This window comes from Taudactylus pleione, unplaced genomic scaffold, assembly GCF_031769625.1.
Source record: "Taudactylus pleione unplaced genomic scaffold, aTauple2 ptg000191l, whole genome shotgun sequence".
Classification (NCBI taxonomy): domain Eukaryota; kingdom Metazoa; phylum Chordata; class Amphibia; order Anura; family Myobatrachidae; genus Taudactylus; species Taudactylus pleione.
Window position 1 is genome coordinate 4,761,941 of NW_028284593.1, and position 72,089 is coordinate 4,834,029.

The 72,089-nt window shown below is 42.9% G+C and overlaps 1 protein-coding gene and 2 pseudogenes across 9 annotated transcripts in view; 1 reads left to right on the forward strand and 2 right to left on the reverse strand.

Moving 5' to 3' along the window:
• Positions 1–34,002: 34,002 nt before the first annotated feature.
• Positions 34,003–34,121, reverse strand: LOC148519324 (5S ribosomal RNA; annotated as a pseudogene).
• An 898-nt stretch (positions 34,122–35,019) lies between these two features.
• Positions 35,020–35,138, forward strand: LOC148519325 (5S ribosomal RNA; annotated as a pseudogene).
• Positions 35,139–55,534: 20,396 nt separating this feature from the next.
• The window catches only part of FBRSL1 (fibrosin like 1), a 581,862-nt gene continuing 565,307 nt past the window's right edge, over positions 55,535–72,089 (reverse strand). For 6 of the 9 annotated variants that reach the window (XM_088476700.1, XM_088476701.1, XM_088476697.1 and 3 more), the window contains 8 exons: positions 70,894–70,965; positions 70,476–70,505; positions 69,467–69,538; positions 66,911–67,043; positions 63,514–63,597; positions 62,502–62,585; positions 61,563–61,788; positions 55,535–60,397 (listed from right to left, as the gene is read on the reverse strand). In XM_088476700.1, coding sequence (XP_088332826.1) covers positions 59,143–60,397; positions 61,563–61,788; positions 62,502–62,585; positions 63,514–63,597; positions 66,911–67,043; positions 69,467–69,538; positions 70,476–70,505; positions 70,894–70,965 — 1,956 coding nt within the window. In that variant the 3' untranslated portion in view covers positions 55,535–59,142. The remainder of the gene's footprint in view (positions 60,398–61,562; positions 61,789–62,501; positions 62,586–63,513; positions 63,598–66,910; positions 67,044–69,466; positions 69,539–70,475; positions 70,506–70,893; positions 70,966–72,089) is intronic. The other 3 variants (XM_088476699.1, XM_088476704.1, XM_088476703.1) reach the window with 3 other exon arrangements.

The window sequence follows — 72,089 nt, forward strand, 5'->3', positions numbered from 1 at the left end:
AGGTTTACCACATCACAGATTATGTAATGTTGCCTCTGTTTACATTTAACGTATACTTGTAAACCGCATCCTGGGCTCCTCAACAGAGTATTTCAAAGGCTTTGCTGCCCTCCTGTGGCCACTTCTGCTCATTACTGCCTCTATTTTTCAGAGACCAATATACTGTACAAATCTATGGGGTCTATTTACTAAGCAGTGTTAGGAGACAGAGTGAAAAGTGATAAGGTGCCAGCCAATCAGCTTCCAACTGTCATTTTTCAAACACAGCCTGTGAGATGGCAGTTAGGAGCTGATTGGCTGGCACTTTATCACATACCTCCCAACTTTTCAAAACGGGAAGGAGGGACAGGGCGCGGCTTTCGAAAAGGGGGGTGAGCCAACTGAAAATGGGGCGGAGCCTCGCGGCTTTCCCCCGTTTTTGTCACTATAGGGGGCGTGCCCAGCACTCTCCGAGATGCTGGGCAGCCCCCCAGGCTCTCCCTACGCTAGTGAACAGATGCCATGCGATGCGCACGGCATCTGTTCACCTTCTGCACACCCGTTGCTCTGCTAGGCAGGACAAGCGGGACAAGCGGGACAGTCCGAGAAAAAAGGGACTGTCCCACGAAGCGGGACAGTTGGGAGGTATGTTATCACTTTTCACTCTGTATCCTAACACTGCTTAGTAAATAGATTCCTAATTCAGTGTCTCTTTTAACACATTCAACCAGGACTCTCAGCGACTGACTGCTTCATGAATAGTGCCCACAGAGCACGCAGAGCTCAGCCGTCTGCTGGCCATGAGTAGCTCTTCTAAATTTCAAAATCTGAATCTACTTGCACTGGAGTGGCCAAAACTTGCTTGATGTGCTGATCGTGCTGACATTCCACCATGGATTCTAGTACAAAGAGCATCTCACTTTCTGCCTAGGGAGACTCTTCTTGCCCTTACTTGTTGTTCAATTTGACCACGTTAACCCTCTAATCAGGGAGTCGAGTATTAGGGATGGGCAGAGCGATTCACAGTACCGAGTTGAGCCACATGGCTCAACTCAGTGGAGTGTCTCCAGCAGTGGCGTATATATAATGGGTGCAGTGGGTGCGGGGCACACGCGCCCCCGGGTCCAGGGGCACCCCGCACCGCACACCCTTCACCCATTTTAGTTTAAACTTACCTGTCCGTGCTCCCGCGTTGGGTGTCAGCGCTGCTCAGAACACCGTAAAATGGCCGCAGCGGCCATTTTTCCAGCGTTCTGCACATGCACAGTAGACTCCAGGCACACTCTAGTGCCCGGAGTCTACTGATGCTCCGGTGGCTGGCCAGCCGCGTCAGTCTGATCACACACATCCCAGCCCTGGTGGTAGCGGCTCCCGCACCCGCCTGCCAATTACAGAGAGACTAGATAGAGAGGTGGGTGTCTCAACACACCAAACATTGGGTGACTAGAATCATTCGAACATCTGAATAATTTGAGTCATTGTCTTGAGACACTCACTCAGTAGACATCTCTATCGATTATTTAGATATTGTCTCTTTAAGGCTTACAATGCTATTGCTCAACACCTGTTTCCTTTGGGACATATTTATCTTATAGCTTGACATGGTAATCAGTCCCTTGTTAATATCATTTATATTTGGCACTTGTTAATCATTTGAATGTGTTTCTGTTTCATGGAAAGGGTGCATGGTTAGGATTAACTGTCTCCTCTTCTGTGAGCATATTGTTAGTCTAGTGACAGACTCTTTGGGCCCTAATCAACATCGGGGGCTGTACTTAAGTGTCCAGCTCGCAGTGGGGGATACTTAACACTGGAGCAATTCATCATTGCTCTGGTGCGGGGGACAGCTGCGCCAAAAACCAGCTGTCTCCGCGATTAATAGCACAGCTACTTACCTCGCCCCCGTCGCAGCTTCTACGCATGCATTACCTGAGGTCACGCATGCGCAAAGCCGCCAGGGAGTGAATGAGGAGGCAGCAGCGGAGGGAACCTCTTTACATCCCCAGAACTCGTTCCCATAGGAAGCAGTGGGGATACGAGAACAAGTGCCATCTAAAGATGGCACTTGTTCTCGCAGGCAAACTCTGAAAACGTTCAGTTTTCTGAGTTTGCTGAATATCAGGTGGTCCTATTCAGACCCCTGATGATGAATGACCCGGTAACCTAATTATGCGGACACTAGCTTTTCCACATGGTTACCGGGCCATTTATCATCTGATGAATAAGCCCCTTTATGCTGTGCTTGTCAGTCCCCTTTTTTGATCTCTGATTTGATTAAAATGTGTTGCTTCTATTAAGGATGGAGAGGCTCTGGCTCTTCACGACACCAACAAGATTGCAGCAGCATTCTATTCCTTTTACTCTTCTCTTTACAATCTCCCTACTTCAACATCCTACCCCGATACATTGGTGAGACAGAGGGCCATTAGTGACTATCTTGTTAGAGTAGGGTTCCCACGGCTTGCTAAACTTGAGTGTGAGGAGTTGGAGAGGCCTTTCACCATGCCTGTACTAGAGGAGGCTATCAAATCTACCCTACTGGGAAGAGCCCAGGCCCGATGGTTTTACTACAACCTATTACAAGGCCTTTAAGGATGGACTGCTCCCATTGCTTCTGGAGGCCTTTAATACGGTCTCTGAACAGTCCCCTTTCTCTAGGCAGTCCCTAGAGGCCCACATTACAGTGGTCCCTTTGTCCCAACTACCAGCCGATTTCCCTCCTCAATGTTGATATCAAACTCTTTGCAAAACTTCTTGCAAATAGACTAAAAGTTGTCCTCCTGTCTATTATTCACAGCGATCAGGATGGAGTTGTTCCGGGTCAAGAGGCTCGGGACAACACCTCTAAGATCCTGTCCCTTATTCATCATTTCTACACATTGAAGGTTCCAGCGATATTATTGTCCACTGATGCCGAGAAGGCATTTGATCGCATTGACTGGGGTTTCATGGCCGGTGTGCTGAGACATATGGGACTGGGTCCTGTCTTCTTTCAACGTATCCTTTCCCTTTACTACTCCCCGTCAGCCAGGATTAAAGTCAATGGTTCCCTCTCTGAATCCTTTGTTATTAACAACGGCACCAGACAGGTCTGTCCGCTGTCACCCCTGATTTTTATCCTCTGTATGGAGGCCTTGGCACGGTCTATTAGGCTAAACCCCAATATTTCTGGTTTTCTTCAACAGGATCAGGAATATAAATTGTCCCTTTTCGCCTATGATTTACTGGCCACTATCACTTCCCCGATTACTTCCCTACCCAATCTCCTTGAAGAGTTTAGGCTATTTGGTGACCTTTCTAATTTTAAGGTTAACTGTACCAAATCAGTTGCCCTAAATATTTCTGCTCCGCCTCAAATGATAGCAGGACTTAAATCTGTTTTTCCCTTTGTCTGGCATACCTCTCAAAATATCTCGGAGTCGTCATTACTAGAGACCCTGGTCATTTGTTCGAAGCTAATTTCACTCCCCTTTTAGCCAGAATACGCTCAGATTTGCGATCTTGGAGAGCTAGACCCTTTTCATGGTTTGGGAAATTAGGCATTTTAAAAATGAATAATTCTGTATCTTCTGCAAACTCTACCTATTAAGATACCCCAGCAATGGTTTATGGATATTCAGGCTCTTATTAGGGACTTTGTGTGGGGGGAGACCTAGTCTTAAACTAGATCTGCTATACAGGACAACAAATAGAGGTGGTCTCCAGCTTCCCAATATTCAGGGGTATTACCACGCATGCTTTCTGACTAGAATACTTGAATGGTCTAGAACTGATACTCTGAAGCAATGGGTTCAGATAGAAAAACAGGCTTTAAATATCCCTATTGTCATAGCTCCATGGCTCCCTTCCCCCCCAGCTCTTCCCATCCTACCATTGGCCCTACACTATCCTGTTGGAGGTCTCTTCATAGGAGTCCCTCTATCTCGTCTACGACTTCCCAATACTTGTCTTTTCTTTTGAATGCTCATTTTCTCCCTGGGCTCCATCTTAAAGCTTTTCATTGCTGGTTCGATGTGGGCCTCTTTCGAATTGGACAGCTGGTGAATGGAGTCAAGATTGCATCATTTGCTGATATACAGAGCAAATGTATCCTTCCTTAGGGAGAATATTGGCGATATCTTCAGGTGCACCATTTTGGCTCCTCCAACACCCCGCATGCCACTGTAACACCTTTCGAACTACTATGTGCTGGTCCCTCTGTTCCCTCTCATACTATTTTGCTGATATACAATTTTCTCTCAGAAGATGCGAGTCTCCTTCTTCCACATTTCACTAGAACTCGGGATCTGGAGTTGGACAGGGACATGGGAGAGGCCAACTGGGCTAAAATATTTACTTTGGCACATGTTTGCTCACCTAGTGTAGGTGTTCGAGAGACCCGGTACAAGTTAATATCCCGTTGGTATAGGTGTCCGGATACTCTTTCCAAGATGGGGATTGGAGTGGCCAACATTTGCAGGTGGTGTTCCAATGCCCCTGGCAACCTGTTTCACATTTGGTGGCAATGCACCCTTCTCCACCTATTTTGGTCAGAGGTTCTCAGACTTTCCGCTATTATTATAGGAGAACCGGTTCCTTCTGACCCATTGTTTTGGCTATTCCATCTGTCCTCTGTCCCTACCTCGAGATATAAAAAATCCCTGTTGTGTCACCTAAACAACGCTGCTAAGTCAATCATACGGGTAAGGTGGCGCTCCTCCTCTCCTCCAACAGTTAGAGACTGGTTTGCTAAAATCGATCTCTATATGGACATGGAAGATATTTTATTGTCTGTGGATGGGAACTATCCAGTTTTCAGGGATACTTGGTTCCGCTGGTTGGATTTCAAGGATTCGGGGACCTATGGGGATATTATTGCATCTCTCCCCTCCTAACACCTCCTTATGGTATGTAGATCCTTCTGGTCCTAGGCCAATTGGTTTGGACAATGATTTGGTTCTCTTGAACTAGGCGGACTGCATTTCCTTTCTCTTTTGTTCGCTGTGGGATTTGGAGCTATTTTCCCCCCTTTTTTAATTTATTTATTTATTTTTTATTATCTTTTTCTTTCCCCCCTTTTTTTCTTTTTCTTTCTGCCCTGGTTTTGTTTTGATTTATTTAGAAACTATTTTGTGTGACTTTGTGATTTTTTTCTGTTTTTTTTGTTTAGATGTTTCTATTGTCTATGTGTCTGTAGAATGATATATACAGCCAAAATTGTTTTTGTAAATTTGCTTATTAGAAACTAATAAAAATCTATTTGCACTAAAATATGTTGCTTCTATGGTTCAAAGAGGCATCTTTGATAGCTACCTCTTCACCGCATGTAGTCCATTTACCTATTTCTAGTTTGCCTATCTGAGCCCTCGAGTGACCTTTTTTGCTTATTGGCCTCTCCACACCCCCAACTTAGCTGATACTTAAGTTGGCTACACACTTACCAGACTTAGCAGCTGACCAGCTATCGCGCCAACTGAGCGGCCGATTTGTTAAGCTATACATACTTACTAATCGGCTATTTCAAGGCATTTAAATTTGCCCATCTTTTTGTGATGACCGTGTTGGCGGGTCGCCCATACACACATGTATCAGCTGTGCTCCAGGGCCGAACTGATAAGTCTAGGAATGACGTTCAGAGACAAATCGAGTGTACACACCTGTCGATTCGCTACCAATATAACATTCGTCATTCACTTGAATAATATATCTACAAATGTGTCATGCATAACCCAGTTCCATTTTCATTAACCAGGGCATTCCCAGACCCAGGCAGTTGCTATCTAATTGGTACTGACCACTCTGGAGTTGTCAACTTGATTTCCATTATTGGTCGTAATCAATTTGAGAAATCCTTCCTCGGTAAACTATATGGATGAATCGAGTGAGTCTTGCAATGCCTATGATCATAGGAGGTAATTTAGTCATTGGTCTGTCCCTAGTCAAAACTTCAACTAACAAGGACTGTACAAATTTTCTTATGAATCTGATTTCTAGTTATCAAATCAATGCTCAGGAAACGTTCTGGATTTTTAATTGCATAGGGAGTTAAGGGTCTCCCTGGGGAAGACCTTCCTTTAGATAGTGCCAACAAGCTTTAAAATATATTGTTATTTTCATTATCAAACAGTACCATCGGCTCTTCCAAATGAATTTCCCTCATCTTTGCTCTCAAATCAAAACAGATTTTACCACCTAGTCCCTATACTTTATCTTGTGGATTGACCGGATCACTGTGGTTAAAATTTATGTTTCCCAGGATATTATGGGGTATCAAGCAGTGAAAAGAGTGGAGCGGTGGACTATTGGAGGAGTTGCCCATATCAACCAATCAGCTTCTATCTATCATTTTATAGAATGTACTTGATAGATGCAACCTCAAATCTGATTGGTTGCTATGGGCAACTTCTCCACTTTCCACTGCTTAAAACTGTACATCAACCCCCTAAATCTCCTTCAATCCCTTCCTGTCTATATGCATTTTCCTGCAACCATCTTCAGTTATTGGGCCGAATTCAATTCAGTGCGAAGATTAATAGCCGTGGCAGGGAGCTCCCACAGCTATTCAATACACTGCGCTGTTTGGGCGGCTAAAGGATTTCTCCTCGCACCTCTCTTTGGATGCGAGGAGAAATCTGACAAAAGTGCCGGTGCCTGTTCTCGAGCTTAAACACTAGGGATGTGCGCCGGACCATTTTTGCCGGATTTGGATTTGGTTCTAATTCGTCGTTCGGCTTTGGATTTGCCAAACTGCGGTGACTGGCTTTGGATTCGGATTTGGATTTTTTTGCCAAAATTGGCAAAAAAAATCTAAAATGACATAAATTGTTTTTTTTTTTTCTTCCTAGAGTGTTATTTACCTCAATAACATTAATTTCCAGTCATTTACAGTCAATTTAGACCACCTCACAGCTTAAATTGTTTTCACCATTATTGGCCAAGGGTTGCAGTGAGATGACTGGTTACCAAGCGTCAGAGCAGCGGCACATACACCACAGTGTCACGGTACTTGTATACACAGAGGGTTTATGCCCAGTCACGGAGCTTGTATAATACACTCAGTGGGCTTATGCCCTTTCACAGAGCTTGTATAATACACTCAGTGGGCTTATGCCCTTTCACAGAGCTTGTATAATACACTCAGTGGGCTTATGCCCTTTCACGGAGCTTGTACAATAGACACAGTGGGCTCTGCCCTTTCACGGAGCTTGTATAATAGACACAGTGGGCTATGCCCTTTCACGGAGCTTGTATGCACTCACTGGGCTTATGCCCTGTCACGGAGCTTGTATAATACACTCAGTGGGCTTATGCCCTTTCATGGAGCTTGTATAATAGACACCGTGGGCTATGCCCTTTCACGGAGCTTGTATGCACTCACTGGGCTTATGCCCTGTCACGGAGCTTGTATAATACATTCAGTGGGCTTATGCCCTTTCACATAGCTTGTATAATACACTCAGTGGGCTTATGCCCTTTCACGGAGCTTGTATAATACACTCAGTGGGTTATGCCCTTTCACGGAGCTTGTATAATAGACACAGTGGGCTAAGTCCAGTCATGGATCTTGTATAATATAAATACACACAGTGGGCTAAGCCCAGTCACGGAGCTTGTATAATACACACAGTGGGCTAAGTCCAGTCACGGAGCTTGTATAATATAAATACACACAGTGGGCTAAGTCCAGTCACAGAGCTTGTATAATGCACACAGTGGGCTAAGTCCAGTCATGGAGCTTGTATAATACACACAGTTGGCTAAGCCCAGTCACGGAGCACACAGTGGCAAGAACTACTCTCTCTAACTGTAATCTAACTCTACTGTCACTTTTCTCCTCTCTATCACTAACTAACTAAGCGTGACTGTTCCGTCTGACACAGTCACGTGAAATGGCGCCGACAGCCAGGCACCGCGCCTTTTATAGAGGCCAAACGTGATGTTCGACCTCGAGGTGGAATCAGAGTCAGGCGGGAACACCCAAACTTGCGTTCGGGTGGACTCGGATTCCACCTGTTCGGAGCGGTTCGGATTCCTCAGAATCCGAACCGCTCATCACTATTAAACACCCAGGTTAAGTCACGAGAACCAGCATTCTCTGATGTAACCAATTCCCGACAAGGCACACAGCACGGTGTATTGAATAGCTGTGGGAGCTCCCTCTCACGGCTATTCATCATCGCACTGAATCGAATTCGGCCCATTGTATTTATCAGTAATCCAGAATTTCCACCAGCCTCAATTCCAGATTCCTTCGGTCCCTGACTGGTGGGAAGCATTCAGTACATGAGTGATTTAACTTATTTATTTATTATTATTGTATTCCCCCAAATCTGGACTTCTTTCAGCATCTACGAATAAGACACTTTCATGGGAACATTTTTGCAAGATGTATAAAGCTGGGTACACACCTGAAAGATATATCTGCAGATGCTAGTTGTTTATACACACTGAGCACCCATCACTGCAATCTGGTCGAGGGTCCCGCTTGCCAGGGGTCACGTCGGATGTGTGCAGGTGGTCATCTGACCGCCCTCACACACAGCACAATGTAGAGATGTATCTGCCATCAGCTGTGCTGCACAGCTGACGCAATATGTTATTGAACGACGTATCGCTTGCACACACTGGCCGATGCACACACAATATATCGGTCGTTCAATTCAGTGTCGGCCAGTGTGTAGTGTACCCAGCATATGACAAACTTCCACTAAGAGTATATGTTCCTCTCTCTATTTTGAATTGACATCTTCAAGTCCATATAAAAATCACCCTGAGCGGTCATGGGTATCAGGGAGCAGCTGGAGAATGATGATTGGGCAGAAATCCTCCAGCTCAATATGTGTCAGGATTAAAGAAAATATTTACAAAATAGTACACAGATAGGAATATTGACTTGTAGGTACATAATAAAATGACCCCAAATATTATTAATTACCAGTTATTTATATAGCGCACACATATTCCGCAGTGCTTCACAGAGAATTTTTGGCCATTCACATCAGTCCCTGCCCCAGTGGAGCTTACAATCTGTATTCCCTACAACATGTACACACACACAGTGGCGGATCCAGGGGGGGGGCAATCAGGGCGTAACACACAACTGGCAGCCTCCTCTACAGGTATGGATTGAGTGACAGGACAACTCACCTAAATTCACGTAGATCGGAGCCCGCTGCCCGGGGACATGCTGCATCATGCTGAAAGGTTGTTTTTTTTCCTAAGGGGGCATGGCCACACCTCCCATGATTAGGCCACGCCCCTTCTGCTTGTCCCGAGCCTGCTTTCCACAGCCCTGGTATCAGGAACAAGTACGTTGCTGGGGTGTGTGTGGGAGGAGGGGCTGAGAGAGATGTAGATGGCGCAAATGTGCATATATGAGACAAATATGTATGTGTATGTATGTGTGTAGAATATATATATATATATATATATATATACACACACACACACACACACCGTCCCCCCTAAAGCTAGAGTGTAGATCTGTCCCTGCACACACATACACATTAGGGTTAAGGGGCCCATACACGGTGCAATTTTTTACACGATATGGCCGATTTCGATCAATCGTAACGACCAATCATGTAAAAAATTGCGTTTTCTATATGAATACGATGCCGATGCGCATCCCCAGTGCCGTGAATCGGCATCGTAGGTCAGATAAACCTGCAGTGAGATTTCGAGCAATATACGATGTAACACACATTGTATGCTGTTTTGCTTGTCGAAAGATCCGATGTACTATGTCTTGAATAATTCCTGGCACTCCCCTACCCCATTTTGTGACAGACGACGTTGGAGAAGAGGCAAGGAGGAATCATTGTGCTGATCGTCTGTAGTGAGCTGTGGACTTTTCAAAGTGAATATAATATATACATGTACATTACCTGTACCATACAGTACAACCTCATTGTACACCCTGACAACCCCTGGCACAGCTATGTTTTAACCCCTGCCACAGCGATGTTTACTTTTAACCCCTGCCACAGCAATGTTTACTTTTAACCCCTGCCACAGCAATGTTTAAACCCATGGCACAGCAATGTTTAAACCCCTGGCACAGCTATGTTTAAACCCCTGGCACAGCTATGTTTTAACCTCTGGCACAGCTATGTTTTAACCCCTGATACAGCTATGTTCAAATATAACGGCCACTCAATGGTGCATATTAATGTACTATGAAAATGTTCAGACACTCTTGTTTGGAGCTTGTTTTTCTTAAGAAATTGTGTAAGACATAGCAGGCAAGAACGACATCATTAGAGAAAAAAAAAGCAGGCAAGAACGACATAATCAATTTTATCCACACGAAGGTTTATAGGCATATAGAATATCCTGAACCGGCTACCAGTACCAGTACTGGGCAATTAAAGTGGACGACTAAACGATAACGATATCATTATCGTTCAGTCGTCCACTTTATCATCCATTTTTAACACCAAAATGATGAACGATAATGACGATGAGCGTTCCCGCGGGTCGTTCGTCATTATCGTTCATCGGGTAAACATGCAGGCCAACCTGACGATATTGTCAGGTTGCTGCATGTTGGGGAATGGGGGAGAAAGCCCGGCACTGAACGATATCATTAATGACATTGAGCACACCCTGCCGGGGACACACTAGACGATATAGCTCAGGGAGCATATCTTCTAGTGTGTATGCTCTTTTAGAATCCCAAACGCATTTTCAACTATTCGCCGTGCCCTGGATAGGCGGTAGTTGAAAAAGCATTTTTCTTTGTCAGGCCCCTTTGTCCATACAGCTTTAGTAAATGCTCATGTAGAGTAAATGCCTCGTCTGCCACAAAAACATTGTTCAGGTCATGCTTGGTAACGGCTGTTGATGGCAAATTCAGACGGTTGGTGGTAAGTCTGTCATAAAATAAAGTTTGCTTGAATGACCCATCATCTGAAGAACGGCCATTTTTACCCACATCAACAAAAATAAATTCATAATTTGCATTTACCATTGCCATCAGCACTATACTAAAAAAAAAAAACCTTATAATTATAATAAAAGCAGCCGCTGTGGACAGGCGGGGTAATGCGGATATGCTTGCCATCAATAGCTCCTCCGCAGTTGGGGAAATTCCACCGATGTTCAAATTCCTCAGCAATGTGTCTGCCACTCCTCCACTGTTGATGGGAACTGGAATAAAAAAAGAGAAAACAAAACTAGACTTTACAGTATATAAACATTAATCTTTTCTCTCTCTCCTCCTACAGTCTGCTACTCCTGATTTGGACCAGAGTTTTAGCCCGCAAATACACTAGCCAAGCAAAAGCAAGGCTGAAGTGAGTCAGCCTGCTGCAAAGCGCAGAACATACGAGCGCAAAACACAACCGCAGCAAGATCCCCTGTTGCAACAAGTACTGCATGCCCTCGCCAAACCCCCTAACATGTTTGACAACCTCGGCATACACATTTCCAGTGGTTTAAGGGCTATGGAGGAACAACAGCAGCTCCATGCAGAAAGGCTGATTTATGATATTGTTGTCCGGGGGAAATTCAAACAGCTGGGCAGCACAACGAGGCTGACATATGAGCCTCTGCCCCTGACAACACTCCAGCCACCCTATGGGTCTTCCTCATCCCATTCCTACCCACCACCAACCTACCAGGCCACACAACTGGGGCCAACCCCATCCCATCCTACACCCCATCCCACATACCTGACTCCTGAACCCACCAACCCCTCCACATCCTCCTCTGAGGTTCTTTACAGAGCCATGTTGACAGAGGATGAGGAGTCACCCCAATTTGTTAATTTGTAAAATTATTGTAATTTTAAAATATCAAAAAGTTTTGTCTCTCCCAATAGCTACTGCATGGTATAGGGTGCAGATGATGCGAATTGGACAGGGTCACTAACAGCATGGCATAAGGACAGATTGTTGTTTGCCGGGGCCTCAATCTGCACTTGGCCTGTTCAATCCGTCATCTGACACACCGTATACCATGCAGCTGCCTAGCTATTGGGAGATATAAAACTTGTTGATATACCAGTTCTTATACATTTCAAACCATGTTGGTTTTTGGAAACATTAAAAAGCAGCCATGTTGGTTGTGCATTTATACGTTTACTGATATTGACAGCCATGTTGGTTGTTTTTTTACCTCAGCGAGAAAAAAATTAAATAAAACAAAACATTTTCTTTCACCAGAAAACAAAATGTGTAGTGCCTTTATTCACCTTAAAGTAGTGGAACTTCAGGACATTGACAGTGGCTTGACAGATGTCCGGTATGATGTGCCCCAAAGCCTGGGTGGAAATGAGCGTTCCAAACTTTAGGTCTTCGAAAGACCTTCCTATAGCCAGGTACCTCAGGGTAGCCACCAACCTCTCCTCCGCCGGAATGGCCATCCTCATGTTGGTGTCCTACCTGTGGATATAGGGGGTCACCAGACGCAGCACCTCCTGGATTGTGGCATCATCTATACGCAGGTAGTTTTGGTAATCGTCTGGGTTGTTCTCCCTAATCTCCTTCAGTAGGGGCATATGGGAGCGAGTCTCCCTCCTCCTCAACCACTCCTTTGTCCAGCAGGACTTCATCCTCCTCCTCTCCTCAGCTTTCAGCTGCATGATAGCCATAGGCTAGCAGAAGCTTATATCATTTGGAATCCATCTCAAAACCAGTTTATAGAGCCAGGCAATACAAAGTAGAGCACACTAGCAAAGTACAGAGTTCAGCAGGGTATAAAACCAAGCCTCACTAGTCACTGAGCAAAGTGTGCCCGATGTAAAATGGATGCTGCCTTTTATACCCCCTAGATAAGCTCTCCCCTATTGACATTCCAGCAGATGCATCGTGAGGTTTGCTACTAACGATACTGGATCAGAAACTCTATACACTCCTTCATATACCTTCTAATATCCTGCCTATACCTTCCAATATCCTCAAAGAAGAAATACAGGTGCACAACTCCAAATTAACTGATTATATATAAATAAATACATTTTGCAGTAAATACAGTAGAGGTTTTTGGCATAGTCTTGGCCAAGGTTATGGGCCTGCCCACCATATCCGGGTAACCTCTTGTCGGGCAGGTCCCTAACATACTAAGGCTCAAATCCAGAGCGCAGGACACCCCCAAACTAGCCCAGCTAAACCACCCCAAGGCACCGCTCTAATAAGAAAAGTGAAGTGTTAAGAGCAGCCGTTGGCCGCATATAAAGAATAAAAATAAAAAAGTGAAATACATATATATAAAATAAACAGACAGTGAGGTATTAAAATGTGTTAAAGGAAAATGTGTTATACTGCGGTGCCCTGAAGCAGACCAGCAAAGCAATCTAGGGGGACCCACACCCCAAAAATGAACCAAAGCTGCACTACACAGTCTAAATATTAGCAGGACTTACCCATATTGTGCCTTGACTGGTGTGCATATTACATTGCCAAACTCCATGCTCTAACTAATGTAGTAGAGGTGCTAGTCTGAGTGGGAAGTGGCTCAGGCTTCCCAGGTGTGCAAATCAATGCACTAATTAGTTTACAAAGAAAATGGATCTCAGACTGCACACTCTGGACATATATATATGGAGACCATTGATATATACACAAGGAAGAAATACAGGTGCACAACTCCAAATACGGGTAAGTCCTGCTAATATTTAGACTGTGTAGTGCAGCTTTGGTTCATGTTTGGGGTGTGGGTCCCCCTAGATTGCTTTGCTGGTCTGCTTCAGGGCACCGCAGTATAACACATTTTCCTTTAACACATTTTAATACCTCACTGTCTGTTTATTTTATATATATGTATTTCACTTTTTTATTTTTTTTCTTTATATGCGGCCAACGGCTGCTCTTAACACTTCACTTTTCTTATTAGAGCGGTGCCTTGGGGTGGTTTAGCTAGGCTAGATTGGGGGTGTCCTGCGCTCTGGATTTGAGCTTAGTATGTTAGGGACTTGCCCGACAAGAGGGTACCCGGATATGGTGGGCAGGCCCATAACCTTGGCCAAGATTATGCCAAAAACCTCTACTGTATTTACTGCAAAATGTATTTATTTATATATAATCAGTTAATTTGGAGTTGTGCACCTGTATTTCTTCTTTGTGTATATATCAATGGTCTCCACAGGTAGCACCTCCAATTATATATATATATATATATATATATATATATATATATATATATGTCCAGAGTGTGCAGTCTGAGATCCATTTTCTTTGTACCTTCCAATATCCTGCCTATACCTCCTAAAGATGACGCTAATTTGCCTACGCAGTCACACTGTAAATAAAGACTTAAGACCTGGAATCTGTGGTTCCAAAGCACAATTATTATTCAAGTAAAAGTACAGTCAGTTACATGCTATTGATCCAGACACAATTCGGCGCAAAGGAATTACACAGACCCAAGTACAGTATACATACGCAGTGCTTCCGGACCAGATGTTAGGCATCAGCAAGAAACCCCTCGTCTATCAGCATTCAGCACTAAGACTAAAGACCCAGTGTTGGAGCACACATATTTATACCCCCCAGGAATAGACAACACAATAGAGAAGTTTGTTGCTGATGCTATTGGTTCCCAAGGGGGATACATCTGTTACAGAACATTTAACAGGCTGATTCAAATAGACACAACCCAGCCTCCAACAACTGAGAGTCCCTAGATTCCTGCCACATGCAACATCCTAACAGTTATGCATATCGTATACATTTTGTTGCTTGAAGTCTCTGCGGTCCATAAGTTGAGAATGCATGATGCGATCTCCCCACCGATAATACCGGAATACTGTGGAAAGAGTACGCATCAGGACAAAACCAAACACGGCTTACGTATCATGTATAAAACCTTAGTTCCAAACAATCTTTATTTCATAGCATTTATACTTAATGAACAAGTTTAAATCTTATACCTTAGAGCTTATGAAACCTTGCATGTGAATATGTAATGTGTGAGCATGCAGGGTCTGATATAAAGACGCTAGTTAACTGGGGACAGATGCATGCGCATTTAGCTACTAAACGGTGTTTTCATATAGGATCTTATGCATTCGCTAATATACGACTAGTTAACAGCGCAATTGTGCGTATTACTGTGTATATGAGAAATGATGAAAGATGCAATCGCATGGTGCTAATAGTAATCTCGCCATATGTACTGTGACACAGTTAGGTTAGGGGGTCCCTCTCCTGGGTAGAGGACTCCTTCCTTACAAACACACACAGCAGCAGGGAAGCAGCACACCAGTCTGGATGCAAGTACAAGCTGGTCGGCGCCAGTCTTTATTGTACAATGTCAGAAATAACATAAAGAAAACATAAACAATAATCCTAGCCCTGTCGGGGCACTAACTTCACAGGTAGTTCCCTCACTACCAGAACCTGGCAGGGCCTAATGCACTCACCAGCAACAAAAGCACAGCACAACACTTACAGTTAGGTTTTCAAGTGTCTCTGAGCAAACTCCCTGTCTGCTCTCCCAGGTGAGACAATCAGCCCTTAACAAACTAGGCTTATATTGGCCACTCTCAGGTGGAAAACTCTAACATGCCTGTTACCAGGCTAAGAGAACCAACACCTGGAGTGGCCGTGGGTGGAGCCCTCCCTCTCCTCTCACCCACAACCCCCAGGTCCCAAACCGGCTTTTCAAAAAGCCGAAACTCAAGCCTGCTACACTGCAGACTTTCTCCTGGGGATTTTAAACACATAGGACAGGAATCTTGGATAAATGTCCCTGCCACAGACCACTTTACCAGTGATCCTATCACATATCCCCCCCTTTGTTTCGACCTATGGGGCGGAACAACTGAAGCCCCCAAACAATGAACGCGTGACAACGCATCTGCTTTAAACAACAGGCCCCCTGGCCTGTATTCCACCGAAAATTTAAAAGTTTGTAACGCCCACTTTATGGCCAACGCCTCCTTCTCCACTGTGGCACCGGGTAGGCATCGAATTTTGAAACACTGTTCAACTTTCGGAAGTCATTGCAGAAACGCACACTCCCGTCGGGCTTTGGAATCAACACAATGGGATTTGACCATTCACTATGTGATACTTCAATAACCCCTAACTCTAGCATATTTTTAATTTCTTTCGACACCGATGCTCTTGGTGCTTCTGGTAACCTATAGGGCTTTAGATTAACTTTAACCCCTGGGTCAGTGATGATGTCATGTTTAACGACCGAGGTTTTCCCAGGTACATCAGAGAACAGCACCCTATTTCTAACCAGAAACTCCTTGACCTCTCGTTGTTGAATTGCCAACAGGGTTTTTGCCACTGTCACTTCGGGAACTAAGGGCCCTGGACTTACTGGAGGGGCTCGGACGGCCGACAGTACCGTTCTATCTTTCCAGGGCTTTAACAGATTTATATGGTATATCTGTTCCGGCTTTCTTTTCCCCGGCTGGTAAACTTTGTAATTGACCTGTCCCACTCTGTCTAAGATTTCAAAGGGCCCTTGCCATTTAGCCAAAAGTTTATTTTCCACAGTGGGAACCAACACTAACACTCTGTCCCCAGGAGCAAAGCTGCGTAACCGAGCATTGCGGTTGTATACCCTCTGCTGTGCCTGTTGAGCCTGTTTCAGGTGCTCTCTCACTATTGGCACCTCTACAATAGGCAATGGAACTAGTGGACCCTTAAAACGTGGTCTGGGAGCATGATACTGACACTCAGGGCAGGATAAATCCTGACACATTGCCATGTGGGGATAGGACAAAGGACTATCAGGGTCTACGGGTTTACCATCAACTACCTTTACATTCTTCCTGGCTTTTACCAAAGTAGGGTCTTTCAACTGCTCCACGGCAAAGACCTCTCTTCTGACCTCTAAATCAGGCAGACGATCAATTGGCCCAACAACACTTCCCACCTGCCACAGACCACTTTATCAGTGATCCTATCACAGTACTTAATTGTGAGTTTATCTAAAATGGCACTGGGGCGGCCATTCGCAAAATGGCATCTTGCGATTTCATTTCCAAGATGGTGTCTTGCGGCCAGTCGCAAGATGGCATCGCCGCGATTCAATTTTAAACTGATCTTGTCTCAGCCAATTATCCAGCTTCGACAGTCCACCCTTTGATAGCAAACAACATGCTATCACAAACTACTCTTTGAATTTAATTTAGGCTTACATTTACATATTATTTAGTGTTATTGTGGGATGGCACAAGGTGGTTCTTAATCCATCAATAATGTGTCTCTGGGTGGGGACATAAAACTACTATTATACGCACACCGCGGATCTTGAAAGATCATGTGAAAAGTGTGGGAATGCACCAGTCTTATAAAAGCAGTCTTGAAGAGGAATTGAGACTTTACATTATCTGAGGTATTCTAAAAATAACATTTCAATAATACATTCTATGCACCTCTAAATATAATACATCAAATTATGGTATTTCCTAGTTCAGGGTTGTAATGCAGTTCTATTTTTACCTCGGTATTCATATTGTCATTACTGACCACCTTCATAGTTTCGTTCTTGCGTTTTACTGTATTTTTAAATTTTCCACACTTCAACACAATAGGAACACACCGGACACATATGCCAATTATTATGATGCAATTAGTATAAGGATCAAGAATTTGCCTATGCTAGCGATCACTTCCTGGACCCATTCCCCTAGACCTGTGAACCATTTTACTGGGTTCAGCCATGAAACCCATCCTTCTATCTTTTCCGCTACTTCAGCCACTGAAGCGTTATGGTTCTTACGAAACTCCCATTTTAGCTGCAGAATTTCATCCATCTTTCGGTCTATCACCTCCTTGGGGTCACTGGTATCATTGGTGACATAGGTGCAACATTTTACTCTGAACTGGGTGGCTAATGTTACGCAATACCCTCCAGTAATAGCAGTTAAATAATTCAACACTAGCCTGTGTTGCACCAGTTCTTTCTTGTACGCTTGCAATTCTTTCCCTGTATACCTGAATGTGTCATCGTACATCTCGGTGATATTATCTATCAATTTAGCAAGTTCCTGAATATACCTAACATTTAATGTACCCCAAGCAATCCTGGTGGGATCCAGTGCGACTAAAACTTGAAAGCCAGTTGTCTCACTGATTAACTGAGTGGCTTTATTCAAGTCACCAGGTATCATATTTCTTTTGCCTCTGTGTTCATATTGTGAGTGAAGATATGGTGACGGTGTGTTTTTATGTATACCAAGCATTTCAACATGTGTGAGGGTCATAACTTCTGGGACTACTCTTCCCAGGTAACACAAACCTTCGGAACTCGGGGAGAGTCATTTATACGCTTTTCTTCCACATATGAAATATACATTATCAGGGAGAACATTAGGAATGGTATGCATCATTATCATTAAGCACATTTCCCTTGCAAACAATCCTATTTCTGGGTCTTCCATCTGGTACATGCAAGTTTCTGGCTGTATTATTTTAGCACAATAACCATTTGGCACCTTACCAATAATTTCTTTGGTGGAACTCAATGTATACCGATACCTAAAATGTTTCCCACCAGATTTAATTGAGCGCAACAGATCATAGTTTATGGGCTCATTATCAGCTCTTTCTGAGAAGGTCATCGTCTGATTATTCCCCGTCACTTCCCAACTCCCGGGTTTATTGGGGTTGGCTATGTTTAAACACAAAAGTGATCTATCTACTTGGAATTGATAGAGTTTGAAATGAGGTGGTTTGGATAAGAGGAACTTTCCATCCAATGTTTTCCCTTTCTGTAATTCTAAAATTTCCGTGATATTCAGCGGAAATGGCACCAACCCTACATTATGCTGTCCCTGTGGCAATCAGTTTGATTTAACACTTTACCTACCATGCTATGATAATCCTCTAAAGGATACCCACCCCAGTACAGGTTATATTTAGGTTGGCACTGTTGGATACAGTTCTCATCAACTAGGGACCCACATAGCTCACAAATACAGGAATCTTCAGACGATAAACCTCCACACCGTCCCCGAGTATCCGGAATGACAGCTCTCTTAACAATAACAGTACTAAGATTGGTCAGACTCTCCCCTGATTGGCATTGCACTCCTCCTGACTCCACTCCATCAGCACTGCCATCAGCTCCCATTTCCTCGATTGGTCTCCCATCACAGAAACTGGATATTCCCGAACCGACCAAGATGGTGAACACTCTAAAAGAGGATATGAAAATTAACACAGCAGGCCCGTCCATTGTCACAACAAAACCTGCAAGTTTCTTTTAGCTCAGGTATCTCACTACAACCTTTTCAATCCTCCCGGAACAAGCTCTCGAGTGACAGGTCCACACTATCAGCCTTGTCTCCGACTTGTTTCTCCACCGGTTGATTGATCTTTTTGCAGTGAGTAGAATGGACCCAGGTATCTCTCTCGGCCACCTTCAAAGATGTAGTACTTGTCAGCAGCACCTGGTACGGACCTTCCCACCGATCAGTCAAACAACCTGAACGCAAGAAATTTCTGATCATAACATATTCTCCTGGTTCAACATCATGACAGTTAGTTTCAGGCATATCATTAGACAACAATTTCAGTTTCTGCTGTTGTTGCTTTAACTGCTTACTCATTGATATAAGATACTTTACAGTTACCTAAGTGTTACCCGTCAGGTCTTCCTGTGGACTTATAATCAAATGAGGTTGTCTACCGAACAGTATTTCAAATGGGGACAGATTTAGAGGGAGTCTAGGAGTGGTCCTTATGCTATGTAGGACCAAAGGCAACGCTTCTGGCCATCCTAGTCCAGTCTCTGCCATGATTTTACTTAACTTATTTATAATAGTCCCGTTCATCCTCTCTACCTTGGCACTGGCTTGCGGTCAGTAGGGGGTATGAAGTCGGCTATTAATACCCATCAGCTTACACATATTTTGAAAAACATCACCTGTGAAATGAGTACCCCTGTCACTCTCAATGATTTTAGGGATACCGTACCTGCATACAAATTCCTGAACTATTTTCTTGGCAGTAAACGCAGCAGTATTAGCGTCCACTGGGTAGGCCTCAACCCAGTTAGAAAATACGTCAGTGCACAGTAATACATACTTAAGGTTCCTGCAGAGTGGTAATTGGATGAAATCAATTTGTATCACCTGGAAAGGTCCATCAGTTGGTGGAATGTGGGACAGTTTGGTAGGGATCGCTTTCCCTATGTTCTTCCTCAAGCAGGTCAGACAGGACATTGCTATCTTTTCTGCTTGTGAAGAAAAACCTGGTGCGCACCAGTATGCTCTCACCAACTTGCACATACCCTGTTTACCCAGATGAGTCAGACCGTGTGCTGCCTCAGCCAGGCTGGGGTAATATGCCTTACCTTGTCCGTCCCTCCAGAGCCCGGAGGACTCTTGCCCACATCCCTTGGACTTCCAAATGGATCTTTCCTGAATTGAGCACAAATTTTGCATCTCAATTAATTTCAGCATATCAATTGTTTGGAAAGACATAATTTTTTCAGTTGGAGAAAACATTTTTAACCCTGCTGCCCATTTTGCAGCTTCATCGGCTCTGTTGTTGCCCAGTGACACCAGATCATCCTCACATGTATGGGTTTTACACTTAATTACTGCCACCGCTTTGGGCAGTTGGATTGCTTCTAAAAGATGTTTTATGTGTCGGGAATGTGCAACTGGTGTGCCTGCTGCTGTCATAAAATTTCTCAGATGCCATAGAGCTCCAAAATCGTTCACCACCCAGAACGCATACCTCGAGTCAGTGTAAATGTTAGCAGATTTGCCTGCGGCCAGTTCACACGCTCTAGTTAGTGCTACTAACTCTGCCACCTGGAGGACCAAGAGGCTTAGCTTCTATGATGTCTTTGTCATTTACAACAGCATAACCTGTACATAATTCACCTGTGTCTGTTTGTCTATGACAACTCCCATCCGTATAAAAAATCACATCCACATTCTCTAAAGGTGTGTCATGTATGTCAGGTCTAGCAGTAAAGGTCTGATTCAGATATGTCATACAATCGTGCGTATCATTATGTCTGCTGAACTCACCTCCCGCCAGCAACTCCTCTCCTTCCACCCTTTGTACATCATGTTGTACATATGGTAAATACGTTGCTGGATTCAGCATTTGGTAAACCTAGCCAAAGAGACCTGTCTGGTTTGAGTTGAGTTCAACAGAGCAGATACAGCATGGGGAGTGTAGACAATCATATCATGACCCAATACTACGTCCTCACTTTTACTCATCAATAGAGCGGTAGCTGCTACACTTCTCAAACAGGTGGGGAGTGATCTTGCTACCGTGTCCAATTGGGCACTGTAGTATTCTACGGGCCTACTGGCATCACCATGTTTTTGTGTAAGGACACCTGCAGCACAACCATCGGCTTCCGTACAATACAAATCAAAAGGTTTTTCATAATCAGGTATTCCCAATGCAGGAGCTTTTGTCAGACTATCCTTAAGATTAAGGAAAGCCTGCTCTGATTCCTCTGTGTGTACGACATGATCGGGCTTTGAGGAAGAGACTAATTCCTGTAAAGGTAAGGCCAAAATAGAAAAACCTGGAATCCACATTCTACAGTATCCACACATTCCGAAGAAGGTATGAATTTGCTGTTGATTCTGCGGCAGTGTCATGTTTTGTATGGCCTGGATTCTATCCGTTGTAAGATGTCGTAAACCCTGGGGTAGGCAGTGTCCCAAATATTTTACTCTGGATTGGTATGGCTGTAGTTTGTCCTTAGCCACTTTGTGTCTTGTATGCGAGAGATGAAGTAACAAAAGTTTAGTATCATTTAAACATGACATAAACGAGTCAGAACATAGCAATAAATCATCCACATATTGAATTAGAACAGATCCATTGGCAGGTTGAAAAGATTGTAAACAGTTGTGCAATGCCTGGGAGAAGATACTGGAGGTTGTCTATGAAACCTTCGGGTGACCATGTCCATGTGTATTGTAAACCTCTGTATGTAAATGCGAATAGATACTGACAGTCAGGGTGGAGAGGCACAGAGAAGAAAGCAGAACAGGGGTCAATGACAGTGAAATGGGTTGCATTTGGTGGGATTTGCATCAGAATGACAGCTGGATTTGGCACTACAGGGAATTGGCTCTCTACCACCTTATTAACACCTCTAAGGTCTTGTACCAGCCTATAACCCCTCCCACCACTCTTTTTCACTGGAAAAATGGGACTGTTGGCTATACTAGCTGTACGAACTAAAATTCCCTGTTGCAATATTCGCTCAATTATTGGAAAAACCCCTAATTCTACCTCCTGTTTTAGTGGGTACTGGGGAATTTTTGGAGCTTACCTACGCCTTTTAAATTTACCATTACAGGGCTTACGTTTGCCATTAATCCAGTGTCCTGTTCATCCTTAGTCCAAAGGGAATCTGGAATTTGGGACAACATTTCATCTACCTGGGCTGGATTTTCATTTAAACTTGTAGAGTGATACATTATCCTTTGGGGAGTGTTCAATATATCCCGCACCTCGTGTGCAACTCTCTCTGGGATATCTAAAAATACACCATCAGGGGTGCAGTATATAACACATCCCATCTTACATAACAAGTCTCTACCCAGCAGGTTAGTAGGAGCCGCAGCAGCCAGAAGGAAAGAATGCCTGGTATGCAACGGCCCAATAGTAACCTCTGTGGACTTTGTTAAAGGATAATGTTCCACTTTACCTGTTACACCCATTGTTGGTACTGTCTCGTTGGTCACCTGTAAATTAATGGGAGATTTTATCACTGATCTGGACGCCCCTGTGTCTACAAGAAAAGGATATTCAGTACCAGCTACATCAACCATCATGACCGGTTCTTCCCTAGTACTTCCCGTTAACCTGACTATCTGTAGACTACAGGTATGACCTGACCCCTAGCGTTGGCTACCATTCTCCAATAAAGCATTTACGGCCACATTGGAGCTGGTGCCTGCTGGACATTTGCTGGTCTCTGTGCATATCCCTTATGGGGATATCCAGGTCTTCCCTGACTTGGGGTTCCTACTTTTTCCTGTACAGTTTCTACTTAAGTGTCCTGTTTGTTTACAGTTAAAACATGTTCGTGGATCGGGTGAAGACATGTGTTGTTGTGAGGTTTGAGCAGAGAGTAAAGGTGGTAGATATGGGTAAGGATAGGGAGGGTAAGGGTATTGTGATATGAAGTTTGTTAGTATGGGACCTGTGGTTGTATCGGGTTAGTAGGATAAAGCTGTGATTGTTGTTGCGTAGGGTTAGTGAGGGCATATACTTTTTCAGATGTAAGTGTGTGTGCAGGTGCAAGTGTGTCTGTTGGCTGGGATGTTACCGTCATTCCCTCCAGAGCTTGTATACTGACAGCCATTAGTTTTTCGCTCTGGGCTTCTCTCTTCTTTGAGATGTTTTTATCATGTGCGATGGCAGTTTCTATGAGGGTATCTATTGTGAGTCCCCGCCAGCCAGGCTGTGAGGTCTGAACCCGGGTTTTTAAACTCTCTTTCAGACCGTCCACGAGTACCGTGACTATCATTCCCCTGTTGTGAGTGCTATCTTTAATATCTTCTATCCCAGTGTACTGGGTGATAGCCTGCAGTGCCCGGTCGCAATAATCTTCTGCAGATTCACTCTCCTTTTGCTTAATGGTGAAAACTTTGTTCCAGTTAACTACTACTGGAAAATATATACCCAATTGAGTTACAATGCGGGAAATGTTACCTTGGTTTACTTGGTCTGTTAAGGGAACGTCACCATCCAATACACAATCCGTGATAAATTTTGTCACGTCGGTATTGCGTGGTAGACAGGCCCTTAATACCACACGACAATCTTTATTAGTGGGCTCATGTGAACTACCCAAATTTCTCAAAAATCTTTGACATTTGGCTAGTTCCTTTTTGGGATCGGGGAAATCATTTATGATGGAATTTAGTTCTGCTCTTGTCCAAGGACAATGCATTACTACTTCCTACTACTTTTAAGAAATCCGATGCTAAGCGATAAGCCATATTTCCGGACACTGACAAAGGAGTGGAAAAATGTTACACTAAATGGGGCATCTATATAGAATTAGAGATGAGCGGTTCGGATTCTGTGGAATCCGAACCGCTCCGAACATTGGGGATCCGAGTCCACCCGAACCCTGTTCGGGTGTTCACCGCCTGACTCGGATCCCCGTTCGGGGCCGAACGGCGGCCGCCTGATGTCGGATTCTCACTAGAGAATCCAACATCAGGTCTCCTCGCGTGTAGGGCAGAGCGCAGTGATAGCGCTCTGCCCTACACAGACACAGACACACAGCCGCCAGCGGCAGCTGTGTGTTTGTTACAGCAGCCAATGAGAGTCACAGACTCTCATTGGCTGCTGCACGGAGGGAGCCGGCTGGAGCTCACACATGAGCTCCGTCTTCCGGCTCCCTCCTCAGCGTGTGACAGAGCGGACGGCGCGGGAGCGGGGAATCAGGTAAGTTTTATTTTTTTTATTTTTTTACTTGTCAAAGGTCCGGGGGCGCTACTGGGGGGGGGTCTGCACTACTGGGGGGGTCTGCTACTGGGGGGCTATACTACTGGGGGGGCCATACTACAGAGGGGCCTGCTACTGGGGGGGGCTATACTACTGGGGGGGTCTGCACTACTGGGGGGGGTCTGCTACTGGGGGGGGCAATACTACTGGGGGGGCCATACTACAGAGGGGCCTGCTACTGGGGGGGGATATACTACTGGGGGGAGTCTGCTACTGGGGGGGCCATACTACTGGGGGGGATCTGCACTATTGGGGGGCCATACTACAGAGGGGCCTGCTACTGGGGGGGGGCTATACTACTGGGGGGGTCTGCACTACTGGGGGGGGTCTGCTACTGGGCGGGGCTATACTACTGGGGGGGCCATACTACAGAGGGGCCTGCTACTGGGGGGGCTATACTACTGGGGGGGTCTGCTACTGGGGGGGCCATGCTACTGAGGGGCCTGCTACTGGGGGGGGCCATACTACTGGTGGGGCTTACTACTACTGGGGGGGCTGCTACTGGGGCAGCCTACTACAGGGGGGGCCATACTACAGGGGGGGCCCATACTACAGGGGGGGCTACTACTGGGGGGGCCTGCTACTGGGGCAGCCTACTACTGGGGGAGCCATACTACTGGGGGGGCATACTACTGGGTGGCATGCTAATGGGGGGCATACTACTGGGGGGGCCTGCTAATGGGGGGCATACTACTGGGGGGGGCCTGCTAATGGGGGGCATACTACTGGGGGGCATTCTACTGGGGGCACTGCATAGTGGACCCTACTACTAAGGGGACTGCATAGGGGGCACCACTGCTGGGGGACATTGTGTAAGGGACACTGCTACTATGGGCATTGTGTAAAAGGGTCACTACTGTGGGCATTGTGTAAAAGGGGCACTACTGTGTGTCGTAACATAAATAAGAGACACTACTTTATGGTGTAATGTGAATCAGGCCCTATGTGCGGTGTAATGCTAATAAGATTGTGCACTGTGACTCCTAGGGCCGTAGCCCACTTTGTAAACAAGTACTGTGACTCTGCTGGCCGTACCCCACTGGGTGGGTGCACTACTTTTCATTTCTGCCACTGCTGTGTGGCAATGTGTCATAGATGTGCTTTATACTGTGGTGTCTGTGTCGTTGTGCCGCTGCTTTGTCGCTTAGTAACCAGTCAGCTCACTGCAACCTTTGGCCAATAATGTTGAAAACAATATTATAAGCTGTGATATGGTCTAAATTGACTGGAAATTAATGTTATTGAGGTTAATAATACTCTAGGAAGAAAAAAAAGACCAATTTATGTGATTTTAGCTTTTTTTGTCAATTTTTGTAAAAAAATCCAAATCCAAATCCAAATCCAAAGCCAGTCACCGCAGTTTGGCAAATCCAAATCCAAATCCAAAGCCGGACGACGAATTAGAACCAAATCCAAATCCGGCAAAAATGGTCCGGCGCACATCCCTATATAGAATATTTAGAGAAAAATGTGCAAACTGGTATTATGAAGTTGTCTGAAATTACTGATTTATTGTTATATAGATGGTGATGAGTTCCTTATAAACCCTCATAGAGAATTTATATTGTCTTTAATTGTTCTTATAACATGTCAATGCAAACAATTTGAGAAAATTTTCTTTACCTAGTTCCAGGTGAATAGTTTTCTTTCTTTTAGTCATTTACGACTTATGGCACACTTACTTTAATCACCTGAATGCTTGTGACTGACTTAGGAATTTTGCTATCCATAGTTCAGAATTTGTAAAGTACACTTATTCTGCCAAACATATTTGTTTCTGTGACAGAGTGACAGCTGCTCCATGTGAGAAAGGGGTTAATGTCCTAGATTCAGGTGGTGACTCTTCTTCTTCACACATGGTCAATTCATGGCCTATTTAAGGTCTGGTCCTTAAAGAGGCATATTCAATTATGTGCAAGGTTACCAAAAATCTTGCAACTGCAGGGTTTTTCCCACAGGTGCAAGATTTTTGGTATGCAATTGGGTGAGATATTTTTTTATGTTTTGGGGTGGAGGGGCAGTGCTCAATTTAGCTTTTTTTAGCACTCAAGAGCAAGTCCAATTAATCCTAAAGACTTAGGGGGTCATTCAGACCCACTCGCAAGCGGCAGTACGCTCGCAAATGGGTCGATGTTCCCCACTGCGCATGCGCACGACGGAGGGAGCTCCGTCGTGGGGGCAAAATAATTCCGTATTTCAGAATATTTGGATATGGGAGACTCAACCTGTACTGCTATGCTAAGATACTGTACTACTGATGCTGTAACACTGCCTTGTTACTGCTGGTACACTACTGTGCTGTTGTGACTTCTTAATAAAGTGACAGAGTGTTTTTTTATGACTGTGCCAAGACTACTTGAAATTACCTCTTAAAAGAATAGATATTTTGTACATGCTGTATCTTTTTTAATGCACTTATATTCTCATTTTCCATAATTAATGTTGTACTGGATATCGTGATACTATTTACTTTTATTATTTTGTTGTATTATTCTACAAATTCCTAAAAAGAGTTTGATAACAAAATCCAAATTTAGAGACTGATATGATGCAATTTATTTAGGACCTTTACCTGGCTTTGCTTGCATGGTCTGTGGCTATACTGACAAAGTTCAAGCAGTACGGAAACTTTCTGATTGTACACTTGTATAAACTTTGGAACAGAAACCGCCTGGTCCCAACACTTCTTAATTGGCATTCTAGTGCCTTTTCCTGAGTGGTTATGTCCACTTCAAGCATTTTCCACTGCTCAACCATCAATTTGTATAGCCTTGCTTCCTCCAATTGTTTCCCCAATAATGGAAGGCTGGGAATCATTACAATGTACATATTGGAGTAGTGTTTTTTTTTTTAAATTCCTCAGACTTTAAGTTTAATAGCTATATGTCCGTCTTTCTCATATTAGCTAAAATATTGCATGCACAATTTCCCCATCCATGAAATTTGTTTAGTATCAACCAAGTGTCACTGAGATCAGAGGCATAGACACTGTAGTAGTCTAACATGGGCTTGATTGAGTATTTTATACTGAGATTGTGGCCAGGATGTACTAACCTTGCGGTGTACATCCCGCCAGTCACCGCAAAATCACTAATCACATATGTACTAACATATGCGATTAGTATCGCAAAGGACAGCTCTTGCGATAAGAGCTGCCCTTTGTGAAGCTGTCGCCGCCGGGTAAGGGGGTCTCCTCCCCATCCTAGCCCTGGGAGCTTCCTGCTGGTGTCATGGGCTCCCCCTCCTCCTCCCTGCACCCGGAAAAAGAATAGGAGAAGGAGGCGGAGGACCCAGGAGGAGCACGGACCAGCACGCAGGAGGTTGACGTAAGGGGAGGGGGGGTGGCAGGGAGAGGTATGGGGCGGCGACGAAGCGGCGGGGTGCGGATGCAGTAAGAAGCCCATAGGCTTGGTCGGGGCTTAGTACATATGAAAATACGGTAAAAAAACCCCCGAAACCAGGGTTTTTACCGCATATTTCCTTTAGTACAACCTGGCCTTAAGCTTTAGTACTCACTATATGATGGTAGAACCCAGCGATGGTGCAATCCGGTATATGCAATGTGTCATTACATGCAGCACAGCAGATGGGATGATGCGATGAACAGGCATTGTGAAAGACGGATCAGGTGTACACACAATCCGTGTCGGTACGATACATAATACAATACATCGTATAGTCTGTACTCAGCTTTAGGCATGAACAAACAAATTCAAAATAACAATATTTAAATAAACAAAACATTAAACTATATTACAATGAGTAACAGCAAAAAATAGACACAGAACAGCATCACACTGGGTGTGTAGAGATGAGCAGTTCGGCTTTGGCTCGGATCGTCCCGCCAAGTTTGGATCTCAGAACATCATATTTCACATCTCGGCTAGAGTCCGTGAAAGAGGACGTTTTGTTTCATACTGAGATCAGAATCTGGTGGGAATATCCAAGCCAAAACCGAACCGATCATCTCTAGTATGGAGGATAATACATATAATACAAATACATAATATCTACAGAGTAGGAGTTGTAGAAAAATAATAGAAGAAATAAACATCATAAAAAGTGTGTAGAATTAAATATATTAGGAGTGAGGCAGCAGAGACACCTCAAAGCATAATAGAATTAGAGTATCATGAGCCAGTAGGAGGAGAGTCAAGAGCATAGCTAGAGGACTGCCAGAGGGTCCAGACCTGTTCAGATTTAAGAGGACATGATTGTTTGAAATACATAAATCTCTTGTGAGAGATAGTAATAACATTAACCAAGGCGCTCAGGAAGGGAGGGATGTAGCATGTGGAGACATCCATGTTTGGGCTATAAAGATTCTAGCTAAGACAAGGAGGTATTAACACTGAGTTGTAAATATAAATTCAGGTAATCTGCCAGACCGAGACCAAAAATACAAATATGAGAATCAAACAAGGGCAGCCTAATCCTGGCTGTTCTCACACAGTCCACTACCCAGGACCAAAACTAGGAGACCTGAGAGCAGAGCCGGTTCTATGGTTACGCATGGTACGCGGCCGCGTAAGGCGCCACATGGTGAAGGGCGCCGCAGCCGTGACCATGCAGAATTACCGTGGTACAGACTGTGTCTCTGTGACACAGCTGCACCGCGTGTGTAGCGCTGACTGGACGGAGTTCGGTCAGCGCTACACAGTGCCAAACACACAGCCGCCGGTGCCGGCAGCTGTGTGTTTGCTTCAGCAGCTGATGAGAGTCTGTCAGACTCTCATCGGCTGCTGCTGCTCCCACTGCAGGAGCCATCTTCCGGGCACCCGCAGTGGGTATTGGGAGAGACTTCATGACGTCATGAAGTCTCTCCCATAATGCAAAGCGGCCCTGGAGAATGGTCGGGAGTAGCTGATAGCAGTGGCGGGAGCAGGAGCGGGGGGTTCAGGTAAGTGTTTTTTTATTTTTTCTTTATTACGTGTGTCTCTACTGGGGGGGGCTACAAGGGGGGATTACTACTGGGGGCACTAGAAGGGGGGATTACTACTGGGGGCACTTGAAGGGAGGATTACTACTGGGGGCAGTTGAAGGGGGGATTACTACAGGGGGCACTAGAAGGGAGGATTACTACTGGGGGTACTTGAAGGGGGGATTACTACTGGGGGCACTAGAAGGGAGGATTACTACTTGGGCACTTGAAGGGGGGATTGATTTCCAGTAGTTGCAGATTTGATCTGTGGAGTAAATAGAGGATGTATTCTGTTTATTATACCGGCCCCATGCAAGTTGTAAGGAGTCTGAAATTCAAAGGAAAGTGTTGGATTGTGCCAGTGGTATATTGTTAAGATTTGGGACTGTTACACTGGTCACATCTCTATTTTGAAGCAGACAGAGATTACCCTTCCATTGACCATGTATGCAAGCCACAGCTCTACATTTCCACCTGTTTTATTTTCACCAGGACAAGTCATTAATGTCTGCTTCTCAGAGACTGTCATTGAATGTGCCGTTAAAGCTCTGTCCCTAACATAGTCAAATTTCACAGATTAGTGATATAGATAGTCTCAGGCTCAGTCAGTTAGTCCTGATAGTGGAAATACAAATACCTGAATGACTGTTATAGATCTGCTTGGAGCTGGATGCCGTTCAGCTGTCGAGAGCTCAGGTTAGATGTGCCCATAATGGATGCCCCAACCCATGGAAGTCCTCCTATAGACTTTGGACTTATTTTCCTTTTTCTAGATATGCGTGAAGCTTATCACTAAGCCACATTTGGGTCTTCATGCTTCAGTTTGTCCTAATCTAGTGTAATAACTACTTGCTATGGTTTTAACACTCACATTGAACAGAGTACTTCACCCATATAGCTAAACTGAATTATACCAACAATATGAGAGCATTCTTACCCTGATGTCTCTCATATATTATGTAATGCATCTTTATCCATACTGAAAGGTTTTTGACAGGGCTGACGTGAGATACAGGAGACTTGCTCCTGCATTAGTTCTAATATCTGTGTTTGCAACAGTAATTTATCAGAATATTTCCCTGTCATTAACGCTATGCAAGAGGTACAGTATGTATTTCTCTATTAGATTCTTTATTCATGGGGGTTGGGTCGGGTAAGGGATCCAGACGGTCAGAATGACGACAGTCAGAATCCTAACAGCAGTATCCCGATGGCCAAAATCCCGACCCTAACCCACCCCTCCCACAGCCTAACCGTAACCCACTACCTTTGCCTAACCCTAACCATGGGGATTGTGACCATCAGGATGCCGCTGCCGGTATTGGGACAGTCAATATTCTGATGGCCGGGATCCTGACTTACTTTTACTTTCTAGCCATATAGTAATCTAGCAAAAACTATTTTTCAATTTTTTTTCTTCTTTTGAAATCAAATTATTATTATTATCATTTATTTACATGGCGCCACAGGTGTTCCGCAGCGCCTTACAAAGTACATAGAAAAAAAAGTAACCATTGACTTACAATACAATACAATACAGGACATGGATAAACATTGCTATATTAGCGACCTTAACGCCCGCATAAGCAGCCAAGTGTTAGTTGCCCTAGTGGGGAGTAAGAGATAAATTAAATTACAGTAGGGAGAAGCACAAGAGGGTAGAGGGCCCTGCTCGAAAGAGCTTACATTCTTTAAGGGAGGGGAAGACAAACAGGAGTGACACAGAATGGGGAGGGCGGGGAGAAAGGAAGATGTAGCAGCAAGTTAGGATGAGAGCTGGAAGGCTTTAATGAAGTAGTGGGTCTTAAGAGCTCGTTTGAAAGATCAAATGCCCTCAATGCTCCCCTCTAATAGCCACAGCATATCAAAAGTGTCTTCAAAACATCTATTGGACAATCCTCAAGTGAGTTTGGAAAAACAGGATCGCCCTGGATTTTACCTTCTTTCCCCTTTCCTGTATCTTCTCATTCACTACAGCAGGCTCTAGCTGGAAACCATCAGGGTACAGGGGAAATCCCCACTGCCTGAGGGCCCACCCCCTCCTCTAAGGGTCAGGTTTCAGATTGTGCATTTGAAATTACACATTGTTATTCTATTAGAGGGTCAGTTAAGTGGTGCAGCAAGACCATTGATGAACATGGAAGCTTCATTTGCTTCTATAGAAACTACAGAAGACTCATCCTCCTGCCAGTCAAACTGGATGGTTCCCTCCTCGTTAGCTGTGTGCTTTATCATAATGAACACAGTTCCTGTCAGCATTTGAAATGGCATTATAGCTTTGCATTCATTCCCTAACGTACAATTAAATCATCCTAGTGGTAAGCTGACTTGTTATTTGCAATGGCATGTATTATTATTATCCTTTATTTATATGGCGCCACTAGTGTTCTGCAGCACCTTACAAAGCATATAAACAAATAAGTGGACAAAAAAACAGTGACTTACAGGGCAAGGACATGGTTTAACTTTATACTGTACACATTACTGCATTAGTGATCATAATACTCAAAAAAGCACCAAGTGTTAGGTGCCCTTGTGGGGAATAAGGAGTAGATGAAGAAGGAAGAGGGCTCTGCTCCTGAGAGCTTACATTCACCTTTATTAGATCTAAAGCAGTTCTTATTGAGTTTTAAATTCTGGCTGGTCAGTACTGGGGCCCCCTTCCTATGTACAGTGAAATTAATGTGGTATATATAGTCAGAACCACAATTATGTGCTTTATTATCATACATATGTTAAATTATACTGTATTGCCAGGATTATGGTGTATTCACTACAGTGCATTGATGTTATCATTCTACTACATGAATGCACCATCAGTATATTTACTATATATATATATATGCAGCAGAAGATCACAGCGCCAGTTGGGTGCAAATCCCTCAATGTGATATTTTATCAGTTGTGTGTCTATTGTCTCACACTAAAATTTGTAATAATGTGACACTATTTTAATGCACCCCCAAAAATGTATGAGTGTCAGCTCAACCAGCAAAATAATGTAACAGTGGTGATCTATTACATATACAAACAAATAGAAAATACAAGGAGCTGGTATAGAGCGCCTACTGTGCTTATATAGCTTATTATAAAGTGCTAACAATATAAAGTGATATCGTGCAATAAAAGTGCTAATGCAAGGATAGTAATATCAAATTATCATTATCCTCAAATATTTATGCAATTTGTTATATATAGAGTATAACTTATAAAATAACAACGGTCTGTATGACTAAAGTGCTATTGCAGAGATCCTTCAAGGATCATAAACTGAATTAACAATCATAACATTCCATAAACGTGTGCAAAAAATGCATAAATAATTTGAATCAATAAAAGTGCAAAAAATTCATTTAAAATAACATAAATTAATTTTAATCAGACACAACAATAGATATCCTCCTACATGAAGGATAAATGACATAAAAACACATAAAACCATGGACAAAAATGTGTATATATAAAAAAGGACTATAAATTTATCAGAATAAATAGGAATAAAAATCGTAGCTTATCTGATAAAAATGGCAAGTTCATGAATGGAAAGATAATAGCTGCCTCCAACGCGTTTCGTCCGTATCCTGGACTTCTTCAAGGGATATTTTAGCTCCTGTGGGGTATCCAGTATTTATACCCCCTCTAATGACAAACAAGAATTGACAGAGCTCCTTAGTGACATCACTTCCGGTTTTCTAAACAGTTCCTCTCTATTAAAGTGGAGTAACCACTTAGAATCACATTAGGCCATTTCCTTTATTAAAACATTGTTAAATTGGAAGTCTGTTTCCTAAATATAAATTATTTGCTAGTATATTACTCCTTCCTTGCTGTGTATCGCGTCGCGTCACTTCCGCTCCTTGTTATTCGTGCATCGCGGTCCTTCCGCCCTTACTTGAGCGGTTCACTACATCACTTCCCTCTCCGTTGTCAACGTCCCCATTGCGCGCTATGCCTCCTCCTTCCTTGTGCAGGATAGGACCGTTTGTCCACTCGTTCGCCAGTCACGTGTGTCACGTCCAGCGTCAAAGCATCTCCAGTTTCTGGCGGCCTCCATCTTTGTACTCCAAATGTCTCCTTTGCCCGCGGCCATCTTGCTACTCTCATAAGTTCCATTTTCGTTGCCATATTTATGCTCCCATCTGCATCATGTTATTTATAATCCTGGGGATAGTAGTTTAGTTATTATTTCCTATATGGAATAATGGATGACAATATTAGTTTAAATATATATAACCAGCCATATGCTTGGACTCTAAAAAATGATGAGAAATTATGACAGTTTCTAATTATTCTGCACACCTATTCAGAATCATAACTAGAATTCAAACAACTCCATAAATAAATAAATATCACATATATTGATGTATAATATAGACTATATGTGGACACTAGTAAAAAATCCTAAAATCATACTATTGGAGACTAATACAGTACATCCTTAAAAAATAATAAGTAATGATGATATTAAAAATTCTTCTTAAAAAATGGATGGAAATCTTCTTTAGGGATTTTATAGTTCATATGCATATATATATATATATAGTCTTTTCACTCTGTAGGGTCAGTTGGTTCTTATGTGAGTCTTGAGACATGTAATCGATATTGTTGCATTCTGGAAATTCTTACTCCCATCTTCGGATTTATAAATCAGAGAATTCTTCTTAGGTCGTATGTTTTGGGGGATTCATACTTATATGTCACATAAAGATACTACCGTACCTGGTCTTCCATAGGGGTCTCCCATCCAAGTACTAACCAGGCCCAATGGTGCTTAGCTTCCAAGATCAGACGAGATTGGGCGCTCTAACCCAGGTATGACGGTAGGTTATATTAGGACATAACATGAAATCCCTTTTATCTTTTTCATCTTCATTAAAGAAATGGTACTATCTCATAATTATCTTTAAATCCTCTAGGAGTCATAGTGTCCAATTCGAAAATCCAGAACATCTCACGTTTGGATAATTTATTTGCAAGATCTCCTCCTCTCTCTCCCAATTCCACATGTTCTATAGCTTTGAACGTTAGGTCATCTGGATCTGATCTATGGTGTGAAATAAAGTGTCTCAACACCATATGAGTCTCCACCTTGTTCTTGATATTCCTTATATGTTCTTGTATACGAAGTTTTAAAGGTCGTTTGGTCTTTCCTACATATTTTATTCCACATGAACATTCCAAGAGGTAGATGACTGAAGTTGAATTGCAATTAAGATGTTGTTTAATTTTGTATTCCTTGGTATTTGCAGAATTACTGAAGTTTTTTCTCTGCCGATGTAAAAATTTTGCATATATTGCACTTACCACATTTGTAACTCCCTGGACAGTTATGGATAATGTTGGATTTTGAAATATTAATATCACTTAGCATACTAGGTGCTAGAGGAATAAAATATGTAGGAAAGACCAAACGACCTTTAAAACTTCGCATACAAGAACATATAAGGAATATCAAGAACAAGGTGGAGACTCATATGGTGTCAAGACACTTTATTTCACACCATAGATCGGATCCAGATGACCTAACGTTCAAAGCTATAGAACATGTGGAATTGGGAGAGAGAGGAGGAGATCTTGCAAATAAATTATCCAAACGTGAGATGTTCTGGATTTTCGAATTGGACACTATGACTCCTAAAGGATTTAACGATAATTATGAGATAGCACCATTTCTTTAAGGAAGATGAAAAAGATAAAAGGGATTTCATGTTATGTCCTAATATAACCTACCGTCATACCTGGGTTAGAGCGCCCAATCTCGTCTGATCTTGGAAGCTAAGCACCATTGGGCCTGGTTAGTACTTGGATGGGAGACCTCTATGGAAGACCAGGTACGGTAGTATCTTTATGTGACATATAAGTATGAATCCCCCAAGACATACGACCTAAGAAGAATTCTCTGATTTATAAATCCGAAGATGGGAGTAAGAATTTCCAGAATGCAACAATATCTATTACATGTCTCAAGACTCACATAAGAACCAACTGACCCTACAGAGTGAAAAGACTATATATATATATATATATATATGCATATGAACTATAAAATCCCTAAAGAAGATTTCCATCCATTTTTTAAGAAGAATTTTTAATATCATTACTTATTATTTTTTAAGGATGTACTGTATTAGTCTCCAATAGTATGATTTTAGGATTTTTTACTAGTGTCCACATATAGTCTATATTATACATCAATATATGTGATATTTATTTATTTATGGAGTTGTTTGAATTCTAGTTATGATTCTGAATAGGTGTGGAGAATAATTAGAAACTGTCATAATTTCTCATCATTTTTTAGAGTCCAAGCATATGGCTGGTTATATATATTTAAACAAATATTGTCATCCATTATTCCATATAGGAAATAATAACTAAACTACTATCCCCAGGATTATAAATAACATGATGCAGATGGGAGCATAAATATGGCAAAGAAAATGGAACTTATGAGAGTAGCAAGATGGCCGCGGGCAAAGGAGACATTTGGAGTACAAAGATGGAGGCCGCCAGAAACTGGAGATGCTTTGACGCTGGACGTGACACACGTGACTGGCGAACGAGTGGACAAACGGTCCTATCCTGCACAAGGAAGGAGGAGGCATAGCGCGCAATGGGGACGTTGACAACGGAGGAGGAAGTGATGTAGTGAACCGCTCAAGTAAGGGCGGAAGAACCGCGATGCACGAATAACAAGGGCGGAAGTGACGCGACGCGATACACAGCAAGGAAGGAGTAATATACTAGCAAATAATTTATATTTAGGAAACAGACTTCCAATTTAACAATGTTTTAATAAAGGAAATGGCCTAATGTGATTCTATGTGGTTACTCCACTTTAATAGAGAGGAACTGTTTAGAAAACCGGAAGTGATGTCACTAAGGAGCTCTGTCAATTCTTGTTTGTCATTATTAGAGGGGGTATAAATACTGGATACCCCACAGGAGCTAAAATATCCCTTGAAGAAGTCCATGATACGGACGAAACGCGTTGGAGGCTGCTATTATCTTTCCATTCATGAACTTGCCATTTTTATCAGATAAGCTACGATTTTTATTCCTATTTATTCTGATAAATTTATAGTCCTTTTTTATATATACACATTTTTGTCCATGGTTTTATGTGTTTTTATGTCATTTATCCTTCATGTAGGAGGATATCTATTGTTGTGTCTGATTAAAATTAATTTGTTATTTTAAATGAATTTTTTGCACTTTTATTGATTCAAATTATTTATGCATTTTTTGCACACGTTTATGGAATGTTATGATTGTTAATTCAGTTTATGATCCTTGAAGGATCTCTGCAATAGCACTTTAGTCATACAGACCGTTGTTATTTTATAAGTTATACTCTATATATAACAAATTGCATAAATATTTGAGGATAATGATAATTTGATATTACTATCCTTGCATTAGCACTTTTATTGCACGATATCACTTTATATTGTTAGCACTTTATAATAAGCTATATAAGCACAGTAGGCGCTCTATACCAGCTACTTGTATTTTCTATATATATATATATATATATATGGGACCCAAGCCATGCACATTCTAATGGTTAGCCAAGCCTGTTGTGACTGGCCACACCCCTTAAACATGCATTCCCCCTGTGGGCCCTTCATGCCCCAGTCCGACAATGTTGTTATGTGACTTACAATACCTCACCTGAATGCTGTACTGGAATTTAAGCAATTGTGCCCATATTTTCAGGAATCAGTGCATCAAAATCTTGGTAAGGCTCAGCAGAAGATGGGAGCGGGACAGAGCCAGCAACAGAAATATTGTGGCCCAGTGAGTATTTTGGTCAGCTTGAGTATTTTGTTACTTATATGGTGTTTTCTCTGCAAAGGGAATTGATCCTCCCTGGGCAGACGATAACTTCAGTCGATATTCACTATTCATGCAGGCAATCACATGGCCTGGAAGATGTCTGTTTACGTAAGAATATAAGCAATGTAATCATCATACAACAGAGGTAATATGTATTTCATTAGAATTGGTGTCTTATTGAAGATTATTATGCCCCAGTCTTTTCCTTTTCATTTTGAAAGATGTGGAAAATCTCCAGCCCCTTCCCCACTGTGTCTCTCAAACAGTCTCATCCCACCATGTCTCACCAGCAGCCTCAGCTCCCCCCATGTATCTTCAGCAGGATCAGCTACTAACTTGTCTCTTCAGCAGCCTCAGCTCCCCATCTCTCCAGCAGAATCAGCTACACTGTGTCTCTTCAGCAACCTCGGCCCCAACTCTCTCCAGCAGCTTCAGTCCCCCGTGTCTCTCCATAGCCTCATCTGCCCCCTATCTTTGCAGCAATTTAATCTCCACCCCTTGTGTCTCTGCAGCAACCTCAGCACCTCCTAGTCTCTCTCCAGCATCCTCAGCTCCCCCTTGTTTCCCCGTCAGGATCAGCTAACGTGTCTCAACCAGCAGCCTACCTCCCCCAGTGCCTTACCATAGCTTCATCTCCACACTCTTGTTTATCTGCAGCAACCTCAGCTCCTCCTAGCATCTCTCCAGCAACCTCAGCTCCCACTTGTTTCTCTATCAGGATCAGTTAACCACATGTCTCTCCAGCAATATCAGCCCCCATGTCTCTTCAGCAGCCCCTTCCCCCAGGGCCTTGCCATAGCCTCATATACCCTGTCTCTGCAGCAGCTTCATTTCTACACCCTTGTGTCTCTTCAGCAACCTACACCCCTCCTGGTGTTTCTCCAGCAGCCTCAGCTCCCCCAGTGTTTTTATTGACTCAGTTTCCCCCCCCTTCAAGTGTTTCTCTAGCAGCCTGTTATCTACCCTGGATCTTCTGCTTTCTTCTCCTCATGGTGGCTTCATTCTTCAGCATGCAGACATTATGACGTCACTCGCACTGCGCCCCCAAAAACCCCCACCTTTATGGTGCCAGGTGATACCGGTGAAGGTGTAGGCATAGGGTCCAGTCAATCACTGGACTGGCAGGGGGGGAAGGGGGATAATGACCAGAATATTGGGGTCCAGTACAAGTGTCTGCTTTGTACCCCCGTCACCAGGCCTGGTGCATGGGAGGACTGATGAACTATGTTTGCGTTAGAAGTAAAGCACCAATAATATCACATAACTGATTAATATTCATATGAGAGGGGAATACAGAGGTGGCAACCATAATGAGTTTGAACTGTGCACTCTTGCAGGATAATCATAATTTGTATTTATTTATTTACATCTTTGAAATCTGCTCACTGATTACATGCTATAGTGAGGCCTAGTTACTGGCTTTTTTTTTTTTTCTTTTTGCTTTGCTCTCAACTAAAGGCACACATCCACTAGCAGACAGGCTAACGTCTGCACGATTACGACATTGTAATCGTGCAGTCGTTCAGTGTAGGCACATCAATCATCTGCAAACATGTTGAACCTGATGATATCGTCAGGTTGTACAACATATTTGGCCGAAAGATGTCTAAACGACCAGAGGGGGTGTGCATCACGAGTTGTTTTAGACATTTTTCTTAACGATTTTCAAACGATTTGCGAACGATTATTGAATGATATCATTATCGTTCAATCGCTCAATTTAATCGTCTAGTGCAGTGATTCCCAACCTCGGTCCTCAAGGCACACTAACAGTCCTGGTTTTAGTGATACCCATGCTTGAGCACAGATGGTTAAATCAAAATAACTGAGGTACTAATTAAGTCACCTGTGCTCAAGTATGGCTATCCTTAAAACCTGGACTGTTAGTGTGCCTTGAGGACCGTGGTTGGGAACCCCTGGTCTAGTGGATATGTGCCTTTAGAATCAGATCTAACGGTCTATCTGGAACAAACCGTGTAGCAATGCAAAGGATGCAAATACATTTATTGTTTTTGCATGCAGACTAAATACTGGCTGCTTTTGCATGTAGCCCACAAATGTTGGGACAGCTTTATTTTACACTGCAATTTAGATATCAGTTTGGACACGCCCCTCCCAAATCTTTATATCTCTGCACATTTTACATCTGTGCCACCTCCAGTGCAGCTTAGTTTTACCAAGATGCACAGCTATGCCAGGTACACACTAGACAAAGTCTAGTGTGTACCAACCTCGCTAGTGATGGGACCCGGTGGGGTACCAGTTTCAGCAAGTGCATACACACTTGGCGATGCCAGCAATGTCTGAACGAAGGGGGCCATGCTGCATTCAGCAGCATGGCCCCACTGACTATATTGCCTGTCAGACCTACATGTAGGTATGACGCACGAGAGCGCATTTTCTGTGACATAGTGAGTACACACTGGGCAACTTAAAGAATTTGTCGGAATGAATGGTTGTTATCGGCAAATTCGTTTAAAATGTCGTCTAGCTCTACTTGCTCGTTTTGCTTTGCTCCCAACTCAAAGTCAACCCCTATATGCAGATGTTATGACTGCTTCATGCTGTACACGCAGCACTGTGATTCTCTCTTCCAATAATACCACTTTTATACCAAAGTTCCGGGTCTGACCAGGGTGTTGGAACAGGGTTCTAATCCGGATCAAACCCGGAATTTACCCCTTTAGACTGCGGTGCCAACCCAGGATATTCCCGAGTCAGTGCCGTTCACACCAGAGCTGGGTCTGCAGTGACCCAGCTCTTCCCGCATTGCAGTGGATGCTTGGAGGTGACAACTCCAAGCGCCACTGAAACCAACCAATCAGGCCGCATGCGGCACAAGCCAGGTCATCGTGAGACTGATCGCACCATTTACACTGCAGGGTGGCACGGTAACGACCCATGGCCAACCCTGCAAAGTACCCGAGTTGGATCCCCGGGTAGATCCATTTACACCGGCAAAAATCCCAGGTTAATGTGTATCAACCCGGGAATTTTAGGTCGGTGTAAAAGGGATCTAGTTAAGGGTTTACTCTAAAGATCTCATTCATACTTCAATTGTGCCTGTGCTATACAAGCAGTACAGTCAGTGAATGATGCCTTATAGTGGATATAGTTGATTACTTACCCATGGGTCATAACTATAGTAGGTGCAAAACACTTCCAAATACCTGGAACTAGCTTGTTGCAAATAGTTGTTCTTCATATGATACAGTTAGTTGTTCATACATATCTCCTACTAATCATGTGAAGGGCTGATTATTGTATTGGGTTGGGTAGTATCTTTACATAAATTCTAACCTGCTCCTTCCTCCATCTACCCCATCTGTGTCACACCAGTTTGTGTGCCCCTCCCCATTAGATTGTAAGCTCTCACAAGCAGGGCCCTCTACAGGGCCATGTTTATAATGGGTGCAGGGTGTGCGGTGCACACGGGTCCAGGGGGAGCTCACACCGCACACCCTGCACCCATATGTTTACCCCTCCGAATTCCTGCGTCGGGCAGTAGTGCTGGACAAAACACCTGAAAAATGGCCACCGCTGCCTTAGGGAAATCGCTGTGAAATGGCCGCCACACCATTTTCCCAGTGACCTGCGCATACGCAGTAGTCTCTGGGCACATTCTAGTGCCCAGAGTTTACTGCTGCAGTGATGCGGCCGGCCACCAGGGAGAGAGGAGGGGACTCCGGGCGGGGAATACACAAGGTCCCCCCCCTCTCTTAAGATGCCTCTGGCCCGCTACCCTATTGTGCTTTCCCTTACTTATACCTTCATCTACTGCTCACTCCCCACTCGGGCACCTATCACTTGGTTGCTGACTTCCTGTTGCTTATTTGAGTGTTACGATCACTAATGCAGCAAAGTATATAAACCTTGTCCTGCATTGTACTGTACTGTAAGTTACTGCTTTCTTGTTCACTTATTTATGTAGTTTGTAAGGAGCTGCAGAACATTTGTGGCGCCATATAAATAAAGGCTAATACAAATAAGAACACTGAAGGTATGTTCTTGCCCAAAGGAACATATAAGACAACAGTTTGTATAGTAGGGTCTCAGGCTACACGTAAACACGGCACAAAGTTTAGTAATAAATGCAAAAACTGCAGCTTTCATATTGGTGAAACATGCTTATATCTAATCTACAGAGGTGTTTGCCCTTTTATTGTCACTTTATGGTTACTTGGGTATGTTATCATAAATGCCATGTCGTAAAGCTGAATCTAATTATAACAATACTTTGTTTCCTTAGATAAGTCATGTGAGATTAGTACTGTTATCTACTGTTTTTGCAGCTTATTAAATCAAAGTCTATAGATAGATATATAATAAAATCATAAAAAGGAAACAAGCCATAGGGTGAAAAACCTCTTAGGGTTACTGGCCTAAGCAAATGCACATTGCAGTTTATTACATATATTGTAGGGGCTGGCAGCAGGTTAGTACATATATTTGGCCCGGTAGTAAATTTATCCTGCATCAATAAACACAGAACTGTTCACCAAACCTGCCCCCACGTACTGATGTACATCATATTTGTGTATGGAAAGAGCTGATGAGGTCACATGGTGACTATCAGAGTCATTAGCGCTTATCAGTACAGCTCTGTTTGTTGTAAGGTAACAGCTCTGAGCTTTCAAACTTTGACACCAACTTGTGCAGATAAGATAAGAAGTCTCCAGTACCAATTGCTGTGTCTCTGATAAGATAAGAGCCCTTATTTGTGATCATTTACTTCAATCCAAGTAAGATTAGATATAGATACCTAATGGCACTTACCCAGTGTTGAAATCAGGCATGCAATGTCCACTATCATAGCTTGTTAAAAATGACCTATACAAGTAATCTGTATAAATGGACCCCCAATGCTTCCGACGAGCACTCATTTTTCTTCATGTACATGATATTCCATATACTCTGCAGTGCTCATCATCAGAATTGCTGATTAATTAGGGCCTAATTCAGCAAGGAACGCATGGATGCAGATGCACGCACGCTCTCGGCCGCTGCGAGAATATGCTAATGAATGCATACACACGGCAATCGCAGCAGAATAAGCAGATGCCCAGGACTACATAATACCACCCACTTCCCTTTACTTGCGTTCTTCTATACCTGGCAAGACATTGGTAACATCAAGAACCATCGGACCCATACGCACAATAGCGGTTGGCCTGACCCTCCCGCAGACATAGCAAGACTTCCTGCGTGCAACTAGTCCTCAGGCTGCGTCCATCGCCGCAAGGGCTTAATTATGCACGCCCCTGAAACGCCATCCAAACGCAAAGGCACACCTGCGTTTGCCCGACCATTCCCCCATCACCACCCACAAACGACACTTCCTGTCAATCACTGTGCTCTGGGTCTGCGTAGCCTCTGCAAACGCAGTTCCCATCGCAATAGCTAGTTTGCTCTACGCATGCATCGCAGTGCGCAAAAACATCGACTGATTGTGTGCGCCTGCATCCGCACGTTCCTTGCTGAATCAGGCCCTTAGTACACTGAAGCTGTGAGGATATGCAGCCACCTTATCGACTTCATATAATAAATAATATAAATAAATATGGTCGAATGCAAATGTTAAGATGTCAACATGCTTAAAATGTTGACATGGTTAAAATGGCATCTGCAGAATGTCGACATATGACATGTGAAATTCTGACAATAGAAATGTTAGCGTTAGGGTTACAATTGCTTGTCCATATTGTCACCATTTTGACATTTCATCAGTGTCGACATGCTGAACATTATTCTGTCAACATACTGAATGGCAACATGGAAACCATAGAAATAATATACGAACTCCTAAGGACACACACTAAGGAGGTGTTTGTCAATGTTAGTGTATACACTTCCTAAGTTATATGTATAGAAGGTAATACACCTTATGGACCTGATTCAAAGCTGCACGCAATGCCGATGTTCATGTAGTTAAGCGTTTTTTGCTACTGTGAGTGCCAAAAATCCCTAAACTCCTTCGGCACACGCATTACACAGAGTGTACACACAAAGGCGCTGGTGCGATAGAGATACATGGTATCAGAAATGTCCTGGATAAGTGCTGGGTGTTCCTGGGTGGTGGCTAAAGAGGCGTACTATGGTCCGTCTTATTGGCGTGTTAGGTCAGTCGCGGGCGTGTCGCTGAAATGTTGGCCTACAGACACTAATCATTCACTTTGGAGGCCATACGCACATGGAAAATCTGCATCAGGCTGGTGCCAGCTTCGATGGTGCAAACGATGGTGGCATCTAAATACAGATCAGGTGGTATTACAGCAGCTACGGAAACTCAAAGTGGACATCTCAGTCCTAGCACAGTCATACGTACAGATGGATGAATGTACAAGAGAAGTAGGGGCATTTTAAGAGAGGAGGGGGTCCGTGTGCAGCCTTCATTTGGACCCCCTCCTAAGTCAGCGCAGTAGAAACTACTACTACTCATGCGCGGATCTCTGGGAAAATGGCACCTGCAAATTTTTCTTGGGGACATCTTTTCTGTGCATGCGCGAGTCACCAGGAAAATGTCCGCCGCCATTTTCCCTGTGATTTTTTGCTGCTCTGCAGCACCGGTTCAGCGCTGCATAGCAACGCACCAGAGTTTGCAGAAGGGTAAGTATAAATAAATGTGGGTGTGGGGTGTGCACCCAACATCCATTATAAATACTCCCCTGAAGGGAAGGGTTTTGTAACAGCATTTGCATAGAGCTGTAGACAGGTGCCCACCTCTCAAACAGACCATATAGCTGTAGATATACAGTAATTAAGGATAGAGAGTGGTTACTAAATATTATGAGAACCACTGGTATAACGTCACATACAGGCAGTACGGATGGCATAACGGTTACATTACTGCCTCAAAGCAATAGGTCCTAGGTTCAATCCTAACCACGGCCCTAACTGTATGGAGTTTGTATGTTCTCCCTGTGCTTGCGTTTTCTCCGTTAACCCGAATGTGTATGTGTACATGTGGTAGGGAATAGATTGTAAGATCCACTGGGAGAGGGACTTCTATGAATGGCCAGTGCTGTGGAATATATGTGCGCTATATAAATAACTGGTAATGATAAACAGAAAATGATCTCCTCACATTTTCAGGACTATTAGGCCTTCAAAAACAGTTTGTGCAAAATGGTAATATTGAACTTTGTAATAAGTAGTACTACATGTATACACTAGAGCAATAGGTGTAAACAGGAACAGACTGGGGGTTTTATTTGGCTCCGGCATTCTCTTTATTACCAGCTATTTATATAGCTCACACATAGGCCCTGATTCAGAGCAGCTCACAAAGAGCGAGCGCTCGCTCTGAATCGGGGCAGGCACTTTAAAAAAAAAAAAAAACAAACGGCCTCCTGGCCGCTCACTAAGCTGTGGGTGACCACCCACAGCTTTTGCGAGCGGCCAAGTGATGGTCGTGACCATCGCGCTTGCGACGAGACCCTTGTGGTAGGGTCTCGTCTGCCGCAAGCCCCAGAGCCGGAAGCTCAATACTGACATCTCTGGTGATGTCAGTAGGGCGGCCCCCAAAAACGGCAGGCGTTCCTTCAGGAATGCCCGTTTGTCCAGCCACTCCTCCACCCCGCCTACAAAATGGGGCGAGCTGTCAATCAACATCGACAGCCACCCCGTTTGTGGTGAGCTCCAGAGCGAGTGAATTTCTCACTCACTACAGGGCTAGCGCATAGCGCTTGCAAGCGGGTCTGACTCAGGCCCATATTCCGCAGCGTTTTCCATGGAATATTTGGCCATTCACATCAGTTCCTGCCCCAGTGGAGCTTACAATCTACGCAAATGGGGAAAATATAAACATGTGCGCCTCAGAAATGGGCAGTGTCATGACTCATGAGGGCTTGCCACAAATCACAGGGCGTGGCCTGGCAGTATGCCCCAGTCTAAGTATGCCGGCCACGGAGTCCTCAGCTTGTCCATTTCTCGGAAGTAGCCTTCTGGTTGGGATGCACCTGAAACGAACCTCTTGTGAGCTCCTGCACAGAGATTTATATCTTACTGTAAATTTGTATTCTCTAATTCCTCCCTTTTATTTAATTTCTAAAATGATTTGCATGTATAACTCTGTATGTAATTTTATTTACTCATTGTTTGTAACTAAGCCTTGAAATTATTTTTTGGATTTAATCTAGCATATTCTCTGTGATTCTTATTGAACTTGTGAGCCTGTGCTGCCCATGCTACATACCGACTGAAGGTGATTTAATAATAATTGTACGGAGAACACAAAAAATCCAGAATAAACTTTTTTTTTAGTGGCAGTAAAACAATTTATTTTGGTATGTGACAGAGGTGCACCGGTGTCATGATCAGCTGGTCAAGATTTATGTATTTTAGGGTCAGCCCGGGATCGTGACAAATTGGGGACAGCTTGATTATCTCTCTCTCCTTGTGTAACTCTAGCAGCCTCATCCACCCTGTGATTCTCAAGCAGCTTTATCTCCATTGTGGCTATATAGCAGTCTCACCCCCTCCATTTTATTTCAGCTCGAAACATTGAAGTCACTAACACTGCGCCGATCAGAAAAAAATGAGAGCTATGGTAAAACTTACCTTTGTTAAATCTTTCTTCTAAGTCTATAGGGTCCACAGGGATACCCTCGGGGTGAAGGTGGTAGTTAGGACTGGACATACTACAGTTAAAGCTTCCAGCTCCCAGGATACTCCGGTCCTCTCCCCCACACCCCGCCCCCGAGGCAAATCAGTTTGTTAGCAAGCCCGAGGCAGGAGGATAGGAGAGAAGGAAGACTAGCACACAGAAGAATCACACTCACAGATAGGAGATGGGAAACCGGTAACACAACCCATAGCAGCCAGGTGCGCCAGGGCGGGTGCCCTGTGGACCCTATGGACGTCGAAGAAAGTGCATTAACAAATGTAGGTTTTACTATAACTAATTTTCTTCTTCAGGGTCCATAGGGATACCTTGGGGATGTCGCAAAGCAGTATTCAAGGGCAGGGACGCTCCTGAGCTGAGAGGAAAATCCCGCGCCCAAAGGAAGCATCCTGAGAGACAAAAGGTATCAAACGCATAGAACCTGAGAAGGTGTGGACAGAAGTCCACAGGGCTGTCTTACAAATACGTTCAGCTGAGGCGCCATGTCGTGCTGCTCACGAGGGACCCACAGAGCGAGTAGAATGAGTAGTGACAGAGGCCGGCACAGGAAGGTCTGCCTGGGTATAGGCCTGTGAGATAGTCATGCAAATCCACCTTGCCAGAGTCTGTTTGTTGGCAGGCCAGTCCTTCTTGTGAAAACCATAAAAGAACGAAGAGTCTCCGATTTCCTGACAGAAGCAGTACGGGTTACGTATCTTCAGAGCACGGACCACATCCAAGGAGGCCTCACCTGCGTAAAGGTCAGGAAACTGGAAGACCGGAAACACAATTTCCTCATTAAGGGCCGCATTCAAATAGAAGCGAAAAGCCATTTTCCGCGGAAAAGTATTGTGGATTGGGGCTTTTCGCGTGGTCGGAACATATCTCCAAATTAAATTCCAGCAGGTTTTCGCCTACGCAGAAAGTCAATGCAATGTAACTCGCCTAAGAATAGCAGGAGAAAAGTGCAAACGTGGGGAAACCACTCAGAATCCTTGGGACAGCCCCCCAAAGGACAACTGTGTCAAAAAAATCCAGGGTAAAAACTTAACACCCCAAAAATAAAAAAAACTTTCATTTTGGGGGCAAAAAAGTAAAAAGTGGGGGACAAGTATAAAAACTAGCGAAATAGCCTTCTTAGGGGTCTGTAAGGATGGGTTAGGTGTTTTTGAGTTTGCAGGTGCATGCAACAAGTGTCTTTTTCACGTTTTTTTAAACTTCACTTTAGTGAATTTAAAAGACGCTAGCACCCATTTTCAAGTACCCCAAATTTGACTGGACTACTTATTTTCACAAACAAATACTGCTTAATGCCATTCGTCAACACTTTTACAATGACGCTAATAACAAGGATTTCAAACAACTTCAGTACCCCGAACAGTTTTATTAGGGCTAAGGGAACACTTCTACATTAATCCCCAATGTTAGTGCATCTTTTGGGGGGGTTTTACACTGATTTCCCCTATTCTGACAGTACTTTTCACCTGTTTTACATTCGACGCTTGCCATTTTCACCTGGTTAATTAAATAGGGCAATAAGCGGGGACGCGCACGATAAGTTTTTGCATCCAAAACACGCGATGTAGGCGAAAAGTCTGGTAGGCAAAACTAATTGAATACCACCCTAAGTCCAAAGAACAGCCCTATCCTGATGGAAAATCAGAAGTGGGGAGCGACAGGAAAGCACCCCTAAATCTTGACACCCTTCTGGCCGATGCTATAGCCAGAAGAAACAGAGTCTTAGCCGTGAGCCACTTGCAGTTCAACAGAATCCAAAAGGCTCAAATGGAGGACCCTGAAGTTCCTGGAGAACCACTGACAAATCCCATGGAGCCACTAGAGGAACCAAGGGAGGTTGTTTGCGGAGGACACCCTGAAAGAAGGTGTAAACATCCATCATGGCAGCAATTTTAAGCTGCAACCATATGGACAAGGCAGAGACCTGCACTTTCAATGAATTAAGACGGAGTCATTGGTCCAATCCGGCTTGAAGGAAGGCCAGGACTCTAGAGAGCCTAAACACCTGAGGGTCATAACGCTTCGTGGTGCACCAATGAAAATAGGTATGCCACACTCTGTGATCAATACGAGCAGAGGCTGGTTTATGGGCCCTGAGTATAGTCAGAACCACAGAGCGAGAGAAACCCTTGGACCTTAGGAGGGATGTCTCAAGAGCCACGCCGTCAAAGACAGCTGGACCTAGGTCTGGGTGGAGGCAGGTACCCTGAGATAACAGGTCCGGCCATTGAGGAAGCAGATATGGCATGTCAATGGAGAGGTTCAGAAGATCTGAGTACCAATGCTGTCTGGGCCAAGCTGGTGCCACCAGTAGGAGCATGCCTCAGTCTTGCTTGAACTTCCGAAGAACTCGAGGAAGCAAAAAAACTGGAGGAAAGATATACACCAGATGGAAGGTCCACTGTACTGACAATGCGTCTACGAAGGCTGCTTCGGCATTCCTTGTTCTGGACCCGTACACCAGTCGCTTGCGATTGTGTCGGGAGGCCATGAGGTCCACCTCTGGTAGGCCCCATATGTCCACTAGGAGCTGAAAGACTTCTGGGTGGAGAAACCATTCTCCTGCATGCACGTCGTGACGGCTGAGGAAGTCCACTTCCCAATTTAGTACTCCCAGAATGAACACCGCGGAGATGGCCGGGATGTGTCTCTTAGCCCATGCGAGAATGCGTGCCACTTCTGCCATAGCCACCCGACTGCGAGTGCCTCCATCGTGATTTATGTAAGCTACCGCCGTGGCGGTGTCGGACTGTACCTGTGCAGGTTCGCCCTGGAGAATATCCTGAGCCTGTATGAGGGCTCTGTAGATGGTTCGGCGTTCAAATACATTGATTGGCAGAGATGACTCCGCTAATGTCCAACGACCCTGAAATGAGTGTTGACCGGTCACTGCGCCCAATCCTCGAAGCCTGGCATCTGTTGCGAGAATCCAATCCAGAATCCAAAAGGGGTGCCCTTTGGTCAGGTGGGACGTCTGTAACCACCAAGAAAGGGACAGCCAAATTTCTGGAGAGAGAATTATTGTCTGGGATCCGATCCTCTGAGGCAACCTGTTCCATCCGGATAGAATCATGCGTGGCAGTTGCAGTGGCCTGGAGTGGAACTGGGCATATTCCAACATGTCGGAGGTGGATGCCATGGATCCCAGAATCTGCATAGCCGCATGAAATGAAACTCGGCGGTTGTGGAGGAAACTGCGAAGGAGTGTTTGAAGTGTAGCAATCTTGTCCTCCGTCAGGAAGATTCTCTGTGTTTGAGAATCCAGCACAGTTCCCAGATGAACCATCCGCTGAGACGGATTTAGGGAGAACTTCTTCCAATTGATTAAGCAACCGTGCTTTTGTAGACAGGTAATGGTTATGTGCAGATGTCATAGGAGAATCTCTGCAGACCTTGCCAAGAGGAGCAGGTCGTGTAGGTATGGTAGTAATCTGACTCCCTGACCCCGCAGGTGAGCAGCCATAATAGCTATAACTTTTGTAAATACCTGTGGAGCAGTAGCCAATCCAAAGGGAAGAGCCTGGACCTGAAAATGTTGCATTAGAACAGCAAAAACACAGGTATTTTTGATGAGATGGTGCTACTGGCACATGTAGGTATGAGTCTTGAATGTCCAAGGAAACCATAAAATCCCCAGGATCCATAGCCAGAACAATTGATCATAGAGTTTCCATCCAAAACCTTGGCACCTTCACAAACTTGTTCAGGGACTTGAGATTCAGAATAGGCCAATAAGACCTGTTTGGTTTCTTCACCAGGTACAGGGTAGAATAGTAACCGTTCCCCCGATGAAAGGGTAGAACTGACACTATTACCCCCGCTAGCAGCAAGGACTGAATTACATTTTGTAGCAGCCTGGCCTTGTCTGGGTCCGCTGGGGGCCCTGTGTAAAAGAATTGGAGGGGGGGCCTTCTTAGGAATGAGAGGACGTACCCGTGAAAGACCACTTTTTGCACCCATGCGTCTGTGGTGGTCTGACACCAGATTTTGGCAAATTGAAGAAGCCGGCCACCCACTCTGTGATCTCCCAGGGGGAGGACCAACCCCGTCAGGAAGAGGGCTTGTCAGACTTGGTTGCTGGGCATCTGGCAGCCTAGGCCTGCTTGCTCCTTGGCTTCGTGGCCTTAGTGGAAGCTGAGTGTCTAGGAAACGACTGACCCTTAGATCTTCCTTGGGGACAAAAGGACCGAAAGTACGTAGTTCTGGGTTTTGGAGTAGTTGCTGAAGGCAGAAAGGCAGTTTTAGATGCTGCTGCTAATGTGGTCACAATTTTATAGAATTCAGGGCCGAAGAGAATGTCACCCGTATATGGCAACAATTCTAAGACCTTTTTGGAGTCTGCATCCGCCTTCCAAGACCATAACCAAAGGGCGCAGCGAGCAGACACTGATGCAGCTGATGCCCTGGATGCTAGCAGAATAGCATCCAAGGTTGCTAGTCTCCAATATATGCGGCTGCATCCCTAATGTGAACAATGCATGCCATCTGATCTCGGGGGGTATCCAGAGAGAGTCCTCTAAGGTGTCTACCCAGCTCTCAATCACCTTAGCCACCAAGGTAATAGCCATGGTAGAGCAAGCAATTGCACCTGAGAGTATACAGATTTCAGAGTTGTATCCATCTTCCTATCTGTAGGCTCCTCCAGAGAGGAAGCCGTATGAATAGGCAACCTAGAGGATTTAACCAATCTGGTAATATGGGAGTCCACTGCTGGAGGGGCTCCCACTTAGTACAATGAGCGGTAGGAAAAGGGTAATACTTATGCAACCGCTTTTGTGGTTGAAACTTCTTACCCGGTGTTTGACAAGCTGCCGCCATGTGTTCAGCTAACTGATCCGAGAGAGGGAACTCGGGGCCTGATTCAGACCCGCTCGCAAGCGGGTCGATGTTGCCCAAGTGCGCATGATGGAGGCGGCTCCTTCGTGCGCATGCGCGAGACCCAATAACGACGGCCAAGCCGTTGTTATGGGTCTCGCACCAAAGGGGGCATGCTGTCGATGGTGATTGGCAGCACGCCCCCTTCGGTGGGTGTGCCGGGGGCGTGGCTGCCCAGACGGAGGCATTCCCATGGAAACACCTACCGTCTGGGGCCGGCCCCACTGACATCACTAGTGATGTCAGTGGGAGTGCTTTTGGCTGTTAGAGCCAAAAGCACTCCAGGGCTTGCGGCAAGACCCTACTGCATGGGTCTCGTCGCAAGCCCGATGGTCGCGATGGTCTTGATCATCGCGACCATCATTTTGGCCGCTCGCTATAGCTGTGGGTGGTTACCCACAGCTATGCGAGCGGCCGCTCCAAAAAGGAGGAGGGACGGCCCTGATTCAGAGCGAGCGCTCTGTCAGAGCGTCCGGCTCTGAATCAGGATCTCAGCCACAACCACCTTTTGTCGTTTTAAACACTGGGTGTTTGCATTTAGGGGCAGCTTCGTCATCTTCAAATTGAAGAACAGACCTGAACGCCCGCACAAATGCTGGTATGTCCATATTGGATTGAAGCACATCCTCTTTAGTGAGGGACTCCTCAGTAGAGCAGTCCATCCTCATCTGACTCTGAAGATGAGTATACGTGAGGTGCGTAGACTGAGGATAACACAGAACGGGTTATCCCCCCTGTAGCATAGTCTGAAAGGTCGTAGCTGCCAAAGTCCGCACAGAGGAGAATAGGGTATCAACCCACGGAGGTGGAACAGGAGGTACCTGCAATGTCTGTACCTGCTGTGGCAATTCCATAGGGGGAATTACAGCAGGGACAGTGAGACAGTCTGCAATGGAGGCCAGCGCCTGTGAAAAGGAAGCCCATGGAGGCTCCTGTGCAGGGGTTAATGGACCTGGTGCCGAATAACAGTTAGCACAAAGGCCATCCTGAACCAAGTCTTGAGTTAAGCCAGCAGCACAAGATTTGCATGTGAGCGCAACAGCAGCTCATTGTTTTGTACTCTTGCCTGTACAAAAACATACAATATGGTGCTGAGTAAATTACAGTTCAACTATGCAACAGTATCCACCAATTATATGTAACACACATTATGTCACTGGGCAATAGGCAACTGAATGCATGCAGTGAACCAAATATGTGTGTGTGTGAGCAGTATAGAGATCCTGCCAGCGTTTATAGAAAAACTGCAGGATATGACAGCCCAGGTTAATGGCACAGCTAAGTGCACCTAAGCAGTATGTGACTGTCTTTACTGCTGATTACCTCAGAATAAACCCCTAATACACCGGTATTCCCGGGTTTCAGAAAGAGAAAATGAAAGGGACAGGCATAAGATGACAGATTGAGTATAAGTACATACAACAGCGCTAGCAGCAAGTCACATACAATGCATAAACCTCTATACTGTAATGTGTGCATCATTTAACTACACAGAATCTATGGGCAGGGACCCAACTTCTGGTAGGCTGTAGCGCTACATAACCTGACTCCAGGAAGCGGTATGTAGAGTGACCGGATCCAGCGTTTCCCCAAGAAGAGCAGTGGCTGTCACTATATAGAAAATGGCCGCCGGAGCTCTCAGAGGGGACGTAGCCCGCAGTTCAGGACGACCAGACCTCGTAGGAATGGCTCCCTGAGCTGAAGGGCCGCTTTAAAGGGGAAGGCTGTCCTCCCCATGCTAATTTTTGACCACCAAGACCTGGCTTTTCCACACCTCTGTACCTTGTTGGTCTAGTGGATCACGCGGACGGGTCCAGTGTGCACTCACACCTCTGGTCTGTCCCCAGAGGCCGGAGGTAAGACTGCCACTCCACGGGTCACCGCAATGACCCTGATGTCCAGGCTGCAGTCTATGATGTCCCGTGGGGCCAGCTAGCCAGGTCCCCGGGATCCCGCAGAAATCACCATGACTTGCATGCAGGTGGCAATGGTGTTGGGGCACCCGGATGGGTAATGGAGCGGAAGCACAGATGTCCAAAGCACAGTCTGATTGCTGCATGCTCAGTTGTATATAAGACCCCCGGGCAGGATGTACCCCATCCCTGCTTGAGAAGCTAAAATTCCAGCATCTACAGCAGCTCCTCCCAGAGGAAGCAGCTTCCCGTATTTGGGAGATATAAATCATCTTGTCTCTGGTAGCATCTGGTAGAGAATCTTCCAATGACCCGCCGGAATCACCAGCCCAGTTAATGGTGTTGCGGTCCCACGGCAGTAGATGGAGTCGCAGTACATGCATCTTAATTCAGACGCTTAGTACTGCCAACCCAAAAATAGAATAAAACATAAAATAAAAAGCTTAGTATTGCCTGAGTAGTCCCGTTACAAAGGTGCGTCTTGATCCTGCCATACCAAACGAACAACTGACGTTCTATGGCTAGGGGAAGGGTATATATGGAGGAGGACCTGAGGCATCCTGGGAGCTGAAGCTTTAACTGTTTGGTGCCTGGTCTCTCCAACCATAATATCCCCATGGTATCCCTCTGGATCCCTATGGACCCCGAAGAAGTAGTAGCAAATATTGTATTTGGTATGCTCATTGTAGGCTACTTTTATTGTGCTGTGGTGCATTATATGTTGGTGCTATAAACAGTTTAAATGTGGCAATAAAATGTTGTTATCCTCTTGGTATTTTTAAAATTTTAATTTCTTAAATTACGGAATCAAAGTTGACTTTGGGAGTCTTACCACCGATTCACACAAAATACTCTCAAATTTGAAAAAAAACTTAACCGGTCTAAATTAGAATTTTAAAAAATTATAATTGATCATTATTATTGTCAAAGATGCACCTAAATAATGTCAGTTTTCTTACATAACTGGAAGGAGTTCACTACAGTTTGTTAGTCCATTTCCAAACCTGAGCCTCTGCACAAAGATCAAAGAGCAGTAAGAAAAGACTATTGAAAAGCATCAAACCAGGGAAGGATATTACAAGCATTTAAAAAAAACACCAAATCATTAAAATCCATCATAAAGAAATGGAGACATGTCAAATTATTTAGTCTAAACAGGATATCCTCCAAAATAGAGTATCTATACAAGAAGAGACCCATGATAACCAACAGATCTACCTCTATTGCAATGTGGGTGAAATTGCCCAATGACAGAATGCAGATTTCTGAAGTGCTGGGTAAATACCCAGCACTTCAGAAATCTGAGAGGTATGGGTGGGTGGCCAAAAAAAAGCCTTATCCCTTTGGCATGAAACAGTGGAAAGTGCATAATACTTTGTGCGTGCACTTTGTCATCTTAAGTCAGAAAATATTATTCAAAGAGAAGCAAATGTATAAGCAACCAGAACCATATAGACTTCTTAAACGGTTTGGGAAACTCTGCATTAGACCGATTGTCTATATCAAGCACATATGAATCTCTACAGAGGAACAGAGATAATTAGCTTAAAAAAGAAAGCCAAAAACTATAGTTGGATCAAATGACGATATTTTTTATTTATTTAGAAACAAAATAGTTTGTCTCATAAGATCAAACATATTAGGAAACATTTTCTGCTCTTAAGAATGTTGGATTTGAAGTATTGAAATTCAGCTATTTTCTACGGCTTTTTCTTGAATTTTTTAAATATTTTGTTTCATGGTTATTTAAGAAGCCTGCATGATTGTTATTTAAAAATGTGAGTAATCTTTAAAAATATTTTTTACTTGGTATAACATGACACCATTGCCTTCTGTACACGGTTTTGAACTTTAAGGAATACAGAATCCTTGTAGCTACCAGTTTTTCTATTCTGCTATCCCTCTTATTTTTTATATGATCTTTAACAGAATACTGTGGTAGATTTACTAAAGCTTCTAAAAATTAAAAGTAGAGGTGTTACCCATAGCAACCAATCAAATTAGGTCTATCATTTTCTAGGATGCACTAAAGAAATGATAGATACTATCTGATTGGTTGCTATTGGCAACACTTCCACTTTTAATTTTTAGAAGCTTTAGTAAATTTACCCTACTTTTTTCTTTAATATGATTTTATGCTTTATCAGAATCAGTACCTTGAAACCTCATAATATACTCAGAGCAGCATACCTATGTCTTGGACAGCAGGACAATAACACAGAACAGAGTGACCCAGACCTACATTTTCCTAAAAACCTGTGAGAAGCTTTGAACATTGCTGCTCACTAAGAGGCTGATGCAGAATTGAACATATGTCTGAAAAGTATTTTGCGTATATTCACACTACGCATCCTGGGAAAACAAGTGCACACAAATAAGGGCAATGCAGATTCGCTGGCATTTCAATTGCATCTACCCTTCTAACAAAAATAGGTAGAACTGGGTTGTGATGGGGAGTTCTCCATGTAAGCAAAAGTTCAGTGAATGCATGTTCACGCAAATGTGGGCTATACAAACCTGAAAGCAAGGTCAATTGTCTCTTTGGAGTTGTATCTTTTACACCTAGCATAAGGCAGGTGCAAGTGCACACTGATGACTAATCACAAACCGAGCACCTATGTATTAATATATATCTAACGCACACATATTACACAGCACTTTAAAGAAGATACAAGCTCCACACAGATTGGTTCCCATTTCAAGATGTCTGCATATGGGAAATATACATTTTTCTTCCTGTGTGCGCTTATTTTTAGCAACATATTTATTTCCAACTATGCATCAGCCCCAAAGGCTCCTATACAACCTGACTTGAGCAGTATCACAAAAAATGGGTGAAATGTGCAGTGGTCAGATGTACAAAGCTGGTGGCTTACCTAAATAGACACTACAGATGAAAGGTGCTTCTACCATGTATTCAAGCTAGGGGGTGAATACATTAGTAATAAATTATGGCATTTTTTTTTTTGTGAGAAAATAATTAGATACAAACTTGAAGGTAGTTCTTTGTTTTATTTTACGTTGCAGAGTAATATGTTGATCCGTGGATGAATGCCCAAACCAAAACTTATTTTGATTCCATAATGTAAGAAAATTAAATGCCACAAAGTCCAATGGGGCCAAATAATGTCTATAGTTACTAAATTGAAAAAAAAAATAAAAAAAATCCAGTTATATTTAATGCTACAACATGATCCAATAATTTTGTATTTTATTTATGTGAATATCTGTCTGATTGTTTTTGTTAATCAAATGTGATCTCTGAATCAAAGTCTGTGTAGGGATATTTTACATGCTACATAGATAACTGTTATATTTGGGCTATTTTTAGGTTTAAATTTTAAAATATAATACCTACTGCAGTTATTACACAGAAAACTGTGAACCAAGAAAGTATATGATATATACAGTTAACAGCAGACAGTTGTTTCGAATGGGAGGTATTTGTACGCTGGGACTGTAGTGCATTTGATTCTAGCTGTATGGAATTGCAAAGTTCACTGACTGACAGCATAAACCACATGCAGACATTTCTGTACGAGTAGGGGAAGATGCAGTCTTCTGTCCTAGACCTCATTTATCTTCAAGTGGTCCTATTATAGCTCGTGTGACCAACTCCATCAGCGGAGGTGCTAAGGAAAGATTATTTTGAAGGGTCACTGAATAGTATTTGGCCCATGTTTGGTTAATTTCAGTTGCCATCAGAGCAGATAATGTATATCACTTAAAAAGCTTTATGGAATTAATAAAATTTTGACACTAAGGGTCCATTACCCATTTATGTTTTTTTGCATAATATATATATATATATATATATATATATATATATTTGGAAATACACTGCAACACAAATAGTTATTGTATGCATTTCTACTACATTTTGGTCAGGTTTCATGCGGTAAAAAAAAAAAACAATCAACACTGTACAGTCTTCTGTGTGAACAAATTCATGTAAACTACATAGGTGGGTATGGACCAAGCAAAAGTTCAGTATAAGAACATACTGTTGAAAGAAAGATAAACATGCAAAGTCTTCTCTGAATTAAGGTATAATCAGGGGCAGCAGATGCTAGGCATACAGGCCACTTGCCTCTCAAAAACCCTCCTCTTCCTGTACCTAACTAATCTAATTTCTGCTCTCTGCTGGCATAACCAAATCAAGTGCAGACTGGGACTGTAACATAACACTGCCCACAGGAGAGTTCTAAAGAATGCAGAACATCCATTGACTAAGTGGTTAGTTTTTCCTCATTGAACTACAGCCACAAAACTGGCAGTGTAAGTGCTTCTAGAGATCACGTAATGAACACCACACAACTATCACCGCTGCTGTTCCTGCATGAACTCCCCAGCAGGCAGTGTTAGATTAATGCACAGCCGTACAGTGTCATGTCACAATTTCTATTAATTATATCAGAGTAGATTCTGCAATGACTGTGACATTTAAAGGGCTTTGATTAGCAGGTAGATCACTGCACCATCTGCTCTGCATTATCTGATTTTAAGTTTTTGTAAAAAAAAGAAAAAGCCACACTCATAACAGGTAAGCCATGACCACAATGGCTAGAAGACTTTGCAATGGTGGGAGTGTGTGTGGAATGATGGGGTGTCCGGTTTTCTCCAAACTACGAATATTGGCAAGGGAGACTGATTAGTACAGTTCACACAGGGGATCCAGCCCATGTGAGATCCATTGGTTATTTAATTATGCACAGAAAGCAAGCAAGTGTATGGATTACCGATACTCACAGGCTTGTCACACATGGGTCGTAGCAAAACAGAGCAGGCTAAAATGGTGCTTCGGTGTGAATAGCCCAAAGAGTAAGAGCAAACGTCTCAGTGTCTCTAGTGCAAGATGACATTAGGATGCTGTTCTCAAACAAAAATTTTCTTAGACTAATCCCCACTGCATAGGATAATTACGATGTGTTTTTGTAACAATATTTTACCACTTGTGTGTGTATGTATATACATACACACACACTCCATGAACATGACATATGGATAGCAAAGAACATGGTTGAATAATGATGGTGCGAAGATACCCAAAGGCTGCACTCAAACAGAATCTGGGTGAGAATATTTCCTCTGTGGAAAAGTTACACAATTTAGTCATGTGTAGCATAAATATGGTTACACAAGAGACAATGTAAACAAACGTCAGGGTCATAATTGTAGAGGGGCGGGGAGAAGGACCAAAAGATTGTTTCTCATGTGTAGAAACGTTTTTTTCTCTTTCCAGGTTTATATATATATATATATATATATATATATATATATATATATATATGCGCTTTTTGAGTACTCCTAAGACTCTACAGGTCGTGTTTACAGATTTCAATGAAAACACTGCACAGGTACAAAGCACAAAGGGTTCACAAGGAGAAGAATGAGGTCCATCTGCTAGCCCACTTGAGGTGACAATTGTGAGGTGGTAACTACCTGCCACCTTTCCTACAATGATGACAAGGGGAGATGTTGCTCCAGTTCTTTTACTTCCAACTCCATCTGACACACCAACTTCTTTGGCTCTTCCAGTGTTCCAAGTCAACATATGCCCTTTATATTTTTGGAAAGCAGCAGGGGAGTTTTATGACATGGTTCGGGCTTAATAGGGCAGAATTAGGAAAGATAGTAGAATGCCCTTTCTTCCAGGACCCGCCTCACACACTGATTGCATAGTATGACGACGAGGTGTTAACAAAACTGCAAGTGTGATCCTTGAAATCCGTGTATTCTGTTCGTGTGTGGAATCAAAGTCTGTGGTGGATCCTTTTATATGAGGCATAGTAACCTAGTAAATGAATAAATACAATCCTGCAAGAATCTTTGTATTTCCCAGAAAGAGAGAGCAGAAAACAATAAAAATTATGATAAAATAAGGCAAAAAAAGCAATTGTTTTGTACATTAATCTTATTATTTTAATAATAGATCTGTGATTTCTGTTCAAAAATGATAGCAAGATTGTTGATCTGTTAGCTGTAGAATAAAGAAAAAATCCATAGAATATCATTGCTACCCTTCAGTGCTAGAGGTGTCTTCAACAGATTGTAGGTATAAATATGCATTGCTATGTGTCAAGGATACCTCCCGGAATGAAGGGGCTGAAACCCTTATGTTATTTTATGGAAAGAACAGATTTACTTAATTTTTCCCTCACCAGAGGCAAAATGCAACTAATATAAAATTAAAGAAAAGGTAATTTTTTTTTTTTTTTTGGAAGAGACTAAGAACACCGTAGCGAAAAACAAAATACTGTAAAAACTACAAAAATCCATTTAAAAACTCCCTCCCTCACTAAACCCGTCCCAATGGCTACTGAGCAGCCCAAGTCAAAAAATAGTCACATGACCAGAGACCTTAAGAGAGGAATCCTTGGTTTCCAGGTTGGAACATTTATCACCCCTGAATTGTCCCCCTGGCTAAAAGGAAAAAAAGTGTGCTTAGCCTACAAATGTACATTTACAAAAACAGGAGGAGGAGGAAAGAGAAGATTTTGAGCAGTGCACTTTCGTAAAAGATTTTATATACAAGACAAGTTTAAAATTCATGGTATTTGATTCCTGTGGGTCTTTTTTTTTTTTTTTTTAAGCAGCAGACTATCGAGCCTCAACCTCTTTAGGATTTCTGGAGGGTGAGAAGTCCCGTGTTTCTGAACTTGTGAGGGGATTAGTCCTGCGGGGAGAGGCGGGCCTTGTGTTGCTGGCTGGCACCAAGGGTGGGGGTGCACTCAGTGCCGCTGTAGGTGGGGTCCGGTTTAGAATCCCATTGTGCATGGCGCTTGAAGGGCTGAGTCTAGGATAGGGCACACTGCTCAAGTGTGGCATGAAGGAGGGCATGTGTGCCAGATGGCTCTCTAGTGGGGAAGAGTGAAGATGGTGCATGCGTGCCCTTTCTATCTCTTCCCTTAGGTGCATCCGTTCTCTCTCCCTCTCATCTGCATGCCGCAATCGTTCCTGTTCCCTCCTTGCCTCTAAGAGCTGTTCATGGCTGTAATCATGTGGTTCACGTTCCCGATATGAACGTTCATGGTCATAGAAGCTGGCAGCAGCTGCTGCCGCCGAGTATCTATGCATGCCATCGGCACGCAGGTGAAAATCCATCCTCCGTTGCAAGTCCAGGGTGCGGTATGCATCACGTAACGAATCTCGCACTGGGTCCCATGCAAAACCCGCATGTTGAAGCCGCTCTCTGCCAGTAAGAGGGCTCATACCCATAAGTGGGGTCATCACCCTACTGCGGTCCAACATATTCAAGTTGTTCATTTGGTGGACACTAGCCATTTGGATAGGCATGGATGCTGCCATAGTATGGTGCAAAGGTAACCCATGCAAGGAAGCCTGAGGCGGAGGTGGTTGATGTTCCATTGTCCTGACTGGAAGTGGAGGCTCTGAGCCAACTACCAACACATCTGAATCCTCCTTACGTTCCTCCTTTACTTTTACATCACTTTTTATTTTTTGGAGATCAGCTGGCAGCTCAGGCTTCCGATCATTGTCTTTCCCTACCAAGTTGCTGAGCTTTAAACTTTCACTTAGCACTGGTTTGCCATATGGTGACACAGACTGAATAACTGGCTTGCTGCCATCCTCAATCGTCCTTTTATCATGAATTGTGGGCTCTTTTACTGGGGATCGGCTCTCCTTGATCTTGTGCTCTATGGATGGTGCTTCACGTAACCGCTCAGAATTTTCCCGTTCCATTTCTTTGGACCTGTCCCCTAGACTGCTCGGTCTCAGGGAATCGCTGGAAGTCTGGCTGTTGCTGCGGATAAGGTTGCTTATTTGGTGGCTGACTGGGGCTGATGCTGGAGAGGATCTGTTAGAATGATGTCGGCTCTTATCCATGATGTCCCTAAGTGAAAGGACACAATACTTAGTACACATGGTGCTAACAACATTATTAGCTGCAGCTATTGGCAAGTTACAGATCGTTAGTTAAGCCACAAACACTAAAAGGAGAAATTAAGAATTTTAACAGTTATTTACATACATAGCTATCTACTGTAGAAATGTTACAGGTCTCCTCATGTTGCCTCAGAGTGTATATATCACCAAAATAATCAGTTCATAATAGCGGTAATAAGTTTATTGCGTCATGCAGATGTCCATTTATATTCTATAGTCTACATTTTATTAGCACATATTTACACCATAAAATTTACAAGAGGATGAAGTAAAGCTAGGTTGATTCACTTGGTGTGTGTTGTTACTTAAAAACTTAATGGGAATGTACAAATTTCAAACCAAATATGGTATGCTAGCACTTAAACTCTAATTACAGAACTCTCTTAATTAGCATGTCCAACACTAGTAGATTAGACAGTGATCTCAATATGAACTATTGTGACACTAGAGAAGGAGAAATGCAAACATCTCAAAATTAGTCTAAATGTAGAACAAAATACAACAATACTACTACTTATGGATTAACTTACTTAGCAACCTTAAATATTCATAAAAATAAGGAAAAAAACAAGCCTACAATCACAATTTTTTTGTTTATAATTTATGTAGTCAAAAATGGCCTTACAAAATGGCCCATGTCATTGTCTTATACTGAAGAACATTTTAAATCAACAAATCACAAGAGTATAATTGTATATTAAGCACCGGACCCTTTTAAACTATTTGATTAAGCCAATAATATACCTGTAAACTTTTGTGAACTCCAAACGACAGAAAAACTAGTTTATTATAGGTATTTATGAATTTGGCACATACATTTTTTTGAATAGCCAGTCTACTTTTCAAAGACAATAAAGTTAATTTAACCCTCATGTGTGGCCACGAATGTCGACTATTAGCACTTATTATACAGCACAGTGAGGAGGAAACCTGCAGCTGTGTAAACAATTTCTTTTTGCAAATGATGGCACAAAGTGGCAGTGATGACAGCAACAATTTGGTGTAGGTCTAAGCATTGATGTTGCATTCACAAATACGTACAGGTCTAAAATGTAAAGAAGATGAGAACACAACAAATTTAGTAGATAATGCTTATTGTGATGTGTACTTACCTCTCTTTGTCTCTTTCATCCTTTGTAATACATAGCTCCCTCTTGTCCTCCCTGTCTCTGTCGTGGTTGGTCACAGAGGAACTTCTCTCAGGGTCACCAACTTTGGACCACTGAGGGGGGGTCGGGAAAGATGGTGGAGTCCGATGAAGACGGTTCCAGGGCTCATGAGGACTGGAGAAGCTCTGGAGAGTGGGGCTCTCTTTGTGAGTGAACAAGCTGTTGTGAGCTGTGTAGGTATGGAAACAAACTATTAAAATCAAAGAAGGTGCTCAATTTACAATAGTGTGGCCTAAAAGCAGCAGTGCCACAAAATGTGCTATGCTGGATATCAAGCAAAAGTGCTCAGCTATGTAACCATAATAACTGTAATCTTTGTCTAAAAGCTTTTAAGAGCCAGATCACATATACTTGATGAAAAGCGTAAATATGCTTTTCCTTTTTCTGTATGAGATATTATTCTTTCATACAGAGCTAAAACAAAGAAACTGGTGGACATTTCTTATGAATCCTGCACATAAAATGAAACACTTCCTTCCCAGAGGTTATACATGAATTGCACGGTAATGACGATAGAGAAAAGGCACTGCTGCTTCCAAAGTCACACCTCATTTTCCCTGCACTGCTAAGCGGGAGAGCTTCACAGTTACAGAGCTATTTATATACCTTTATCCTGAATGCGTGTAATAAAGATCAGCATCAGTGCTTCCCTGGCTGCTCTAATATGCAAATCACAAGCACAGCACCACTGCCACCAAAGCACATTTGAAATTGCCTTGCAGCACTTCAGCGGATATGCAAATGAAAGGTGCACTAGTGACCCAAAAATGATTACTACTCATCTCCCCTGGGGCAACAGCTGACCAATCAGAATACAAGGATTTATACTGTTGTGCCCGGCCTAATTTACAATTGACTGCAAAACCCTCAGCCAGTACTTACTTAGAGCATGACTGGCTAATCCTCCAAAGGCATTGCTGCCTAAGTTCCCCAGGCCGCTGAAGCTGCTTGACCTGCTAAATGGATCTGGAAAGGCAAACAGGGATTGAAGAGGCGTTTATCCAAGAGCACTGGAGAATGAAACGCGCTCCTGACCCTCCCTCTATTTTCTATCGGTGGGGATCTGGGTTGGGGTTAGTCTCACTCATTTAGAAGATTCTCCTGTCAGTGTGTGCAGCAACAGATAATTCAGCTATTTGGCAGCTTTAGCCGCACAGCCATTCCAGGGATGTAATTATAATATAGCATTTTGTTTAGGGAAAAGAACAGCCTATAAGTAATGTAGGCACGGATTATGAAAACCAATTATCATCAACCATGACTATTTCATATAAAATGTGTGTAATACTTCATAATGTTCAGTAGTGTGGGCTTGACTGTCACTTTAGATAAATACATACAGGCTTGGCTGGCAGTCATATGAAATAATTACATGGCTTGTAGTGTACAGCTGTAGTCAGGTTTTTTTTTTTAAATTGTAAAATGAACCTGTTAAAAAAAAAAAAAAAAAGTTTACAACTGATGGAACAGACCATTCATACACTTCTGAGTGGTATTATGTAGCCCAGGTCTGTGCCACTAGCACACCAAAGGAGAATCTAAAGTCAAGATAAGCTTCCTAACACTAATATATAGGATTTACATATATTGATTTATTTTTAACACCGAACAGGACCTAAAAACTTGTAATGCAGTATAAATACTGCATTTATCACTGGTAAACTAAGGACTACAGCAATGATAAAGGAACAGTAAACCACTGTACTCTGCTAATGGTGGAGGAGCTTGCAGCATAGTGTGTTGTCTAACTTCATACAGGCTGCATATGTGAGGGGCTCATGGTTTATCCTGAGTCTTAGGCCTTAAAGCTCTCCTTCCTACCTTCCACCAACTATGCCATACTGACAAATCAGAAAGAAATGATGTGCCAATGAGGGCAGTGGAGTGTACTTACACTTACCAGCCAGATGGCTTGCAGGCATGAAACTGGTATGATGTGGGGAAGGGCCAAACGGTGAAGCTCCAGGGTGCGTTGGACCTGGATAGAAAATAATGCTGCATTAACACCACAACTCTAGGTCCCAGTGAACTGATCAATCCTCTCTCTTGGCTTGAAAACAACAATTCCATTGATATCTAACTGTAATCAGCACAATAATGATGGGGCTTCTGCGGCGTTGGATCTACATTAGTTTGCATAGTGTAAAATCCGCAAAATTGATTTGCACACGCCTACAGCAGGGTACAAGTACAGGGGGTGTTTGAGGGGTTTACACGCAGCCTAAGGATAGTAAGGGTGTGTTGACGTAATTGCGACCTGACACAGACCCTCGCATATACAAATACATGTATCAAAGCCATACAGATTGACCGTAAATATGCCTGTAAATGCATTCAAAATCGTCAACTAAGTCTCTACAAATTTGTTTCATAGTTGATTACCTATATGTACGAAGCATGGTATGTTTACAAAATATTTTCTATGTGAGATTGATTCTTGCACTATTGACATCTCAATGAACTAACACTAGGTTGCATACATGTCCCTGCAGACTTGCAGATTATATCTATTGACAATTTTCTCATATACAGGCTTGCAAAAAATGAACGGATAAAGATAAAACAGAAGAAAAGGCATATTCAATGAAACATATAGAATATATTAGCTAACTTACAGTATACCATATGCTGAATAAAAAAAAAAGTATATGTTAAGTTATTATGTAGATTATGTTCATTCTTATATTTATCAATTCAACCAAGAGTATAAGACAGCCACCATACCACCAATGTAATCTTCTCATGTATAGTTTCTATTTTTGACAGCTCCAATTAAAAACAAAGAAGAGGCTGAACTATGACACAGGGGTGGAAGAGCCAAAAGAAATGGAAAATGCTATAAAAGCATGTTGCATTAAATCCTGGTGCAGAGCCTATAGCTTAATATAGCAAAATGTTAAATGTTTACTTAGCTGTACAGAATCATGCACAACAGTGCTTTTTAAAACATGAAAGTGTGGATAAAAGTCACTAGTGGCAACCACAAAACGGTCATCTCTAGGTACATGTATTTTAGAACATCTATATAGTAGTATATTTTTTTTTACAGGCAGTCCATCTGTACCGTACAAATGCTTTACAAAGTCAAAACATAGCTGGTAGAGAATTTAATCAGCCATCTTCCACTTCAGTGAGCGGTGTCTTCACCGACAACTGGTTATTTCTGCTCCCTGAAGATTTCAGATGGTTAATAATGGGGATTTGCTCAGTGCAGGGTACGCTTCCAAACACTGCTAGCTCAAGTCTCATGGAAAAAAAAATAAAATAAGCCTCTTCCAAGTGAAGACGGCAGCAGAGCCCTTAGAGCCGTCTTGTGCTTATTAAATGAAACAATTCTCAAGCGGCTGCACATCCATCTTACGGACGGCGAGCCTGGAGATAGATGGCACACCCGTAAGTAACAAGGGAGCTCAGCCAGAGCAATGGTTCATGCTTTGACATTACTGTCTGATAAGGAGAGAAGGATGACACAGATACTGTGTGGAAGGCATTTTATTTATTCTGATTGATGCAGTGATGTCTCTGCCCTCCTTAGTAGGGGAGAACAGCTTCCACCTGTACATTGACCATTTTGCTTTGAGTATGCAGCAAAACAAAATAAGAGATCAGAAAGAAAATAAATTCTTAGGTATATTAGGTCATTATAAATCAGGCAGTCATTAATAAAGTGACATTATCCATGTGTTTTTAGTTCACCAATAAACAGAAACACAAATGAAAAGAATCATTCATAGACAGCAAAAGACAATTACAGAGCCTGCAGATAGATGGCAAGCTCTGTGACTGTATGAATAATGGGGCTGATTCTGAGTTGGAGGCAATTTTGCAAAACCATGCTGCTCTGTAGGTGGGACAGATCTAAAATGTGCAGTGTGTAAATTATGGGTAGGGAGTGTCCTAACTCACATCTAATTTACTGTGTAAAAATAAAGCTGTCCAGTATTTGTGGGCTACATGTAAAAGTAGATAGTGTTACCATGCTTGCAATAATAATAATAATACATGTATGTGCATCTCTTGCATGATTTGTCCAGATGCTTTGCTCCCAAGCAGCCCTGTGTTTAACATTAACAATAGCATCTGTGAGACGTTCCTCATGTCAGTGTTAGCTTTATGATAAATAAAAGACACCAAGCCGCCTGCTTATATCTGTACCTTGGCCCATGGCATAGTTCAGGACACATTCCTACCAGGTCTCGAAAGTCATGGATTGCTAATTCCATCATCACTTCAGTGACAGAAGCTCTGGTCATCGCTGCATTAAGGCCGACTATATTAAATATACCTAATGCAAGCTAATTCATTTGGATATAGATACTTAAGTGTTATATCTTTTCCCCATATGAACTGATTGTTATTCCCTTATTTTTGTAACATTTAAAACTTGCTGCTAATCAATATTCATCAATGCTGACCTAGTGTCTTAGGTTCTTAGGCTACAGGTATATGATGAATAATATCCCTTTTTCACTGCCGCAACAACCTGGGTTATTACAGGGTCAACCCAGGTCGTGGCTCAGTGGAAAAGGGTCCCTGAAATATAACCCGGTCGAGTGACCTGGGAATCCAACCTAGGTAGCAGCAGGGTTGAACACGGGAACGACCTGGGCAATGATCAGGTGTAAACAGCATAACCCGGGTCATGCCTCAAATCATCGGATTGGCTGGCTTCAGTAGTGCTTGGAGATGACATCATCTCCAAGCGTCCACTATAACGCTTGAAGACCTGGGTCACGGAAACCCGTGTCCAGTGTGAACAGCTGGACCTAGAAATAACTCGGGTGCAGCTACTGGTAATATAAAATCCGGCTCCAACCTGTGCTCAGTGTCCTGGGTTATAGCTGGGGTTCTGGTGGAAAAGGGGTATAACTAATCATTATATTCTATTATTCTTCCTAGGTGCTGATCTTCAACATGTTTTTAATACTTTGTACAGAGTAGTACAGCAATTGAAAGAGATGTGTTCTAGTTTATACGTTGAACCATGAGCTCCCAAAGCGAACATCCAGATTTAAAGTGTAGCTATCATGTTTTAATAAACCCCCACAAGATAATTGTAGTCAGTTAAAAATTGCAATTTTGCATTATTAAATGAAACGAGCACAATTTATAGTAAGACTGTTATAAAACTATTATTGCTGTAGTATTCCAAAAGCATTTCAAAATTAATCATAGAATCCCTGTTCCTGCAGAGGAGTTTTATGTTACCAGGTAGCAAAAGCTTTCAGTAGTGCATGGGGTAAGGCAGCATACTCGGATAAAAGTAGTAGCATCGCAATTCCTTGACTTACCAGTGCTGGAGAAAAGAGGTCTGGCTAAATCATGTGGGTAAGGAAATCCTGGAAAGACTCCTGGGGCAGGCGGCCTGCTGAATAGGTCAAGTTTGCCACAGATGTCCAGCTTGTGGGGATCCATCTGCATTTGCTATGAAAACAGAGATAGCAAAAGAGCTCACAACAATTATTCTAACACAGTTTCAAATATAATATTAACATATAACGGCTACTAAGTCCATTTTTACACATCAAAAGCAAGTCTACAGCGTTCAGCTAAACCTGTAAATATGGTGACACACAGGAGCGTAACACATCACATTTACAGTATGGAGACTAGTCCCTCCAAATTGAAATGAGTAATACCGTTAAGATTTAAGATCAGTGTATAGCAGTGGTTCCCCAACTGGTTGCCATGGGACACATGCAGGGGTGTCACAGGTCAGGGGTCCAGGACCAAATCTAATTTTTTATGGTCCATGTGATGGCTAAACCCAGAGCTGGTGGCTGCAAATCATAAAATGTGGACAAACAGTACCAAAACCCTGTCCACCACCGCATATCTGAACCTAAGCATGACAGGTAGGCACAACTTAACTTCACAATTTTTGCTGACTTTCCCAATAAGTAACTTTTGGCCTAGGGGTGCCATGAAGAAAATGCTGATACACTAGGGCACCATGGAAACCACTGGTGTATGGGAATAATTCTTCAGGGAAAATCATTTTACCCACAGATCTTTTGAGTAACGTTCTCGACACGGTCAGGTTTGATTCACTGGCTGGCCTCATGAAAAGGGTACTGATAAACTAGAGCTGAATTGTATGCATCTGCTTCCTTACAAAAGTATGCCTAGAGCACAGGTCACCCTCCCCCAACCACTGCATCAACATACGCCAGCATGGTTCGAGTCTCCGCTCTATCATTATCTGGGTTACTCTCTTTGAGACATGTATTATAATTAGTCTTAATAGGCAGCTCTAATTCTACATTGTACAACACAATTATTATAGAAATTGGATGAAACAAAGTTGAAATCCAAGTCTTGACCTTATATAGATTCCATTCTATACAAATCAATCAGTCCCAGAAACTATGGGTACCACTAACTACCAATACACTACAATATAATATAATTATATATATATATATATATATATATATATATATATATATAAAGATGAGCAAATGCCAGGATTCAAAGTAGAAGTGGAGGTAGGTTTCAACCACTGTCCACCAAAATGTAAGTATTCTCTATATATATGCATCCTTTACAAACTTTTTTTGTAATACGCGTGTGCTTGACCACTAAACTACCTCAGAGAGAGACCTAAATATTCTGGAAGCAAGTGTCAATGACAACACAGCCAGGAAAGGTTTCATGGGGTTCCGGTCTACTTAATCATGTCTGCATGATATGCACACTCGGGGGCATATAAGCTTTACAGATGTAAACAACTGGACACATGCATGTATGATCCTCACCCCAGTTAAGAGCTAAACTGCTAGGCGCTCACTCAATCAACAGCAGGCAATTAATCGCTTATGAGCGATCACACATTTTGAAGCAGTTTATTTACTATAAGATAATCTATACAAGTAATTTTGAATTGCTATGTAGTGTGATCATCTGATCACACTATGCTACTTTTGATTGCTGGTCATGTGAGCTTCAAGTGATTAATCACATCCATTGATTATAATGGAATGATTTTTTTTCAGGCAATTCAGGTCAAGAATTGCTACTTTGATCTGTGTAAAAGGATTTCAGAGAGCTTAGTCTAAGGTGATTAATCGCACAAAGTAGCACAGCGTCTTCCAATTGATTAATCTCATAAGATTTAATTGTGGTGATTGAAAATCACCCATGCAGTTGAAGCCTAAATCTCTATATGTAAATGAACTACACAAATTTGGTACACAAACATATAGCTAAAATATATTTCTAATTTCAGAAATACAACCATAGTTTAAATTTACAAACTTTTTTTTACTTTTCAGATCTAGTGGTGTTTATAAAACCCAAAGATGACTTATTACTCAAAAATACAATTTAATAAAAATCAATTTTAGAACCTATAAACAAAAATTCTTGGCTTAATCAACAGGTAACAAAATTGTTATAAATCCTGTTTAGCCTCCAATTACATAACAAGACAGTTCTCAGACATATCTCCCACACTTCTCTCAATATTCATGTGCCTTCTCAGACCTGGGACCTGAGACAACTGCCTCACTGCTATTACCCTGCAACTGACTCCGTTTGCTGAACCGTTAGACATTGGATAATTTCACAAACTCCAGCATTAGTTTCTAGGTGTCTCATGAACACTGCACTATAAAATCTGGAACTAGATAAAACCCTGCATGAAATCAATGGATCTAAATAGCTTTTGCCACACATCCACAGATTAGTATGACGGGCATTAGAAGGGAACATCACTTGTTGCACAAATGTATAATTGGCATCTGTAATTTTGCCTTCAATCAATGGGATTAAATACATAGGGACTTTATATGGACTAGCCATCACAAATCATCTTGGAACCACAAAACCTAACACATGGCTTTTACCTTCATCTTCTGCTGATGGTGGTAGATTTGCCAAGCTATCTGGACATGTACTGCACACCACTTGCCTGGTTTCTGCAAAAGCAAGGGAAATGGAAGTGAGTACTGGAAAGGCTTAGGGCCCCAGGCAGTTCATTGGGCCCTCAAAATAATATAATTTTAACTGAATCAATTCTTCAATGTAAAACACCTGAAGCTTTAAATATAAATTGATTAATCTGTGACTGTCCCTTACAAAGGTAGGCTGATTTTTTTTTTTTTTTTTTAAGACTAACGCAGCGTCATTATTAGGGAATGACCTGTTACCACAACTTCTGTCTCATCAGCTAAAATACAAGATGCCCAGTATGAAATAACTATGGCTAATTATTCTCCACAGTACCAGTTCTAGATGTATTCCAATATTCACAAGCAGAGAAAGTGTCTTACATTCATTGAGTTAATATCTAGTGTTATATTTTATAAAAGGTAAAGATCTCATGCTTCTCTATACGTTAAGGGTTAAAAGATACTCGTTTCACATCAATCTGCATTTTCTCAATAAAATTCATCTCGAACATGAATACAGAGGAACTAAAAATTGATTAGGGGGCATATATGCAAACCAGAGCACAAGTAACTAACTGCATTATGATTGCTGTAACCAAGGGCAACTATAAGATTATTTGACTTATTAGTGGAGTGTGAAAATAAAAGTCTGATTGTGCGGTTGAGTGTGTAATTGTGGAGAACTGAGTCATGTACAGCAGCAGACTAGTACAGCAGGTTTAATAATTTTCCCTTATTATATGCTGTCATTTATTTAACCTCAAATTTGTGATTTTGGTGACATGATTATCTGGATAAAGGTCAGGGGTTAAGTCTAACATTTTGCAATATCATCCAGCAGTAAAAAAAGTTTTACTAGTCACCAACAGGGCAGTACAAAGCATGATCTATTTCGGGGACAGAGGTATGAATACTAAACAAATATTAATGTTGAAATTATTTTTCTTATACTTTGTACACTTACTCTTACTGACGTCCTGTATGGGTCGGTAACCTGCAATGGAAAGCAAAATGACAGTCAGTGGGCTGCACTGCAATTCTCCACACCAAAAGCACAAATATTGGCTAACAAAGGATACGCCTTTTCCTATGTAACAATTTCCAAATCTGTAATATTTTAACAATAAAATCAGGACACAAACATTGTGAATACGACCACTCAATACCTTACCCTCATAATATAGAATAGTTGTATTGGATAGGAGTAGGTTAGGTAACACAATAGTACATATAGAGAAGATGAATTCGTAGAGTATTTCTTAAAGATAATCTAAATAAGGGTATATAACATTTTCCATAGTGTAATTGTAACTTTCTTAGCCTTTGACACAAAAACAGATCGCATAAGATACATTCCATAGACAGAACAAACATGTACGAACCCCAGGCGTTTTCTGTAGTAGGGTGTGATGTACTGCACCAGGCCTGCTTGTGACATCAATGGTGTTTGAGGTCTGTAGGGGAAAGGGAAACAAAGAAAAAAAGCCATTTTATAGTATCCAAAACTGATATTTAAAGCACATGTAGGTAGACGACGTATGGTCACTGCCATTGTTTAATTATGTCAGGTCCAAGCTTGTGATTTCCCTGCGGTGCAGTCTCTTACAGTGATGTCGTGCCCAATATGACTGACTGGCTGTTTAGAAGCCTTTGGGAATCTATTCCCACCAAAGGGTGTTTCTACCAGAACTGAATTAGAAACATTCCCTCAGACTGAGAACTGACAGAATATGAGGTCTAACACCATCCAAATGGCTCTTTATAAAATGTTGCACTAAGTGCATAGAAAGAATAGCTAGCTAGTCAATTCCAATGCTTACGTAGTACAAAACAGTCAGAAAACATGTATTTCGTCACAAGGCACACTATATTCTGGAAGTTCTCCATTTAATTCTATGGATTACAGAGAATAAGTGAAGGGACAATAGTGCCATAGACGCATTCTAAAGCATACCACACTAAAGAAAGCAGAGATTATCACTCTGCCCCCTCCTCAAATCCAGGCGACTGCTACATGCAGCCTTAGGCTTGGTGGCCAGTCTGTGTGATGTTTTGGAGCGGGGAGTGAGCAGGGACCAATGCAACTGTTCATTGGTCCCAAATGACTGTAATGCAGCTTATTTCATCACCACTTCAGGTGGTATTGCAGATATAAATGGATGGGTAAGCAACAGCTGGGAAAATTCCAACTCATCCCACCTGTTGTGTGGCACGCAGCTTGAGGAACTGCCAAGACTCCTGCACCAGGAACTTGCTGCGTATCCTGGGCACTGCTGGTGCCCAGGAAATTTATAACCCCTCTCCCACAGTTTTTATAACGTTTCTCTGTTTTATGGTTTTAAAAATAGATAAATGCAGGTCGATTCAGCTTTGCACAAAAGTTCAGTCTCTGTTTTTGAGCTGTCTTGTGCCATTCTCTCAAATTGTCTTGGCCTATAGCGAACAGCCTTCAGGGAAAAGCATCTACATAAATAGGTAACTGCAGCAACACTAAAAAGAGGGTGCATATCGCAACTTTTGGCATAAAATTCCCCACTTAAATATGTTTAAATATACTGTAACTTGTATTCAATCTCAA